The sequence below is a fragment of the Amblyraja radiata genome, chromosome 2 (assembly GCF_010909765.2).
Source record: "Amblyraja radiata isolate CabotCenter1 chromosome 2, sAmbRad1.1.pri, whole genome shotgun sequence".
In the NCBI taxonomy this organism is placed as follows: Eukaryota; Metazoa; Chordata; class Chondrichthyes; order Rajiformes; family Rajidae; genus Amblyraja; species Amblyraja radiata.
In genome coordinates, this window is record NC_045957.1 from 36,710,081 (window position 1) to 36,782,169 (window position 72,089).

A 72,089-nucleotide genomic window follows, 5' to 3' on the forward strand; every position below is an offset into this window, starting at 1 on the left:
CAGCCCGGGAATTATGGAGAACCCGCAGGCAGCGGCACCTGTTTCAGGGCTGCACAAATGTCTCCTGCTCTGAGGGGAGGAGCATCCACGGTCAGTTTCAGTCTGACCCAAAGCAAGAATCTCATTTAGGTCCGCTGGAGGTGCCATGTCAGCGCAGGTATCCTCAGGGGCCTGCGGCAGCACCTGTTTTCAGGGCTGCCTACAAATCTCACTCTCAGTGGAGGGGAGTGTGAGTGATCAGTAGGTAACTGATCTCGAATTTAAAGTATGAACATACTGAAGCACATGCATATGGCCTCAAGAGCCAGCAGTTGGCAGAATATTCGCACAAATGCCGGCAAGGGAACAGCGCTATCAGGGTGACTTTGGAGAAACCAGCCGCCGAATCCTCTCTTCAGGTAAGACCAGAAGAAGGAAGCAAAAGCTGTCGGACCAATCAAGGTACAACGACAAGCAAACTTCATCAGTAGGCGACAAACACACCCCACACCTCCATAGGGGATAAGCAGTTCACTGAAGCCGGTGGTAGCTTGAAAGCTGGGCACGGAAATATGATCAGAGTCGTCTTTCAAGGCAGACTCAGAATTATGGCCAGAATTGTCTTACAAGGCAAGCTCAGTATGATAAGGTTTTCAGACCAAGACCCAAGCAGAGGTCAGGAGAAACATGGAATCCACACGCCCTACCAATCCTACTCCCAATCAAGGAGAAAAAAGGAACCCGCTTCAGGGGCCTTTGGGCTTACCACAAGACCACCGGTAGCCATGGAGGTAGGTGGGTCTGGGTTTACCGAAACAAGGGATTGTGGACCAGTTACATGTTGGTAATTTTACTCTTGTGTTTTTGTTCAAAATGACAATAACATGAATTTCAGATCTGGTTTTAAAAAACAGATAACAACATGTGATTATTTTACTGCACACCATACATAGGTTCCAAGCAGACTTGGAACTCGGACCGGAGTTGTCTTCGAGGCAGGCCCAGTATTATGGGCAGGATTGCCTTCCAGGACAGGTGACAGATGGAGGATGTCACTTCATCCAGGTTTAACTCATTTGTGCAGTATAAACTTTCAGAACAGTAAAATTTTGTTATGGTCTAACAACTGTTTTATAGGAGCTTCCTATAAAATGGTCACATGGCATGCATCAACCTCAAAGATGCATACTATTCGGTGTCTATTCACTAAGAACAGGAGATATTTGAAGTTTAACTTGATGGCATGGCTCTGCCAAATGGGTTGACATCAGCTCCTAGACTATTGACTAAACTACGGAAACCAATTCTGGGACTACAAAGGTCTCAAAACCACATAGTAATGGCATATTTGGAGGACATTTTCAATTTGGAGTCACCAAGAATTGGCAGAAGCATCAGTCAAAGCAAACCAAAACCCTGTTTGAAAGAATTGGTTACCTCATCCATCCAGTTAAATCAAAATTGACACCTACAAGGGTAATTGATTACCTAGGATTTACTATTAAAAACAGTAAAAATGTTGGTAACTTTGCCTAGGGGCAAACAACAAGATTAAGTAAGCCTGCTATGAACTGATAGTCAAATACTAGCCATCTATCAGGCAAACAGCGAGTGTAATTGGCAAATAGTACCTGCATTTCCAGCAGTACGTCACGGGCCTTTGCATTACCAGAATTTACAGCGAGCAAAGGAACGAACACTCAGATTACATGCAGGCCAAATTGGCAAAACTATGGATTACCAGCAGAGGGCATTGTTGATAAACTATGGTGGATAACGAACAAGAGACAGCTCAAGGGAAATTTTGCTCGATAGCCATCGGTGGTTCAGACCAATGCTAGCGGCTAAGGATGGGGAGCCACTAACACAGTCTAGAGCTGTGGGGGCAGATGGAATGTGCAGGAGTCTGTAATTCCCCAACACAGGGAATCAATTACTCAGAATTGTTGGGGGCACAATATGGACTCAAGGTTTTCTGTAGCGATATGCAACCTGTGCTTGTTCAAAATCAGATTGATAACACCACTGCGGTGGCATATATCAATCACAAGGGTGGTGTAAAATCTGTATCTTGCGACAGATTGTCGAACCTCATTTGGCACTGGTGTATCGAGAGGAATATTTGGGTTACAGCGGTCTATCTACGAGGTAGATATAACACGGTGACAGATGCTGGATCACGAATGTTTAATAACAACACAGAATGGATGTTGAAATGGGCAGTGTTTGCATCTAGACCAAACCATCAGTTACCCAGATATGTGTCCTGCGAGCTGGATCCAGGAGCTAAGGCAGTGGATGCTTTCTCCCTCAATTGGGGAGGAATGTTTATGCATGCTTTCTGCCAATTTGTCTCACAAACCGATGCTTGACCAAAATCAAGCAAGACTAAGCCACAGGCATATTGGTAGTGCCAGATTGGCCTACTCAAGCCTGGTCCCCAAAAAATTGGGAATTATAGTCCAGCCAGTTATGGCTGTACCCAAGAGCAGGGACCTCCTAGTGAACCCAGTTACAGGGAGCAATCATCCACTACATGAACGTATTAACTTGTTGGTCTGCAGATTCTGAGGAGGCCATGTCAAGGCATAGGACTGTCCAAACAAATATAACACAGTTCAGATAACGGATGTCTTGGAGTTCCTATCAACTCTGTACCATAACTATAAACAAAGTTATAGTGCAATCTATAGTGCCAGAGGCGCATTCTCCTCCTATCTGATGCTGGAAGCAGGGTACAGGTCGATAGGAACGCACCCCTTTACAACAAAATTCATGAAGGGAATTTACAACTTAATACCTCCAAGGCTAAGCTACACGGACACATGGGATGTGAGCATGGTACTAACCCTACTTTGACAGTGGGGACCGCCTATAACTAACCCTGAAGGTGGTATGCTGACAAAGAGTCCAGATACTGCTAAAGTTACAGTTGGACTACATGACCACCAATATGAACAACATAACATTCCTAATCAGGAACCTGATAAAACAGAGCAGGCCAGGAATGCTAGGGATGGAGATCCAGTTCTTGGCATATCCAGAAGACCAACGGTTGTGTGTGTGGTAACATACTAACACCACTATCTGAGAGTCACGGAGAACCTCAGAGGCTCCGAACAATCGGTCCTCATCAGCCATAAAAAACCACACCAGAAGGTATCAACTCAAATAATCTCCAGATGGTCACAGGAGGTAATGGCGGTAGCAGGAGTGAACATTTATATCGTTAAATCTCACTCCACCAGGGCTGCATCTACGTCGGCAGCAAGAGCTATGGACGTGCCCCTTAACGACATTCTAGTGGCTGCAGGATGGACGAATGAAATAACGGTCGACCGGTTTTTATAACAAACCCATAACCGGACTGGGGGTGTTTGCACGTACCATTTTAAGTTCAGCCCCTTAGTTTCCCCCCAAGGTTGGGAGGGGTAACTTTTTTTTAATCTTTTCTTTCATTTAAAGCATCAGTTTCTTTACTTAACTACGTAATGTCTGAATGCTTTAATGATTACACGCATCCATGGTCAATCCATTCAGTGTGTGATGCTTGGATTCGTAACCGGCGTAAAATCACAGAGCTTTGAAATCTTCACGTAGTCACTCACGTGACTCCGAAGTAAAATAGTAAGATTAAACGAGAACTTATCAGTTTGAAGTTTGATCTTGATTTTATGAGGAGTTACGATGAGCGATTACGTGCCCACCGCTCCCACCCTCATATTATCAAGGTCATATGGAAGTTCAAGTTTTTCACAATCTTACTATTCTCAGGTCTTCTTTTTTATCTATGATTTAACACCGCTGCTTTGAAGGTTGACGCGCACGCAGACGGACGGCCCTTCTTCACGTAATCGCTCATCGTAACTCCTCATAAAATCAAGATCAAACTTCAAACTGGTAAGTTCTCATTTAATCTTACTATTCTTCCTTGGCTTTTCCTATTTTTGTTTCTTTTCCTGTTGTCACAGTGACAATGCAAAAGACACATGTGTTTAACATACTGCACAGGTCATCAAGTGCATGGGATTTGCTACTAATCTTGTACGGATTCAGGAGAATATTGTTAAAGTAATAGAGGGGGCTAATTGGAACCTTTTTTATTTTTTTAAATTGAATATGGATACTGCCATCATTTACTACCATTCCAAATTATCTTTGAGAAGTCATCGGGATGGCATAGTGGCGCACGGATAGATTTGCTGCCTAATGGCGCCAGAGACCCGGGTTCAATCCTGACCAAGGGTGCTGACTGTATGGGGTTTGCATTTCTCTCGGTGACCACATTGGTGCTCCCACATTCCAAGGATGTGCAGGTTTGTAGGTTAATAGGCTTCTGGAAATAGTCCCCAGTGTGTTGGTTAGAACTATTGTATGGATGATCATTGGTTTGCATGGACATGGTGAGCCAAAGGGCCTGCTTCCAAAGTGTATTTCTCAACTAAAGTAGACTAAGCCAATGGCTAGTCACTGCTGAGAACTTCTGGTGAAGGTTCCATCATACCATCACTGTGAATGGCGGTGCTGGCTCGAAGGGCCGAATCGTCAACTCCTGCGACGGATGTTTGTGTTAAATTTTTATTGTGTATTGTGTTGTTTTTTTTTTTATTGTACCGCTGCTGGCAAATTTATTTCAGTTGCACTTTATATGCAAGTGATGAATAAAACTTGACTTGACTTGACTTGACTTGAACCGATTGTCTGTAAGGTTGGCGTGCAAAGTTATCCACTTGTTTTCTTATTATGCAGGAAGGAACTGCAGATGTTGGTTTGTACTAAAGGTAGACGCAAAATGCTGGAGTAACTCGACGGGTCAGGCAGCATCTCTGGAGAGAAGGAACAGGTGATATTTCGAGTCAGAACCTTCAGCACTTGAAAAATAAAGAAGGCATGAATAAAAAGAGCTGCCAACAATGACCCCAGGAAGGGTGGATTCCATAATGGCCCATTGTTGGCTGGGGAAGATGTGCTCGCGACAGGATACAAGGATATGAACAGTGGAACTAGTAGGACAACTAGGAGGAGGGGAAAAAGAGGAAGGGGGGGGGTGGGGGTGGTGAGAAAATAATGCAGGAGTTACTTGAAATTAAAGAAATTATTCTTGTGTTTGAGTGAAGCAGTTCTAATACATTCAAATGACTTTACCAAAGTTCCTTTCATAGGGTGGTCAAGAGGTAACCAATTTGCTGGCACGGCATTCAGGCCAGAATTAAAAATTTAAGGAGGCTCAGATTTACAGAAGAATACTGGGAATTTGGAATGATGGGGTCATAGGCCATTAACAGAACCACATCTTAATGATAGTGTTGAGAGCCTGTTCAATCCTGACCTCTGCGTTTTTCTTGGTGGAGTTTGCATGTTCTCCCTATAACCACATGGGTTTATTTCAGATGTTATGGTTTCTTCCCACATCCTAAAGATATACCAACTGGTAAGTTCATCTGGCCACAGTAAAGCACTGCTAGTGTTAGAATCTGGCAGCTAAGAGTAGATCAGTTGCCATACCAGGCTGAGATGAGTCCTGTCAGAATATTTTCTATATGAAAGAGTAGTCCATTCGCCCCATCAAGTCTACTCCGCCATTCAATAATGGCTGATCTATATTTCCCTCTCAACCCCATTCTCCCGATAACCCCGGACACCCATATTAATGAAAAATCTGTCCATCTCTGCCTTAAATATGTCCATTGAGGGCAGCACAGTGGTGCAGCGGTAGAGTTGCTGCTTAACAGCGCTTGCAGTGCCCGAGACTCGGGTTCAATCCCGACTACAGGTGCTGCCTGAATGAAGTTTATACATTCGCCCTGTGAAGATCTCGGGTTTTCTACGAGATCTTCGGCTTCCTCCCGCACTCCAAAGACGTACCGGTTTGCAGGTTAATTGGCTTGGTATTCGTGTAAATTGTTCCTGGAGTGTGTGGGGTAGTGTTAATGTGTGGGTCAGTGCGGACTCGGTAGACCGAAGGGCCTGTTGTCTCTAAAACTGAAAGTAAGACGGTCTCCATAGCCATCTGTGGCAGCTTGAGGGAATCCTCATGGACATGCCGAATCTTCTCAGTTTATTGAGTTTTTTTGTTGCCCTTCATCTACTTTGAAAAGTTTTTATAAATCATTATTTTTTTAAATGTCCCTGCAGACTTACTCTCAACAAATCAGATCAAAATGTCATACTTTTGGCCCACCTTAGTGTACACCATTTGAAAGGTGAAATTTGGCATTCTGTATATGATATTGAACAAGGGTTCTTGAAACATGTTAAAACAGCAAAGCTGCAGATGGAGCTCATTTGGCATAATAAGTACACCAACAACAAAAGTCCTTTTCAACAGCCCTAGGAAACAATGCTTTAGGGGAACAAACACAATCTAATAAATTCATCCAAAACAATAACCAGAACCATAAAGAATTTAAAGAAATGCTAATTAATTTGAAAACTTGCCAAGAAATTACATGCACAAATACAAATATGTGTTTTTATGTATTCAAGCACATACAAGAATTTTTGCATTGAACTGAGTGCATTAGTTTCTCCCTTAATTAAATGTTTATTGACAGCAAACTAATTGTTCTAGACACAAAATGCTATAGTAATTCAATGGGACAGGCAGTGTCTCTGGAGAGAAGGAATGGGCAATGTTTTGGGACGAGACCCTTCTTCAGACTGAGAGTCAGGGGAGCGGGAGTCTAGAGATATGGAAGGGTAAGATGTGAAAATTACATTTCAAAGCAGCTGATAAACCAGTTGTACAGAGCCCTAGTGAGACCACACCTGGAGTATTGCAGTTTTGGTCCCCTAATTTGAGGAAGGACATTCTTGCTATTGAGGGAGGGAAGGGTAGGTTTACAAGGTTAATTCCCGGGATGGCGGGACTGTCATATACTGAGCGAATGGAGCAGCTGGGCTTGTACACTCTGTAGGTTAGAAGGATGAGAAGGGATCTCATTGAAACATATAAGATTGTTAAGGGCTTGGACACGCTAGAGGCAGGAAAGATGTTCCCGATGTTGGGGGAGTCCAGAACCAGGGGCCACAGTTTAAGAATAAGGAGTAAGCCATTTAGAACGGAGACGAGGAAACACCTTTTCTCACAGAGAGTGGTGAGTCTGTGGAATTCGTTGCCTCAGAAAGTGGTGGAGGCGGGTTCTCTGGATGCTTTCAAGAGAGAGCTAGATAGGGCTCTTAAAAACAGCGGAGACAGGGGATATGGGGAGAAGGCAGGAACGGGGTACTGATTGGGGATGATCAACCATGATCACATTGAATGGCGGTGCTGGCTCGAAGGGCCGAATGGCCTACTCCTGCACCTATTGTCTATTGCCTATTGTCTATTGTCTATTGTCTATTGTCTATTGTCTATAATAAGGACACAGGAACTACAGATGCTAGAATCTTGAGCAAACACACAAACTTCTGCAGTAACTCAACAGGTCAATTAACATTTGTGGATGGAATGGACAGACAACTTTTTGGGTCAGGACACTTCTTTGGACTGATAATTATACTCAGCTTAAGCAGCGAGGATAGATCTTCTGCTGCATCAACCTGCCCTTACACTCTCCAATTTCTTCTAGTCTGGCACCAGAGATTCTCTTTCACTTGGAGAGCATGGTGCAGCAGGGGACCAGTCTCAGTGCAAGCTGCCCAATGGGAATGGTTCCTACCAATGCTGTGCTCCATCCTCAAGATCACCAGCAACCAAAACTGTCAATGAAATGGAATGGAGACACAAGGAACTGCAGATGCTGGAATCGTGAACAAAACACAAGGTGCTGGAGGAACTCAGTGGGTCCAGGTCTGGGGAGAGATGGGCAGATTAATTTTCAGGTCAGGACTCTTCTTCAGACTGAATAATTGTCCCAACCCAGAGTAACATCCGTCCATTCACTCCACATAGGCTGTTGGACCTATTGAGTTCCACCAGCACTTTTAGACTTTAGAGATACAGCATGGAGATAGGCCTTCAGCCCACCGAGTTTGCACCACCCAGCGTATCTGTTAGAGTGGAGAACCAGTGAGATAGCATCAGTCTGAAGAAGGTTCTTGACCCGAAACGTCAGCCATTCCTTCTCTCCAGATATGCTGCCTGCCCCGTTGAGTTAATCTAGCATTTTGTGCCTATCTTCAAATTAAACAAGCATCTGCAGTTCCTTCCTACACAGATAGCATCCGCTGTTGTGGCAGTAGGCAAATTGAAGCGGATCCAGTTCATTTCTGAGGCATTCGCTGATCAGCGCCGTAAGTGATCTCTTAAAGCACTTCATATCGGTGAAGATGGACACAAAGTGCTACAGTAACTCAGCGGGTCAGGCAGCTTCCCTGGAGAAAAAGGATGGGTGACGTTTTCAGTCGGAGCCCCTCTTCAGACATTCATTATAATATACATAAGTGCTATCAGATGGTAAGCACTGAGGCATGTCACTGTGCTCTTCTTCTTAAGGTCATAAGGAATAGGAGCAGAATTAGGCCATTCGGACTATCAAGTCTACTCCGCCATTCAATCACGGCTGATCTATCTCTCCCTCCTAACCCCATTTTCCTGCCTTCTCCCCATAACCCCGACACCCGTACTAATCAAGAAAATATCTATCTCTGCCTTAAATATATCCATCAACTTTGCCTCCACAACCTTCTGTGGCAAAGAATTCCACAGATTCACCACCCTCTGACTAAAGACTCTTCTTGGTCACTGGTACAACAGATGCCCTTTTGAAGATAGACATAAAATGCTGGAGTAACTCAGCGAGACAGGCAACATTTCTGGAGAGAAGGTATGGATGATGTTTCAGGTCGAGACCCTTCTTCAGACTGATGTCAGGGTAATGACCGGTATAGAAATAAAATGGAGTTGGAGACACTCTTTCCAGTACTGGAATGGTGAATTGATGAAAGAGACCTTCAATATCTTCTTTAAATTCTAGTTCAATCAACATGGAAAGACACTGTGCTGCTTTGAATTAATGACTCACATTGTTCCTATGATTTAAAAACCAATTAAATAGTACAGGTACATGCGTTGCTCTGATTTTCTTTTTGGCAGACATTTGAATGGTTAAAAGCAATAGATCCATCTACTCACCTGCCTTCTATGAGAGTATCTGGGAGCATGTGGGTGGTTGGTGTTTACCTGCCTGACCCGCCGAGTTACTCCAGCACTTTGATAGATGTTTACGATTAGTCTGAGCAAAGAAGAATAACAAAGCTTAAATAATGGAGATACAATGAACTGACAAAAAGTGCTGGAGTGACTCAAGGGTCAAGCAGCATCTCTGGAGAACATAGATAAGCGATGTTTCGGGTCAGGACCTTTCAGACAGATTATGTGATCGGTGGGGGGGGGGGGGGTGAAGAAAGCTGCAAGGGTGGAGGGGCAGGACAAATCCTGGCAGGTATCAGTTTGATACAGGCAAGGGGGGGGAGGGTTGCTAAGCAGACGGTTGGACAAGAACCAGAGATGAAAAAACAGAAGGAGTAAGATGAAAGGATTGAAGAGTTGTGAATTGTGAAGTTATAGAGGAAGGAATCTAGGTGAATCTAGGTTTTTCGGCGACTACAGGCAACTAGGCTGTCGCCATATGGTTACGGGGTGATGCCTGTATGGTCGTGAGTTGTCTCCTCAAGTCGCCTAAAGAGTCGTAATGTTTTTCTGGTCGCCGCTGGATTTTGAAATAGACAATAGGTGCAGGAGTAGGCCATTCGGCCCTTCGAGCCAGCACCGCCATTCAATGTGATCATGGCTGATCATCTACAATCAGTACCCCGTTTCTGCCTTCTCCCCACATCCCCTGACTCCGCTATTTTTAAGAGGACCATCTAGCTCTCTCTTGAAAGTATCCAAAGAACTGTCCTCCACCGCCTCTAAGACAGAGAATTCCACAGGCTCACAACTCTCGGGATGAAAAAGTGTTTCCTCATCTCCGTTCTAAATGGCTTACCCCTTATTCTTAAATTGTGGCCCCTGGTTCTGGACTCCCCCAACATCGGGAACATGTTTCCTGCCTCTAGCGTGTCCAAACGCTTAATAATCTTAAATGTTTCAATAAGATACCCTCTCGTCCTTCTAAACTCCAGAGTGTACAAGCCCAGCAGCTCCATTCTCTCAACATATGACAGTCCTGCCATTCCGGGAATTAACCTTGTAAACCTACGTTGCACTCCCTCAATAGCAAGAATGTCCTTCCTCAAATTAGGGGACCAAAACTGCACACAATACTCCAGGTGTGGTCTCACTAGTGCTCTGTACAACTGCAGAAGGACGTCTTTGCTCCTTTTCTCCTCTTGTTATGAAGGCCAACATGCCATTTGCTTTCTTCACTGCCTGCTGTACCTGCACGCTTACTTTCATTAGCTGATGAACAAGGACCCCCAGGTCCCGTTGTACTTCCCCTTTTCCCAACTTGACACAATTTAGATAATAATTTGCCTTCCTGTTTTTGCTACCAAAGTGGATAACCTCACATTTATCCATATTAAACTGCATCTGCCATGCATCTGCCCACTCACCCAACCTGTCCAAGTCTCCCTGCATTCTCATAACATCCTCCTCACAGTTCACACTGCCAGCCTGCTTTGTGCTAATATTACTTGTAATCCCTTCATCTAAATCATTAATATATATTGTAAATAGCCGCGGCCCCAGCACCGAGCCTTGCGGTACCCCACTAGTCACTGCCTGCCTTTCTGAAAGTGACCTGTTAATCCCCACTCTTTGTCTCCTGTCTACCAACCAATTTTCCATCCATGTCAGCACTCTACACCCAATACCATGTGCCCTAATTGTGCCCACTAATCTCCTATGTGGGACCTTATCAAATGCTTTCTGAAAGTCCAGGTACACTACATCCACTGGCTCTCCCTTGTCCATTCAAATGTTCAAAACCTTTCGGCGACTGGGCTTGACAGCTTGTCTTCTCCTGTCATAGGTGCTGTCGTAGGTTGTCAACAGGATGATGCTGTTGTCGCCAGGTGACGTTGGTTGTGGCCAGGTGCTGACTTTGGTGAATTCTATTGGCGATACCTACGTCAACCGGTCACAGGTACCGGTAACTGAATTGTCTTCAGTTGTCTTCAGTTGTCACCGACAGGGTCGTTGCTTGTCGTAGCTTGTCGTGGGTTGACTTTGGTTGTCGCCTGTGTGGTCGTAGGTTTTCATAGGTGTGGTCGTAGGTGGATAGCCTAATGGGTCGCCGGTTGTCAGTAGCTTGTCGTAGACATTGTCGTAGGGGGGGGGGGGTCCAGTCACCGCTTTTTCGGCTATCTGTTATGACTGACAGTCGCCGGCAGTCGCTGAAAAAATCACCTAAGTGGGACAGGCCTTTAAAACTTATCTGTCCCTGCCAACAATGTGATCGAAGGTTCGAATTGTCCAGTAGTAAATCTAGCAACTTCTTCATTGTCAGAAAAAAAGTTCATCATTAATTATTGTTCTTCTTGCTTCAACATAAAAACCAAACTCTACTATTTTCTTGTGATTGTTTTTTTTCTAAGTATTGTGCAGAGTCAACATAGTTCTGTGTCCTGGGGCCAAGGCATGAGGTGCAAGACAAAAGATACAGATAACCCTAGTTATAAAGGGCCATGAGGTGTGGGGAATGATGCCCGTTATTGCCGACTGTCCACTGTTACCAAGGAAAGGATTCGCTCCAACCACCGAGCAGTCACTCCGCAAAATAACGAGGTGTTTTTCAATACAAAGTTCTTTTTAACAACCAAAAATGTGGTGCAGCTGGGAAAGCTGGTGCCTCACAGCGCCCAAAGCTCATGTTCGTATACTGACCTCAGTTGTACTCCGTGTGGAGTTTGCACGTGCTTCCTGAGGCCATGTTGATTTCCTCTGGGTTTCCTCCCACATCCCAACGTGATGCGAGTCTGTGGGTTAATTGGCCACTGTAAATTGCCTCTTTTGTGTAGCGTGGATGAAAAGTCGGATAACATAGAACCAGTGATCAATAGTCAGCATGGGCTCGGTGGGCTGAAGGGCAGTTCCTGCTGTATCTCTAAACTCCAGAACATAGGCTCTAGTAACTGCTAGCCTGCTCCAAAATGCAGGTCAAGTTATTTACATAGCCAACACCAAACTCCTGATTCAGGTAGGTACAGGAGACCTAAAATGCTGGAATCTGGAATGAAAAACAATATGATGAGGGGGAGAAAGGAACTGCCAAAAATCTTGGGTTGCAACATAGACTGAATGTAGGGGAGGATGTTTCCACTAGTGGGAGAGCTTATGCCCAGAGGCCATGACCTCAGAATAAAAGGTCATACCTTTAGAAAGGAAATGAGGAGGAATTTATTTAATGGTGGTGAATCTGTAGAATTCATTGCCACGGAAGGCTGTGGAGGCCAAGTCATTGGATGTTTTTAAGGGGGAGATTGACATATTCTTGATTAGTAGGGGTATCAGGGGTTATGGGGAGAAAGCAGCACAATAGGGTTGAGAGGGAAAGATAGATCAGCCATGATTGAGTGGACCTGATGGGCCGAATAGTCTCATTCATCTTCTAGAGATTATGAACGTGTGAACTTATGAAATTCTCCATCAGAACTAAGTGTAGAGAGTAGATAGCCAGTATACAGGGAGAGGGGCAGGGGTGCGACAGGGACTAGTAGATGCTTGATGGACTGAAGGAAGAGTGAAGGGTGACAAGCAGATGGTGCCAGGTAGGGGAGGGGGAGTGGTGGAGTTGAGAGATGGCGGTGAATGTTAAATGGAGGCCGGCAAAAGAAAACAAAGGAGGCAGATGGTGTCATTATTACAGATTATAAAATTGTACACAACAGATTCATTATCATTCATAAAAGCAATGAGTCCCCGGGTACTGTTTTGCTAAGCAAATATTTGCAGTGCAAAAAGGCTTCAAGGTGGGTATTTCAAATCAATTTTTGCAGGAACAGTGGGGTAAAATTCACTCCAGCAAAAATCAGCCTAATATATCGGAGAAATATCAGCCAAAGTTCTAATGGCATTATATCAAACATTTTGAAGTCAATCGCTTGTGAATTTAGGAATTATCATCTGGAAGTTATCAGTTGGTAATATAACACTATTCAACGCAGGGTAATGCATTGAAAGTTTAGTTTAGTTTCAAGAAACAGCATGGAAACAGGCCCTTGGGCCAGTGAGTCTACACCGCCAGCAATCCCTGCACATTAACGCTATCCTACACACACTAGGGACATTTATACACTTATATCAATCCAATTAACCTACAAACCTGGATGTCTTTGGAGTGTGGGAGGAAACCGAAGATCTCTTAGAAAATCCATGAGGGCACGGGGAGAATGTACAAACTCCGTACAGACAGCACCCATAGTCATGATCGAACCTGGGTCTCCAGTGCTGAAAGTACTCTACTGCTGCGCTACCATAGAAATCAAGTGGTACATTTTTGGGACAGATTTTCTTGATTTATTTTTCTTTATTACACTCGGTTGCCAGAGGACTGATGCACATTTCTTAGAGAAGAATTAATTTTAACAGGAAATATTCACATGCTCAGTGGATGGAATGAGCTTAATGGGCCTGTCCCACTTAGGCGATTTTTCAGGTGACTGCCGGTGACTGTCAGAGTGGAACACACACACACATCGCTTCCTTCACCAGCCCATTATGCAGGCGGAGGACAGGGCAAGCGGGGGGGAGCGCTGTCTGAGTGAAATTCACACGGTGCAAAGCCAATGTGATACAGACACACACCACGATGAACAGGAAGGTTGGAGCTGTAATTAAGACGGTGAAAACACAGTGTACGGGAAGTGTCACCTAAGTCCTTTACATGAGGGGGGGGTGAGGGGGGTGAGAGGGAGGAGAAGGGATGAGAAGTAGACAACTTTTAAGAAGCCAGAGATACACGGCTGTGAAGCTCAGCGGACATTAACATTACCGGTTGGTTATCCTTGGTTCTGAAAACTACTGCTTACGTTTTTTTTTTCCACTGAGCCAGTCAGCACCAGCTACAACCTACGAGAACCTACTACAACCAACCTCCTGGCAACCCACTACCACTGCACCTACGCACGAGAATTCTCGCTACTCTCCATGGCGGCTTCATTCTGGTTGCCGCTAATATTTCAACGTTGAAAAATTCGCGGCGACCATAGTGAGGCCGCGACTAGTTCCCAGAATGCGGGAACTCCTCACGACCATGAAGGCGACTCCCCGGCAACCACCCGCGAACATGTGGCGACCGCATAGTCTCCTGTAGTCACATAAAAAGTTGCCTAAGTGGGTGCAACCCGAAATAACAGACAGGTAAAGAACAACGTTCCAGTCGAAAAAGTCAGAGAATCTCGAGAGCCGCCAACGTTGAATCTCCGCGCAGCGCGGCCTGTGGACTTCGGGAGCCACGGACTCGGGTAGGAGGTGGCCGATTCGGAGGTCCAAGCCGCTGAGGTTGTCCTCCCGTTCCGACGTCGGAGCTCCAGCATCCCGGCGAGCGGGCCTGAAGTTCGGGCCGCCCGTAGCGGCGACTGCGGACGGTTCGGGAGGCCCCAACTACGGGTGAACATCAAGAACAACAGAGGAAGATGACTGACTTTGGTGCCTTCCCTCCCAGTGGGAAACTTTGATTCTGCTGTGTGGGGATGTGTTATGTTGAACTCTATCGTGTGTTGTGTTTTTTATTTTATTGTATGGCCCGAAAGTGGGCGGCGCGACTCTTGTCAGCAGCGGCCTCTGCAGTCCGTCTGTCTTTTTATTGTTTTCTGTCTTGTTCTATGTAGTTTTTATTGTTTTTTTTGTCGGGGTATGTGTGTGGGGGTGGGGTGGGGTGGGGGAACTTTAAGGTCTTTCCCCTGCACGGGAGACCCGACCTTTTCTTTGTCGGGTCTCCGTTGTCGTTGGGGCTGCAACGTGGAGTGGCCTCCAGCAGGAATGACCTGGGGCTCCAGTCGCGGAGCTGCGGTTTTACTCACCATCACGGAGACTTTGTGAGCGCCCGCCGGGGCTCCAACACCAAGAGCCGGTGCGTGGCCTTGCATCACCCGGTGTGGCTTTAATGGCTGCGGGACATTTAACATCGCCCGCCGGGGGCTTTGACTCTGTCTTTGACTCTGATATGGGGGGGAGAGGGGAGTGCAGGGGAGAGATATGTTTAAGTTTTGCCTTCCATCACAGTGAGGAGGACTCACTGTGATGGATGTTTATGTGAATTGAATTGTGTTGGTGTGTGTCTTGGTTCTTTTTTTGTATGGCTGCAGAAACCAAATTTCGTTTGAACCTCATGTGAGGTTCAAATGATAATAAAAGGTATTGTAGGTATTGTATTGTATTGTATGGTGACCACATTTCACTGTACCAACTGGCACATGTGACAAATAAATGTATCATCATGTCAACCCTCCTTGCAGTAGATAAGGGGAAATAGAAGATCTCTTGTACTAACAATAGAGAAACAAAAATATGGCCTTCTAAATGCACCTCCATCCCCTTCAGAGAATTACATGCAGAATCTCTGTTCAATTTAAACTTACATGATGTGATCTTGACCCCATTTAATCATCAGTGCAACTATTTCTGGAAATCCGGCATAGATTCACCCAGGTTCCACTATTCTCTGTCCTCGGATGGCTTCCCTGTTCACCAGGTACAAAACGTACTGATGCAACCCCACAAGTCCAATGAAGAGTTTCAACCTGATACATTAATTCTGTAGAAACAAGGAACTGCAAATGGTTCAAGAAGGAACTGCAGATGCTGGAAAATCGAAGGTACACAAAAATGCTGGAGAAACTCAGCGGGTGCAGCAGCATCTATGGAGCGAAGGAAATAGGAGACAGCTCAAGGGCCAAGGGAGGGGAGGAGACAGCAAGGGCTAAAGGTTGGGCGATCGTTTCGCCGAACACCTCCGCTCGGTCCGCAAGAACCTACCTGACCTCCCGGTGGCTCAGCACTTCAACTCCCCCTCCCATTCCCAATCCGACCTCTCTGTCCTGGGTCTCCTCCATTGCCAGAGTGAGCAACACCGGAAATTGGAGGAACAGCACCTCATATTCCGCTTGGGGAGCCTGCATCCGGAGGGCATGAACATTGAATTCTCCCAATTTTGTTAGCCCTTGATGTCTCCTCCCCTTCCTTAGCCCTCGAGCTGTCTCCTCCCATCCCCCAGCCATCGGGCTCCTCCTCCCTTTTTTTCCCTTCCTTCTCCCTGCCACCCCCTATCAGTCTGAAGAAGGGTTTCGGCCCGAAACGTTACCTATTTCCTTCGCTCCATAGATGCTGCTGCACCCGCTGAGTTTCTCCAGCATTTTTGTGTAACTGCAAATGGTTGTTGAGCTGGAGAGCAACAGGAATCAACCGGAAGAATCCAGGTTAGATTCTGACTACGGGTGCTGTCTCTACAGAGTTTGTAGGTTTTCCTGGGGTGCTCTGGTTTCCTCCCACACTCCAAAGTGTAGAGGGTCCAACAGAACTCCCATCAGAGAGAGGAGGAGAACTTCTTCAAAGTGGGCGTATCTTGAAGAGGAGCAGTAAAATGTAGAAACAAGGATCTCAGATGTTAAAGGGACTGTCCCACTTTCACGACCTAATTTACGACCTCTGCCGAGTTTGCCCTTGACTCATACTCGCAGCATGGTCGTCACGAGATCGTAGGAGGTCGTAGGTAGGTCGTAGGAGGTTGTAGGTAGGTTGTAGCAGGTTTGTGATGCTAGTCGTAGGTACTCATGGCATCAAGTAGGTCGGGACGTCTTTTGAACATGATGAAACATGTCCACAAGTAAAAAGGTCGTGAATTAGGTCGTGAAAGTGGGACAGGCCCTTAATTCTGGTTCTCTTTCCACAGATACCGCATGACCTGCAGAGCTTTTTCAGCGTTTCCTGTTTAAATTTTAAGATCGACATAATCTGCAGTTTTATGAAATTAATTTACCAGTTGATGAGAGTGAGACGGACAGGGAAGAAGTGAATCCTTCTTCTGTCTGAAGAAGATTCCAGACCTGAAACGTCGCCTATCCATGTTCTCCAAGCATGCAGCCTGACCCACTGAGTTAGTCCAGCATCTTGTGTCTTTCCTTGGTAAATATGCACCTGCAGGTCCTTATTTCTGTAAGATATGAATGTGTGATGGACAACATAGTTTCTTGAGACAGAGAGATCCATTGTAATGGGGAAATGGAATTCATAAGAGAATGGAAAAAGCAATAGAATAAGACATTGCAATGTAGATTAATCAGATTATTTTCTGTATTTATTTGGTGTTAACTGAGGAAAATGTATCATTAATTTTCTTTGTGCCTCATATTTAGTTTAGTTTAGTTTAGTTTAGAGATACAGCCCAGAAACAGGCCCTTTGGGCCACCGAGTCCGCACTGACCAGTGATCTCCCGCGCACATTAACACTACCCTACACACACAAGGGACAATTTACACATACACCAAGCCAATTAACCTACAAACATGCACGTCTTTGGAGTGTGGGAGGAAACCAAAGCTCTCGGAGAAAACCCATGCAGGTCAGGGGGAAGAACATACAAACTATGTGCAGCCAGACAAGCACCTATTATCAGGATCGAACCAGGGATCTCTGGCGCTGTGAGGCAGTGGCTCTACCGCTACGCCACTGTGCTGCCCCATTTCACCAATTAAAAATGATTAATCGGGTTCACGCCCACGTTGGGTGTCTAATGCGGAGTCGGTAGCAAACCTTCCGGTTGAACTGTACGTATGGACTCACCGATGCTCCTCAATTTGCAGATGATGCCACTGATAACAAAGCACACAGTAACTTAAAGGTCACCCTCTATTCTCTTGCAGAATACGATCAGTTAGTTTTGGAACTTTTCAGAGGTAATTACCGTTGAATTATTAAACAGAACCACAGAACAATCCATAGTCTTGAGGAATGATTATCTGGTACTCATTAATATTGTGTCGGAGCTGCTTTTTTGTCCTAATTATTCCGTGCTTTTGGATGACTAGTTCCCATGACTATTCACAATGCTAAAATATGCAAAAGTACAAAACATTCTATTCTCTGGATTGATTATGCTTTTACTCCAATTGCATATATCATATTTGGAAGCTTGTAATCCATAATCAAGACAAACTCTGCTGGGTGTTCAAAGACAGGAGAGACCGCAGATGCTGGCATGTTGAGCAAGAAAAAAGGTTTTGGAGGGAACTCAACAGGTCAGGCAGCATCCGTGGAGGGAACTGGGCCGGAGATGTTTCATAAGATCGGTCCCGGTCCGAAACATCATCTGTCCATTTCCCTCCACAGATGCTGCCTGACCTGATGCGAAGGGGAAAATTACTGCCTCACAGCGCCAGAAACCCGGGTTCAATCCCGATTACAGGTGCTGTCTGCACAGAGTTTGTACCTTCCCCCGATGACCACATGGGTTTTCCCCGGGAGTTCTGGTAACCTCCCACACGCCAATGACGTACAGGTTTGTAGGCTAATTGGCTTTAGTAAAAATTGTATATTGTCCCTAGTGTGTAAGATAGTGTTAGTGTACGGGAATCTTGTACTGATTGATATTGTGTCATAGGTCCCAACCCTAACCGTCATCTATCCATTTCCTTCCGAAGATGATACTGAGGTCTTCTCGCAGTATGCTTTTTCGGCACATACATTTTTCAGTCCGTTTCCCTTTCCAGAAATGCGACCGGACCTGATGAATTGTTCCCGCATTTCCTGATTTGATGTCAAATATTACTTACACTTTTGCCATTTTCCTCACTAGATTTTTCACACTTGTACTCCATCATGTTTCGTATACAAACTTTCCAAGATTTATACGGGCTGATGTTTTTGTTTCTCATATTGATGAATTCCTTCCCTTATTATCGCTATCTGTGGCGCCAGGTTGTGTTTGGACATGGCGCCAGCTCTCTGCAGTGAGAAAGCAAGCCTGAGCTACGAGAAAATACATCGAACACAACACAAGTTAATTAATACGGAGAGGGATGGGCGGCAAGGAAGCACAACAGTAGAGTTGCTGCCTTACAGCGCCAGACACCCGGGTTCAATCCTGACTACGGGTGCTGTCTGTATGCAGTTTGTACATTCTCCCCGCGACCCCGTGCGTTTTCTCCGGTTTCCTCCCACACTCCAATGACGCACAGGTTTGTACAGATTTACAATTGGCTTTGGTAAAATTGTAAATTGACCCTTGTGTTTAGGATAGAGCTGCGGTGTATGGGAGTGCTCAGGAAGGGGCAGCATCTCTGGTGGGGGATATGTTGAGAGGACTCTCCCGACGCCGGGGCAACAGCACCCGGCCAGAACGGCCAGGAACATCGGGCCTCCGTAGAGGCAATAGCGGAGGCCTCAATAGGCCTGACTTTGGGAGAACTGGGGATGGGGACTGGACATTGTGCCTTCCCCCACTGTGGTAACCATTGTGGGGGGATGATTTTTGTGTGTAAGTGAATATTTTAGTTTGTGTCCAAGATGGCTGTCGGAAGGGAGAGTGGACGCTGGCGCGGTTTAGCTGCCGCTGCTCTCTCTTCACATTGTGTTTTTGATTTTTTCTCTTTGGATCGAATTCTGTCTTTAATTTGTGTATTGGTGATGTCTTTATTATTTATTTTACTCCGATTATATGTTTTTTACTCTTGTTAAATTCTGTAAGGTGTCCTTGAGACTTTTGAAAGGCGCCCACAAATAAAATGTATTATTATTATCATTATGTTGTGCTTCTTTGAGGGTTGTTCATCCACCCTTGGTTAAGAAAGAAAGAAAGAAAGAAAGAAAGAAAGGGAAGAAAGAAAGAAAGAAAGAAAGAAAGGGAAGAAAGAAAGAAAGAAAGGGAAGAAAGGGAAGGAAGAAAGAAAGGGAAGGAAGAAAGAAAGGGAAGGAAGAAAGGGAAGAAAGAAAGACCTAAAGAAAGAAGAAAGAAGAGAAAGTGACGAAAGAAAGAAGAACTCAAGAAACTCGCACGAATTCCCGAGCACTCAGTCTCATACCATCGCCTCTATCTCACTCTCTCTCTCGCTCTCTCTCTCGCTCTCTCGCCCTCTCTCCTCCCTCTGCCTCTCTCTCTCCTCTCTGCTCTCCTGCTCCTCTCTCCCTCTCTCCCTCTCTCCCTCTCTCCCGCTCTCCCTCTCTCCCTCTCTCCCTCTCTCCCTCTCCCCCTCTCTCCCTCTCTCTCCCTCTCTCTCCCCCTCTCTCCCTCTCTCCCTCTCTCTCCCTCCCTCTCACTCTCTCTCCCTCCCTCCCTCCCTCCCTCCCTCCCTCCCTCCCCCTCTCCCCCTCCCTCCCTCCCTCCCTCCCTCCCGCCCTCCCTCCCTCTCTCTCCCCGCCCTCTCTCTCTCTCTCCCTCTCTCTCTCACTCTCTCTCTCCCTCTCTCTTTCTTTCAAGATATCTAAAGCCCGAAGAGCCACTATCTCTCAACTGTTAGAGACATAAAGCAGAGACAGACCATAACCAAATACAGGTTAAGTGACCACTATTTGGTAGTTGAAAAGGGAAGACAGAAGAGATTCTGGCAACAGAATATGCGGCCACTGTTTGACAGATGAGGTTGAAACAGAGGTGCACTTCCTCCTAAAATGCAAAAAAAAATTGACAAAACAAGGAAAGCATACTTTGACAAACTCAGTGTGGCAACCCCTGATTTTAAAGAACTAGATGATACATCAAAACTAAGAATAATCCTTGGCAAAGGAAATACGGAACATCTTGGTGCACAATACGTAACAGCATGCCATAACCTGAGAGACGGTGAATGACCAACATGCACATATGTACGCACACACTAATTGACATTAACTAACACTAAGAAATTAATATTGAATTGCTAAACTTGCTATTGTGTTGTACTGCTTACAGCTGCAAGAACGTGTAGCAATCAATAAAGGGCTATAGGCCTATTGCGAGTTTATGTACAGGGACATATCTATCCATGCACTGTATACTTGTATTTATACTTATGCATTTTAAACATGTATGTCATGTTTTATACTTTGGCAATATAACAATGTTTTTTATCATGCCAATAAAGTTTTTAAATTGAATTGAATGAATTGAGAAAGAGAGAAAGAGAGAAAGAAAGAGAGAGAAAGAGAGAAATAAAGAGAGAAAGAAAGAGAGAAAGAGAGAAAGAAAGAGAGTAGTTGTAAAGGTGGTTGTGAGTCTTTCCCATCCCATGGCTGTGAAGGTAACAAGCGATTATGTTGGGGATCCCTTGGCTGGGATCTTGCAAAGATTTGTCGAGTCTGGAACTGTCACTGTAGATTGGAAAATTGCACATGTCTCTTTGCAATATTAAAAAAAGATGAGAGAAAGAAGCCAGGGAATTATAAGCCAGTTAGCCTAACATCTGTTGTCTGGAAATTACCAGAGTCCATAATTAAATATCTTGAGTGCCAGAGAATTTTCAGCTGAATAGAGAGACCCAATATGGATTGGTAAAGGGTAGGTCAAGCTTGACAAACCTAATTGAATTTTTGAGGAGGTGTCTAAAATATTGAACAGGGAATATTCCTGGATGTTATTTATATGGAACTATGGAAGCAGTTCAACAAATTTCCTCATTAGAGACTGTTTGTTAATGTGGAATCAAGGGCAAATTATTAACCTGGAGACAAAGGAGATTGCAGCTGCTGGAGTCTTGAGCATAAAAAATAAACTGCTGGAGGAATTCAACAGGTCAGGCAGCATCTGTGGAGGGGAAATGGTCAGACAACATTTTGAGTCAAGAGTCAAGAGTCAAGGGTCAAGGGTCAAGAGTCAAGCGTCAAGGGTTTTTAATTGTCATATGAACCAGAAGCAGAACAATGAAATTCTTAGTTGCCACAGCTTTACAGGCACTTTAGATTAGATTAGATTAGATTAGATTCAACTTCATTGTCATGGCACAAATACAAGTACAGATACAACGAAATGCAGTTTAGTATCTAATCAGAATGCAAAGTAGTAAAATGCTGATTAAAACAATGTATACAAATGAGGATATATTGATCTATGTACATAGGCATATACATATATACAGATAAAAGATTGACGTGCTATATTCTGGTGAATAGAGCTTAACTGTAAATTATATAAACTATAAATAATACTGATGAGAAGGGGGGGGGGGGGGCTAGCGCCGGGCCTGTGAGTTCAGCAGGGTAATGGTGTTTTGGAAGAAGCTGTTCCTTAGCCTGCTGGTGCGATACCTGAGGCTCCTGTACCGCGTCCCTGATGGGAGGAGGGCAAACAATGATTTAATGGAGCAACACAGCAGATAAACATACAATAAACAATAATACAATAGAATATCAGTTAAGCTAGGTAACAAGACCACAATAGTGCAAAGTAAAGCACATACTGTCCGGAAATATTATCTGGTTTGGGAATTGCTCTGCCCAGGACAAGAAGGCTCTGCAGAGAGTAGTGCGTTCGGCCGAACGCACTATGGGAACTTCACTCGCCCCCCTGCAGGAACTATACATCAGGAGGTGCAACTCCAGAGCCAATAAAATCATGGGAGACCTCTTCCACCCCTGCAACGGACTGTTCCAGCTGCTACGGTCAGGCAAATGCCTCCGTTGCCATGCTGTGAGAACGGAGAGGTTGAGAAGGAGTTTCTTCCCAGAGGCCATTCGGACTGTAAACGCCTATCTCACCAGGGACTAACTTTACTGAACGTTTTTCCTTCCGCCCACAATATTTAATATGTAAAATAATATGTGATTCTGTTTGTAGTTTGTTTGGTTGTTTGTTTGTTTGTCTTTTTGCACAAAGTCCGCGAGCATTGCCACTTTCATTTTACTGCACATCTCGTATGTGTATGTGACGAATAAACTTGACTTGACTAGACTTGACTTGATACTGCAACCTTATACGAAAGTCCAAAGTAGATTGGTGCTTGGATAGTGTTGTGGTTAGGGTTGTGCAGTGTTTCAAGAGCCTGCTGGTTGAATTGAATACTTTATTGTCAAATGTGACAAGTCACAATGAAATTCTTTGTATGCATACACAAGGTATGCAAATAGTCGCCACATAAGGGGCACTGACAAAGTTGCAAATCCTCCCTCCCGCACCAGTTCCCCCATTGTTTCTTCCCCCCTTCCGCATTCTCCCTCACAGCGGTGCCTCAACGCCGGGTCCTCCATTGTCCATTGTCCATTGATGAGGGTGGCAAATGTTGTACCTCTTTACAAGAAGGGCTGCAGGGAAAATGTTGGGAACTATAAGCTGGTGAGCTTAACATCTGTAGTTGGTAAGTTACTGGGGAGTATTCTGAGGGATAGGATATACAGGCATTTGGATGGGCAAGGGTTGATTTGGGATATTCAGCATGGTTGGTACGTGGGAGGTCATGTCTCACAAATCTGATTGATTTTTTTGAAGACGTGACCAAAAAGACTGATGAGGGCAGAACTGTAGATGTTGTGTACATGGACTTCATTCAGTAAGGCGTTCAGCAAGGTTCCGCATGGTAGGCTGCTCTGGAAGGTTAGATTGCAAGGGATCCAAGGAGAGATAGCTGAATGGATACCAAATTGGCTCCATGGAAGGAAGCACAGGGTGATGGTGGAAGGTTGCTTCTCAGACTGAATGTCTGTGATTGGTGGTGTGCTTCAGGGTTCGGTGCTGGGTCCGTTACTGTTTGTCATCTACATCAATGATTTGGATGAGAACACACAGGGCAGGATTAGCAAGTTTGCTGATGATATAAAAGTTAGGGGTTTCTCAGATAGTGAAGATGGTTGTGAACGATTGCTGCAGAATCTGGATCGATTGGTCAGGTGGGCAGAGGAATGGTTGATGGAATTTAATACAGAGAAGTGTGAGGTGGTGCACTCAGGGACTCGAACAAGGGCATGACCTACACAGTAAATGGTAGACCTCTGCATAGTGTCGTAGAGCAGAGGGATCTAGTACAGGTGCATGGTTCCTTGAAGGTTGAGGTGCAGGTAGATAAGGTGGTCAAAAAAGCTTTTGGAACTTTGGCCTTCAACAGTCAGAGTATTGAGTGGAGAAGTTGGAAGATCATGTTACAGATGTATAAGACGTTGGTGAGACCGTATTTAGAATATTGTGTTCAGTTCTGGGCACCACGTTATAGGAAAGATATTTTTAAGCTTGAAAGGGTTCAGAAAAGATTTACGAGGATGTTGCCGGGACTAGAGGGTGTGAGCTATAGGGAGAGGTTGAGTAGGCTGGGTCCCTATTCCATGGAGTGCAGGAGGATGAGGAGAGATCTTACAGAGATATACAAAATCATGAGAAGAATAGATTGGGTAGATGCACAGTCTTTTGCCCAGAGTAGGACCAGAGGGCATAGGTTCAAGGTGAAGGGGAAAAGATTTAATAGGAATCCGAGGGTAACTTTTTCACACAGAGGTGGGTGTATGGAACAAGCTACCAGAGGAGGTAGTTGAGGCTGGGACTATCCCATCATTTAAAAAACAGTTAGACAGGTACATAGATAGGACAGGTTTGGGGGGATATGGACCAAGCGCAGGCAAGTGGGACTAGTGTAGCTGGGACATTGCTGGCCGGTGTGGGCGAGTTTTTGAACCCAAAGGAAATGTTCGTCAGACTCCTGACTTTCTTCCAGATGGTAGCAGCAAGACAAGAGCACGACCAGTTGGTGTGAATCTTTCACCACATGAGATACCTTCTTAAGACAGGTCTTCCTGTAGCTGCCATCAATGGTGAGGAGCTCAAAGCCAATGATGGAACTGGCAATGTCCACCACTCGAAGCAGCCTCCATCCTTCTCGGGTGTTTGAGTTTACCAAACCAGCCTACGATGTAACCAGTCAGTATGCTGTCTATTGTAAACTTGTAGAAATTCAATTGAGAATTCAGCAACATACCAAATCTCTTCAAACATCTGAAATGGCAGACGTGTTGATGAGCTTTCCATGTGATTGCATCAATGTGCTTGTCCCAGAACAGATCTCATGCAATGTGCATGACCAGGAACTTGAAGCTGTTAACTCTCTCCACCAACTTACTTGCCATTAAAGACAGGATCATGGAGCCTTAGCTTTCCCTTCCTGAAGTCAACAATCAGCCCTTGATCTTGGTAGCATTGAGGGCAAGATTGACCTGCTGAGTTCCTCCACCAATTTGTTTTTTTTCTCTTAAACACTTCAGACATGGTCTTCCCTAGAGTGTAGATCTCATGGTCCATGCATGGCTTCCAGTTGACTTGGATTGATTTCTTTGGCTCGCAGTACTCTATACACTTACTGACGAAGTGTGTGATGGCAGTGGCTAACTGACTAATGTAGGTTGGTAATGTAATGCTGCTATCAGGCAACAGGCAACTACTATCTACTTCTGATGTCCCTCGGACTAGCCTTCACCGGACTTTGCTGGCTTTACCATGCACTGAATGTTATCTCCTTATCATGTATCTATACACTGTAAATGCATTGATTGTAATCATGTATTGTCTTTCTGCTGACTGGTTAGCACGCAACAAAAGCCTTTCACCACCTCATTACATGTGATAATAAACTAAACTGATCTGGCAGATATCCACTGATAAAAATCAGTCCTGTATGATCTGATTTACTACCTCAGACCAATACTGTATTGGTGCTGGGATCATGCGCCAGAAAAGGTTCTGGAGGAAACTCAGCAGGTCAGGCAGCATCCGGTGAGGGAACTGGACGGGCGATGTTTCTGAAGAGCGGTCCTGACCCGAAACATCATCTGTCCATTTCCCTCCACCGATGCTGCCTGACATTACCTGACGGCACGGCACAGCGGCGTAGCGGTAGACTTGCTGCCTCACAGCGCCAGAGACCCGGGTTCGATCGTGACTATGAGATTTACTTCCTCAGACCAGCACTGTGTGATTTTCTGTACGGGATCCTCACACTTCAGTTGTTGCTTGTAAGCAGGTAGTAGAAGCACAACCCGATGGTCATATTTATCACAATGCGGGCAGGGGCTGGTGTCTTTGATGATTGTGCAGCAGTGGTGGAGAGTGGTTCATTCCCTGGTGGGACTGGGGTCATGCTGATAGTACTTTGGTGGCACATTCTTGATGTTGGCTTAGTTATGGTCTCCAGGTACATAGAGAGAAACATAGAAACATAGAGACAGAAACATAGGTGTAGGAGTAGGCCATTTCCCTCTCATCCTTCTAAATTACAGTGAATATACATGTAAGCCCAGTCGATCCATTCTTTCAACATATGTCAGTCCCGCCATCACGGGAATTAACCTGGTGAACCTACACTGCACTCCCCCAGTAGCAAGAATGCCCTTCCTCAAGTTAGGACACCAAAACTGCGCACAATACTCCAGGTGTGATCTCACCAGGGCCCTGTACAACTGCAGTAGGACCTCCTTTCTCCTTTCTCAAATCCTCTCGCTATGAACACAACCTTGGGGTACTTTGTTTCCAGGCTATTGATAGCAGTGCACGGAGTGCAACTTACACGTCCGCACATAGAGCGATGTGAACTACAGTTAGGAGAGCTGAAGTGGATTCTCACAACAATAGTAGTGACCACACTTCACCATTATATATCCCATGTCCAGACAGCAGCAACTTGCCAGGGCTGCATTGTCCAAGCACTAGGCTATTGAATAAGAAGCTGATTCCTCTACCACTTTACTTTGCCAAGGACACTGCACAGTCCATCTTGTGAAATGAGAAGTCCTCAGTTTGTACGGCACAGTCAGGTGAAGCTGCAGTGAGCCATGTATCTGCAAAACAGCGCACACAATAGTCTCCCAGTTCCCTCCAGAAAGTATGTTTAGTTTTAAGGAGACAAAAGGAACTGCAGATACTGGAATCTTGCACAAAACACATAGGGCTGGAATAAATTAATGGGTCAGGCAGCATCACTGGAGGTGACAAAATACTGGAATAGCTCAGTGAGTGACATTTTGGGTTAGGACCCTTCTTCAGGGGTTTTCAGATGAGAAAGGGAGGGGGGGTTGAAATTCATTATGCAGGATTCACGTAGCTGGGTAAAATAGTTGGCATTGACATAGTTGACCAATGGACCTGTCCCAGTCCTGTAAAACGCTGTGACTCTATGAATGTCCCCTCGGGGATCGTCAGGTAAATGGCCTAAATTTATACAGTTGGCAGCATTAAAAATAAGGAAGTCTTGCAAAGTTCTGTAAATGGCACAAAGCAATCCCATATTTTTCTTTTGGAAATGGAGCGATTAAAAAATATTCAAAGACTTCCTATCAATGGCTCATTTTGTTGATTTTGATTGCTATTTTAAAGATTGGAAAATCCAAAAATATCGAAATCTGTGTCGTAATAGACTGATTTGTTACTTCTCCTGCTGCCTGAGAAAATCACTGCATCTGCCGACAGTGATACCAGTGAGAAATAAGATTCAGGAATCTGCAGCTTGAACACCGCAATGAAACGGTTCTTCTCTTGGTAATGACAATAGACAATAGGCTATAGACAATAGGTGCAGGAGTAGGCCATTCGGCCCTTCGAGCCAGCTCCGACATTCAATGTGATCATGGCTGATCATCCCCAATCAGTACCCCGTTCCTGTCTTCTCCCCATATCCCCTGACTCAGCTATCTTTAAGAGCCCTATCTAGCTGTCTCTTGAAAGCATCCAGAGAACCGGCCTCCACCGCCCTCTGAGGCAGAGAATTCCACAGACTTACAACTCTCTGTGAGAAAAAAGTGTTTCCTCATCTCCATTCTAAATGGTTTACCCCTTATTCTTAAACTGTGGCCCCTGGTTCTGGACTCCTTCAACATCGGGAACATGTTTCCTGCCTCTATCATGTCCAAACCCTTAATAATCTTATATGTTTCAATAAGATCCCATCTCATCCTTCTAAACTCCAGAGTACACAAGCCCAGCCACTCCATTCTCCCAGCATATGACAGTCCCGCCATCCCGAGAATTAACCTTGTAAACCTACGCTGCACTCCCTCAATAGCAAGAATATCCTTCCTCAAATTAGGGAAGCAAAACTGCACACAATACTCCAGGTGTGGTCTCACTAGGGCCCTATAATGACATTTTGAACTTCTTACTTTTAGCTTTCCATCCAATGAGGAAATGCATTCTTTTCAAAATACTAGCAACATCACCCTCGTCATCCCTGCGAGTTCAGGTACGCTGAAGGTCCAATCATGAAGAAAACACAAATAAGACAATGGGAATGATGTATCCACATTCAAGGGCCTGTCCCACTTTCCCGAGTTATTCACTAATTCTCCCGAGTTTACAAACTCGCAGAATGTTCGTAACGAGTCCATAGGAGGCCGTAGGAGCCCGTGGATATATCGTAGCGGCTCGTTATGCCAGCTGTAGGTACACGGGGCTATTTTTTTACTCGTGAACATTATTCATCATGCTGAAAAAACATCCCGACTTACCTGATGCCCCGAGTACCTACGGCTGGCATAACGAGCCACTACGCTATATCCACGGACTCCTACGGCCTCTTTACGAACATTCTGCGAGTTTGAAAACTCGGGAGAATTTGTGAATAATTTGGGAAAGTGGGACAGGCCCTTTACAGATGTAACAAAGAAAGACGGGAGAGTTAGTCGTCGGAAGGTTTGTGGAAAGGAACATGGACAGGCTAAGTAAGTGTGGAGAGAAGATTGCAAATGGAGTAGAATGTGAGGAGATGTGAAGTTTTCAACTTTGGGAGGTAAAAATGGAGAAGCAATTTGAAATGTAGTCAGCCAGCACCATGTTCCAGACTTAATGGTTAATGGTACTTTTTTTAATCAAATGTGGAATTTCATTTTAGCAGTCCAATACAGTATTTTGATTTTATCAGGCAGCACAAAGAGTAATAAATCAGACCATTAAGGCACAGATTTAGATATTTCTGGATTTCTTAACTACAATCTTTAACATAGCATTCAAAAATCGACAAAATGAGCCATTCATTGAAAGTATTTGAATACACCCAGGTTATATTTTTAATCGTTACATTGCCAAAAGAAAAATAAGCGATTGGTTTAAAAAATGTCACTATATATAGAAACATAGAAACATAGAAAATAGGTGCAGGAGTAGGCCATTCGGCCCCTCGAGCCAGCACTGCCATTCAATATGATCATGGCTGATCATCCTAAATCAGTACCCCGTTCCTGCTTTCTCCTCATATCCCTTGATTCCATTAGTCCGAAGAGCTAAATCTAACTCTCTCTTGAAAACATCCGGTGAATTGGCTTCCACTGCCTTCTGTGGTGAATAAGTTTTTCCTCATCTCAGTTCTTAAACTGTGACCCCTGGTTCTGGACTCCCCCAACATCGGGAAACCTTTTCCTGCATCTACCCTGTGCAAACCCTTAAGAATTGTTTATGTTTCATATAGGCACAGTATATAATATATAGGCACACTCACACTTAAGTACGAGATATGGAAAGCTGCAATACAATAAAGATCTGTCGCTGGAGCACCATGTCTTCCACCCCACCGCTGGAATGAGCACTGTGTGGGTTTCAGTACTGCTAAGGTGATAGATTTTGCACATAGCTCCTCAGCTTTGCAGCAGCTTTGCTGGCTGTGTAGTGCAATCCCACTCATTCAAATGAAATCACCAACCTCCATTAAAAATGTAAATGCATGTAAGTGTTTCTTTCTTAATTTTTAATAACATTAATAATACAGTGAATTCATATCAGTTAAATGCATTAAGTAAGGATAATATATTTTTAAACTTGTTTGAATGTTTAAGTGTCCCTGAAGTCTATAACACACACGTATTAGCAAGGCTCAGTGCTTTTGCAGCTGCATTTCACTAGCACACATCAATCTCTGTTGATATAACAAATGCTAAGATGTGCCCATGAACAGCCAATGATCCGTGCAAACGTTATGCCCCATAAATGGGTCACCAGAGACATGTAATGGTAGTTTAGTGGCCTTTCACAGAAATGAGCTGTGTATAATCCATCAGAGTGGTTCTTCAGTAGGGTCTCGGGACATAAGTTGATAAGTCATAGGAGCAGAATTACGCCATTCGGCCCACCAAGTCTACTCTGCCTTTCAATCATGGCTGATTTATCTTTTCCTCTCAACCTCATTCTCCTTCCTTCTCCCCATAACCTTTGACACCCTTACTAATCAAGAATCTGTCAATCTCCACCATAAAATACTCAATGACGTGGCCTCCACGGCTGTCTGTGGGAATGAATTCCACAGATTCACCATCCTCTGGCTAAAGAAATTCTTCCTCATCTCTTTTCCAAAGCTGTGTCCATTTATTCTGAGGCTATGCCCTCTGTTTCTAGACTCTCCCACTAGTGGAAACATCCTCTCCACATCCATTCTATCCAGGCCTTTCATTATTCGGTAAGTTTCAATGAGGTACCCCCTCATCCTTCTAAACTCCAGCGAGTTAAGGCCCAGTGCCGACAAACACTCATCATATACGTTAACCAATAAGTTAACCTATAGGTATTCGCTTGAGGGCAATATTCGGGTCCGCTTTGACCTTATCGAATTGTGTGGCAGGTTGAAGGGATAGTGAGATCTACTCTTGTTCCCCCAGCTATTTCATTCGTCTCCAGTCATTACAAGTGCTGCAGGTGTTAAAGGGGGTGAAATAAGTGGGCAATAGTCACCCAAGCTTTCCTGAAATTTTCCTAAATTACTTCTGTTGGGTGAATACTTTGTGAAATTTAAACGTGATACATTCATTAAAAACAAACTCCAGAGGCAGAGCTCATGATTACCTGACTGGAGTAAAAAAAAAACACCATTGCTGATCCTAGTTTTTCTTGAATGTCAGTAGGCTGCAGAAAATGCATTAACAACTTCGAAAGGTTTGTCAAAGCGAAAATTGCTTCAATGCTCCAAGGTCCAGAGCTCTTTGAGGAATCTCAGTCCCACCAAAAAATAATGCACTGGAACTCCCAGGGGGACTGAGAGCAAAGTTTTTCAAGTTTGTCCCTGAAGAGAGACAATCTTATCCCTTGATGTTTGGTATATTGCCAATCTATATTTCATTCCATGCAATTGCCTCTGTTCTATCACGAAGCTAAGAAGCACGATGCATAAATTGTTCCACCAGGACATACCACCATCCATCTCCAAAGTCTATAACACACATCTTGCTGGTTCAATGCCCCATAGCTATTCTTTACCTGTACACATCATTCTCCAATGATGAAACAGCCAATATAATCTGCCCCTGAACTCTCTCGAACCAAAACGTCATCCATCCATTCCTTCTCTCCAGAGATGCTACCTGTCTTTCTGAGTTACTCCAGCTTTTTGTATCCATCTTCGGTTTAAACCAGCATGTGCTGCCCCTTCCTACACACTCCACAGAACCTTGCAGAGACCGTGCCCCAGAAATGGACCACCACTAATCATCTCTAGCACTGACCCCTGAAATATCTGAATGGGGTCTCAACTCGCTTAGATGTTTAATGGTTGTTGAATCCCACAACTCCCATGAAACATAGCAGCAGTGCCTTGAAGGGGTTTAACAATAAAGGAAGCAGCCTTTGGAAGGCATGAGAAGCTAAAGATTGCAGCAGCAAAGACTAGAAAGGTTATGGTACAATGATAGAGAATATAGAACTGCACAGTGCAGGAACAGGCTCATTGGACAACAATGTCCATGCTGAACATAATGCAGAGATAAACTAATCTGATCTGCCTGCACATGATTCATACTTCTCCATTCCCTGCATAATCCTGTGCCTATCAAAAAGCATCTTAAATGCCACTATCATTATATGCCTCCACCACCACTCTGGAAAAATGTTTTAGGCACCCTTTGTGCAAAAAACATGCTCCTTTAAACTTTGCCTCTCTCACTCTAAACCTATGCCCTCTAGTTTTTGACATTTTCACCCTGGGAAAAAGGCTTTGACTGTCTGCCCTCATAATTTTTTAATATACTTCTATCAGGTTTCTTCATAATCTCCACAATCAAGAGAAAACTATTCAAACAATTTCAACCTCTCCTTGAAACTAATACCCTCTAATTAACTTCACCACCAATTTCCATCCTGCACTCTATCTCCGTTACATTGTCGACTGCATCGATGCTACCTCCTGCACCCATGCAGAACTTATGGACTTCATGAGGTCGACCACCAATTTCCACCCTGCACTCAATTCAGAGATGCTGCCTGTCCTGCTGAGTTACTGCAGCTTTATGTGCCGCCAAGGGCTGGTTTTAATCGATGCTAATTGAATCAACTGGCCGAGAATAAGAACACAGTCTCTGAACCCAAGTCCTGAACTACTATCTCCCTCATTGGTGACCCTCGGACTATCTTTGAGCAAACTTTGCTGGCTTTACCTTGCACTAAATGTTATTCCATTATCATGTAAATAGCTCGATAGTAGGATTAGGATTAGGATTCAATTTATTGTCATTTGGACCCCTTGAGGTCCATACGAAATGTCGTTTCTGCAGCCACACATTACAAAACAAAAAGACCCGAGACACAACACAGTTTACACAAACATCCATCACATCGTTGTGATGGAAGGCAAAAAAAACTTATCTCTCCACTGCACTCCCCCCCCCCCCCCCATGTCAGTCAAAGTCAAAGTCAAAGCCCCCGGCTAGCGATGGCGATTGTCCCGCGGCCATTAAAGCCACGCCGGGTGATGCAAGGTCGCGCACCGGGTCTTGGTGTTAGAGCCCCCGGCGGGCGCTCGCAGAGTCCCGCGGCCATTGCAAGCCGCGCGGGGCGATGGTGTAAGGCCCCGCTCAGGTGCTCTTCAACCCCGCAACTCGGGCGGGTGAAGTCGCCGTTGCGGAAGCCCCGAAAAGCGGTCTCCCAGCAGGGACCCGCGGGCTCCCGGTGCCGCCGTCCGCCAGACCCGCAGTTGCAGCCTCCGAATCTCCGGGGGTCGGGCCGCAGCAGCGCTCAACCACAGCTCCACCCGCACCGGACTCGGCCAGCCCCGTGACGGTGAGTAGTCGGCAGCTCCGCAGCTGGAACCCCAGGTCGTTCCTGTTGGAGGCCGCTCCACGTTGCAGCCCCAACGACAACGGAGACCCGACAAAGAAAAGGTCGGGTCTCCCGTGCAGGGGAAAGATTTAAAGTTACCCCCTCCCCCCCCCCACACCACCTCCACACACACATACCCCAACAAAAAAAATAACAAAAACTACATAAAAACGAGATTATCATATATTGTCTCTCCGCTGACTGGATAGCATGCAACAAAATCTTTTCACTGTACAACGGTACACGTGACAATAAACTAAACTAAACCAGACAATCTTTTCTTTCTTCCAATGCAGTTATGTTTGAGCATGTGGTTGATATGAAGAAAAATGTGTAATAAGCCAGAATATATCAGAGATGTGAAATTGGCAATGTGAATCGATTGCCAAAAACGTAAAGTAATTGGGATGGGGAAGTAAGGAAAGAATACTATGAAATATCTGAGGAGAGTAATGTACATATTTTTTTGAAGTTTACAGCTTGGATACCCAATGTGATGGAGAAGGCCTACATGAAGCTTGCTTTGATGGACTGAGACATAGACATATACCTCGGTACATGCGACATAAACATAACTAAAAGATCTTGTCACTCAAGGCGGTAGAGTTAATAAATCAAAAAGCTGTGTCTATCAACTAATCTGATGGGGATGTGTTTTCTTGTATACTTTGTGTTTGACCAAAATCCTAGTCAGCCACAAAGCTCTCAAAACTCCAGATCTTTCCATAGATTGCACCATGTGGGGCAAATTATATTGCGGAGAACAACTTTAAACATAGAAACATAGAAACATAGAAAATAGGTGCAGGAGTAGGCCATTCGGCCCTTCGAGCCTGCACCGCCATTCAATATGATCATGGCTGATCATCCAACTCAGTATCCTGTACCTGCCTTCTCTCCATACCCCCTGATCCCTTTAGCCACAAGGGCCACATCTAACTCCCTCTTAAATATAGCCAATGAACTGGCCTCAACTACCTTCTGCGGGAGAGAATTCCAGAGATTCACCACTCTCTCTGTGAAAAAAGTTTTCCTCATCTCGGTCCCAAAAGATTTTCCCCTTATCCTTAAACTGTGACCCCTTGTTCTGGACTTCCCCAACATCGGGAACAATCTTCCTGCATCTAGCCTGTCCAACCCCTTAAGAAATTTGTAAGTTTCTATAAGATCCCAACTCAACCTTCTAAATTCTAGCGAGTACAAACCAGGAATCAGTCTGGTGAACCTTCTCTATATTCCCTCTATGGCAAGAATGTCTTTCCTCAGATTAGGAGACCAAAACTGTACGCAATACTCCAGGTGTGGTCTCACCAAGACCCTGTACAACTGCAGTAGAACCTCCCTGCTCCTATACTCAAATCCTTTTGCTATGAATGCTAACATACCATTCGCCTTCTTCACTGCCTGCTGCACCTGCATGCCTACTTTTCCCAGTCTGAAGAAGGGTTTCGGCCCGAAACGTCGCCTATTTCCTTCGCTCCATAGATGCTGCTGCACCCGCTGAGTTTCCCCAGCAATTTTGTGTACCTTTGCCTACTTTTAATGATTGGTTTACCATGACACCCAGGTCTCGTTGCATCTCCCCCTTTCCTAATCGGCCACCATTCAGATAATAATCTACTTTCCTGTTTTTGCCACCAAAGTGGATAACCTCACATTTATCCACATTATACTGCATCTGCCATGCATTTGCCCACTCACCCAGCCTATCCAAGTCACCTTGCAGCCTCCTAGCATCCTCCTCACAGCTAACACTGCCCCCCAGCTTCGTGTCATCTGCAAACTTGGAGATGTTGCATTCAATTCCCTCGTCCAAATCATTAATATATATCGTAAATAGCTGGGGTCCCAGAACTGAGCCTTGCGGTACCCCACTAGTCATTGCCTGCCATTGTGAAAAGGACCCGTTTACTCCTACTCTTTGCTTCCTGTCTGCCAGCCAGTTCTCTATCCACATCAATACTGAACCCCCAATACCGTGTGCTTTAAGTTTGTATACTAACCTCTTATGTGGGACCTTGTCGAAAGCCTTCTGAAAGTCCAGATATAACACATCCACTTGTTCTCCCTTATCCACTCTACTAGTTACATCCTCGAAAAATTCTATAAGATTCATCAGACATGATTTACCCTTCATAAATCCATGCTGACTTTGTCCAATAATTTCACCACTTTCCAAATGTGCTGCTATCCCATCTTTAATAACTGATTCTAGCAGTTTCCCCACTACCGACGTTAGACTAACTGGTCTGTAATTCCCTGTTTTCTCTCTCCCTCCCTTTTTAAAAAGTGGTGTTACATTAGCTACCCTCCAATCCTCAGGAACTATTCCAGAATCTAAAGAGTTTAGAAAAATTATCACTAATGCATCCACTATTTCTGGGGCTACTTCCTTAAGTACTCTGGGATGCAGCCTATCTGGCCCTGGGGATTTATCGGCCTTTAATCCATTCAATTTACCTAACACCACTTCCCGGCTAATCTGGATTTCACTCAGTTCCTCCATCTCATTTGACCCCCGGTCCCCTGCTATTTCCGGCAGATTATTTATGTCTTCCTTAGTGAAGACAGAACCAAAGTAGTTATTCAATTGGTCTGCCATGTCCTTGTTCCCCATGATCAATTCACCCTTTTCTGACTGCAAGGGACCTACATTTGTTTTAACTAATCTTTTTCTCTTCACATATCTATAAAAGCTTTTGCAGTCAGTTTTTATGTTCCCTGCCAGTTTTCTTTCATAATCTATTTTCCCTTTCCTAATTAAGCCCTTTGTCCTCCTCTGCTGGTCTCTGAATTTCTCCCAGTTCTTAAAGGAGTCTGAAGAAGGGTTTTGACCTGAAAAGTTGCCTATTTCCTTCGCTCCATAGATGCTGCCTCACCCGCTGAGTTTCTCCAGCATTTTTGTCTATCTTCGACTTTAAAGCAGACATAACTTTTGCCCTGATTTACCTTAGAGTTATCAGTTTGCATTCCACGCAACACAGCCCAATTGACCTGTGTAAGCTCTAAGTGTAATCCAATTCTCTCACCTAGAATTACACAGCATGAAACAGGCCCTTTGCCCACCACATTTTGCCCATGATGACCAAGATGGCACTCTAGGCTGGTCCCGTTTGGTCCTTGGTTGCTATAGACCCCTTTTAGATGGACATGAGATAGAAACAAACAGACAAAGAATCAAGCGATATGGTGGCCATGCCACCTGGGACTAAACTTGGGTCTCAACAGCTCAAAGTACACCTTCATTAACATCTTAAATAAGAAAAATCCCACAAATGCGCTCCAACAGAGGGATAGATATCACAAAATGCTGGAGTAACTCGGCGAGTGGGGCATCATCTCTGGAGAGAATGGATGTGCGACGTTTCGGGTTGAGACCCTTCTTCTGACTGATCCTCAGAAGGTGAGGCAGCATGTCTGGAGAGAAGGAATGGGCGACGTTTCAGGTCGAGACCCTTCTTCAGACTGAAGAATCATTCTCTCTAAACTCTCAGTGCTATATTATTGTGGCCGGATGCCAGGATTAAGGTCATCTCCTCGGGATCAGAGGTGAACCCGTGATGGAAAGGGTTGCCGTGTAGAATGCGATAGATAAATAAAGAAGGGAATGAAGACATGATGGAGGCAGATACAATTACAACATTTAACGGTATTTGGTATTTGGACAAGAAAGGTGATAGGAAAGGTGTAGAAGGATATTGGCTTAATGAACACAAATAGGATTAGGATAGAATGGCATTATGGTTGGCATGGGCGGGATGGCCTAAAAGGACCTGTCTCCATGTTGTACTTTTATAGTCATAGTATCATAGAGTGATACAGCATAGAAACAGGCCAATCGGTCCAACTTGTCCAAATCAGCTAACATGTCCCAGCTACACTAGTCCCACCTGCCCATGTTTGGTCCATATCCCTCCAAACCTGTCCCATCCATGTACCTGTCTAGGTGTTTCTTGAATGTTGGTATCGTCCCTGCCCTAACTACCTCCTCTGGCAGCTTGTTCCATACACCCACCACCGTTTGTGTGAAAAAGTTACCCCTCAGATTCCTATTAGATCTTTTCCCCATCACCTTAAACCGATGTCCTCTGGTCCTCGATCCACCCGCTCTTGGTAAGAGACTCTGTGCATCTACCCGATCTATTCCTCTCATGATTTTCTATGATTCTACCATTCTAACAGGTAGAATAGGTATAGTTCATGAAGGCAGACTCTAAATATTTTGTAACTTTATAAAAAGAAAGAAATTAGCAAAAATGTATATGAAACCCTTATGGAGTGTGGTGAGAGCATTTATATTGGGGAATAAGAAAAGAACAGGATAATTAAACAAATTGTTTGTGTCTGTCTTCACAGAAGAAGACAGAAAATTCTTCTGAAAGTAATGGAGAACTATAGGTCCAGAGGGGACGAGGAACTCAAAGAAATTAGCATTAGTTAACAAGCAATGAAGAAGTTAACGAGATTAATGAGAAGTTAATGTTTCAGTTAATGTTTATGTTAATGCTGCATCACAAACAATTCAAGGAGATGATTATGTGGAGACATCGGTTGTTGTCTTCCAAAATGCCATCGATTCTCAAATAGTTCCTACAAATTAGAAGGCAGCAAATGTAACCCCACTATTTAAGAAGGGGGGAGAGAAAAGAGGGAACAGATAGTTGACATTAGTTGTAGGCAATGCATTAGAATCTATAATAACAGACGTGGTAGCAGGGGACTGAGAGAATAATGACAGCATTGTTCAGTTATTATGGACTTTGGGATAAAACTTGGTAGGTTCCTGAAGGGGCAACCAGTGAGTAAGGTGTCCTCTATCTTTCAGAGCACTTTGGTCAGATGCCATGAAGATGTTAAACATCTGGATGGGGCGGCACGGCACGGTGGAGCAGCGGTAGAGCGCTGCCTTACAGCGCTTACAGTGCCGGAGACCCGGGTTCGATCCCGACTATGGATGCTGCCTGCATGGAGTTTGTACATTCTCCCCGTGACCTGCATGGGTTTTCTCCGAGAGCTTCGGTTTCCTCCCACACTCCAAAGCTGCACAGGTTTGTAGGTTAATTGGCTTGATATAAATGAAAATTGTCCCTAGAGTGTGTAGGACTGTGTAAATGTGCAGGGATCACTGGTCGGTGCAGACTCGGTGGGCCAAAGGGCCTGTTTCCACGCTGTATCTCTAAACTAAACAAAGTTATTAGAGTGCAAGATCTTGGAGTCGATTGAGGATAGAAAACAGAGTAGAAACAAATAATTCATTTATTTATATTCAGAGACTGTCTATTGGGTTTTCATGGAGACTGGTATGAACCCAGCCGAGTTTTCTGATTACTGATAATTAAAGTTAGGGCACCAAGTATCATATATCTAAGTACGATGGTAACGTGAAGCGCAGGTTGTGAAAAGCATGAAGAAGCAATTAATTCTTTACACATGAGCCTCCTACATTTTTTTCACAACCTGTAACATAACTCAGCTACACATTATCATCATCCTAGATATATTACACTTGGTCCCCTTAACTTAACTAAGGGGATAAAGTTAATGGTCTTCTTAATTAGGGGACCATGAAGGGTAAGTGAATAGATAAGGACATGGCAGGTGGAATTTAATGATATAGTGTTTTAAAGTGTGAAGTCATCCATTTCCATATTTAAAAAAATAGAATAGAATGGTGATATTGAAAAGAGGGATCCTTGTACATGAAGGTACTGCAACAATTAGGAAAGCAAACAATATGTTAACCTTCATTGCAAGTGGATTTGAGTTCAAGAGTAGAGGGGTTAAAGAAAGAACTGCAGATGCTGGGAAAATCAAAGGTTGACAAAAATGCTGGAGAAACTTAGTGGGTGAGACAGCATCTAAGGAGCGAAGGAATAGGTGACGTTTCGGGTCGAGACCCTTCTTCAGACTGAGTAGAGGTGTCTCACTGCAGCTTTATGAAGCTCTGGTGAGATTGTGGCGGGAATATTGGTTACAGCTATAGTCTCTCACCTCAAAAAGCTCATACTTGAACGAAAATAAATGCAATGTAAGTTTGCAAAATTATTATCTGTAATAGGTGAACTGTCCAAAGACTACGGAAACTGAACAAATTTGCTCTAGCATTTACAAAAATGAGAGAAGATCATTGAAATATACAAAATTCTTATGAAGCTTAAAGGAAAGATACGGGGGCAATATTTTCTCAGCTTCAATGTTTGGAATTGGAATCACAATCTCATGTTACAAGACAAAAATAGATTTATTTTCCAGATGAACCAGTTTCTCTTTATCTGTTCACTTTAGGTTCCTCATTTCTTGATTAGTACAGGTGTTGGAGGTTATGGGGAGAAGGCAGGAGAATGGGGTTAAGAAGGAGAGATAGATCAGTCATGATTGAATGACAGAGTAGACTTGTTGGGCCAAGTGACCTTATTCTACTCCTATTCCTTATGACCTTATGACCTTATTGTTGAAATATTGGGACGGAGGCACAGTGGTAAAGCTGCTGTCTTGCTGTTTCAGAAACGTGGGTTCAATCCTGACCACATGTGCTGTCTGTGTGGAGTTTGCACGTTCTCCCTGTGACTGCATGGTTTTCCTCTGTGCTCCAGTTTCCTCCCACATGCATGTCTGTAGGTTTTGTAGGTTAATTGGCCTCTATAAAAGTTCCCCTAATGTGAACGCAGTATAACATAGAAACAGTGTTTTAACACGTTAGTGAGCTAAAGCGCCTGTTTCCATGCTGTATGTCTAATCTAAACCAAAATCTTTCAAACCCTCTTCTTTTCCAAGTATCCACATTATTAAACTTTTTGATTCCTAGAATTATTTGTTCAAATCTTTTTGCTCTGTTTCTAAGGCCTTCAGTTCTTTCCAAGAAAGTGGTGGACACAGCTAGGCCTGTTCCGAAAACTTTTCACCTCATTCTGCCAGATGTAAGAGAATTACATAGAAATATATAAACATAGAAAATAGTTGCAGGAGTAGGCCAGTCGGCCCTTCAAGCCAGCACCGCCATTCAATATGATTATGGCTGACCATCTTAAATCAGTATCCTGTTCCATACCCTCTGATCCCCTTAGCCACAAGGGCCACATCTAACTCCCTCTAAAATATAGCCAATGAACTGGCCTCGACTACCCTCTGTGGCAGAGAGTTCCAGAGATTCCCCACTCTCTGTGTGAAAAATGTTGTTCTCATCTCGGTCCTAAAGGATTTCCCCCTATCCTTAAACTGTGACCCCTTGTTCTGGACTTCCCCAACATCGGGAACAATCTTCCTGCATCTAGCCTGTCCAACCCCTTAAGAATCACAGTTCGTGTGTCAACGATAAACCAATATACGCAATGTCTAATAATCAGTGCTTCCTAGAGGAAGGAGCCGCAGAGGCTGGTTTACACTGAAGACACAAAATACTGGAGTAACTAACTCAGCGGGACAGGCAGCATCCTTGGAGAGAAGGAATGCAAGACGTTTCAGGTCGAGACCCTCCTTCTGCTTTCTGTATATCCACGACCAACTCACTGACCCATCCTCCACAGAGATCCGCGGGTGCGAATTCCCTCTTTTCCTCCTCAGCGTTATTGCTCCCAATAAGCGAGTTCGGTATTCCAAAAAAAACGCAAGGAATCATGGGATTTGTCAAAGGTCACTCACTATAAGCAAAGAGCAAGCGAAGCGCTGGCTGTACAAACTGTGTATAAATTCTTATCTTTCTTCACGATTGATGTGTAACAATATATTTAATCTGTGGAAGGGGGGGTGCCTGGTAAGGGTGTGTAACAGCGAGAGAGAGAGGGGGCAGATGCGAGTGGGACACGGGAGAGCCAGCAACATCATAGGAAGAAGACCAGATTATTCAGTTAAGGGGCTGTCCCACTGCGGCGACCTAATTTGCGAGTTTAGAAGAGTTTGCCCTTGACTCATACTCGCAGCATGGTCGACATGAGATCCTAGGAGATCTTTGTAACTCTCCTTCATGCTCGAGAGTAGTCCACGCATACTCGAGGCCTCAGATAGGTCGCGGCGTTTTATTCAACATGCTGAAAAATGCCCGCGAGTAAAAAAAGGTTGCCATGGTAAAAAATCAATATTTTTTTATTCGTAGGTTTAGTCGAGGTAGGTCATAGTAGGTCAACATGTTATCCTAGGTAATCGAAGGCAATTGAAGGTAGTCGAAGGTAAGGCTCATTGAGAAAAAAAAAGGTAAGTAAACCGATCGGTAATGTTAAATGCCCACTTAACTTTATAAAACGTTGTCTGGCTTCATAAAAGTGTCTCCACTCCTTCTTCCCCCCCCCTACTCCCCCCTCCTCTCCCCTTCTCTCCCCTTCTCTCCCCCTCTCCATGCTCTCTATAGGACTCACCGTACTGTGCCAGCCATCATTTACCTTCCTGTTCATCGTGGGTGTGAACTTCAGATAGCGCTCCCCCGCTTTCCTTGGCCCCTGCCTTTGCGATGTGTGTGTGTGTGTGTGTGTGTGTGTGTGTGTGTGTGTGTGTGTGTGTGTGTGTGTGTGTGTGCGTGCGTGTGTGTGTGTGTGTGTGTGTGTGTGTGTGTGTGTGTGTGTGTGTGTGTGTGTGTGTGTGTGTGTGTGTGTGTGCAGACGGTCGATCTGGCTCGCGGTTTCATCGCTGACGGTCGATCCAGCTCAAGGTTTTTCAGGCGAGTGCCCTCGAGCTTGAAGGTCGACGACAGTCGCTGAAAAGTCACGTCAGTGGGACAAGCCCTTTACAAAAGACAGAAATGCTGGAAGTGCTCAGATGTTCTGATATGTTCATGGAGTGTTCATTTTATTTATTTCTCCACACACGCTGCCTGATCAAATGAATATTTCCAACTTTTTCTGTTTTATTTCAGATCTTCAGCATCTATCGTTAGCAGATGTACCATCTCAAAGTGTGTTTACCTTACATTAATTACCTGTCTGTGAAATAAGGCATTGGTGAAATAAGGTGCAAATATTTTGAGACATGACTCAAAGACATGGCACCAAGGCTCCACTCAATTTTCCACATGTATACCAATCCTATTTTGATGGAACTAAAGACAAATTGTGTGAATCAGCATTAATGTTAATGATAATAATGAGCAACAAATCAAAGTGCTGGAGGAAGCCAACAGAACAGGCAACATCTGTGCAGGGAATATACAGAAACCACCTTTCAGGTCGGATCCCTTCTTCAGGCTGATCCAAAACGTTTCCTTCCATTCCCTCCAAAGAGGGTGTCTGACCTGCTGAGTTCCTTCAACGCCTTATTTTTTGCTAAAGATTACAGCATCTGCAATTACAGTACTTGTGTCTTAGCATGGAAACACCAGTTTAAACTCTAGACTTTTATTTAACTGTATATTCTGCATTAAAATTATTAAGAGGCAGTTCTATTTCTTAATTCCTATTAGTTCACCGAGTTACGCTTTGTCAAGACACTTACTAATTAGATTCCTGAGATAAAATGATGAATCTAAAATTAATCCGTAGTGCCTTTTTGTGGAGATTGATGTCAAGGATTAAGTTGCTATAGATGCCTTCCTGATTTTGATTATAATTTGTATTTCAATAAACTGTGAACAGACTTGTCTAATCGTTTATCTTCCAGCTATCGCATGCCTTGCTAATTTACCATGTTTTTGGTATGCGCAATGGCTTGAAACATCTGCATTAGTTATAATATCTGTCAGCTAAATGGGGCTCCTCAGGTTCCAGTGCTAAACCCTGTGGAGTTTGGAGAGACACAGCATAAAGTCAAGGCCAAAGCATCAGTTCAAATATGAAGGAGGAGGTGAACTTCATTTCACTGAGCACCTTCGCTCATCTGCCTGGGCTTACCTGATCTCCCGGTTGCTAAAACCCCCCTCTCATTCCCACACTGACCTTTCTGTCCTGGGCCTCCTCCACTGTCAAAGTGAGGCCAATTGCAAATTGGATAACAGCACCTCATATTTCACTTGGGCAGCTTACCACCCAGCAGTTTGAATCTCAATTTCTCTAACTTCAAGTAACCCTTGCTTACCCTCTCTCTTTATCCTTCCCCCACCCTAGTTCCCCGACTAGTTTCACTGTCCTCCTGATCACCTTCCCCTCAGCCAACAATGAACCATTGTACATTTCCTTGACCTTCGTCTCCTTTGATATGTCCTTTTCACACCTTACATGCTCTTTGTACCCTTCCATATCTCTTGTTTCCCTCTCCCCTGACTCCCAGTCTGAAGAAGGGTCTCAACCCAAAACATCACCCATTTCTTCTCTCCAGAGATGCTGCCTGTCCAGCATTCTGAGTCTAACTTCAATTCAAAAGTTCAATTCAGCCAAAACTCTGTCTCTAACTGAGATGGAAACAGTGTTTTTCCCTCAGTTAACATCACCAATGAAACATTGCTGTGTTCTGGACGCATTTGTATGCAAACCAGCTCCTTGGTCTTTGTGTGTGGGAAAGGAGACAGGCTGGATTTAACACGGTGACTATATTCAATGACAGCAGATTGTTGCTTCGCTTTGTCCCAGTGTGCTAACTGCACTGGCAATGCTGAACATAGACAGTGCAAAGAAACAAAAAAGAAGATTAAGGGTGAGAATAATAATAATAATAATGGATGGGATTTATATAGCGCCTTTCTAATACTCAAGGCGCTTTACATCGCATTATTCATTCACTCCTCAGTCACACTCGGTGGTGGTAAGCTACTTCTGTAGCCACAGCTGCCCTGGGGCAGACTGACGGAAGCGTGGCTGCCAATCTGCGCCTACGGCCCCTCCGACCACCACCAATCACTCACACACATGCAAAGGTGGGTGAAGTGTCTTGCCCAAGGACACAACGACAGTATGCACTCCAAGCGGGATTCGAACCGGCTACATTCCGGTTGCCAGCTGAACACTTAGCCCATTGTGCCATCTGCCGTCCCAATAGCATTTAGATGTAAATTGATGGGCCATGTGGAAGGGTTTATCAACAACAAGTAGACAAAAATGCTGGAGAAACTCAGCGGGTGCGGCAGCATCTATGGAGCGAATGAAATAGGCAACGTTTCGGGCCAAAACCCTTTCGAGCTGCCCTCCAGGCAAGTTCGACACAAAATGCTGGAATAATTCAGTGGGACAGGCAGCATCTCTGGATAGAAGGAATAGGAAGGAGACTGAGAGGCCCTCAATCTAAAGAAGTATGTCGACCCAGAAATTCACCCATTCCCTCTATCCAGAGATGCTGCCTGTCCCGCTGAGTTAAGGCCCTGTCCCACTTACGTATCCTTGGCACGTAAGTTACGCAACCTCGTGGCTGCGTTGAGGCGTATGGGCATCGTATGGCCACGTGGAGCCGGTCCCACTGAGAAGCGCGGAGGGGTATGGAGTTGTGCGCGGTATCGCGCGGGGCTCCGAAATTTTGTAGCGAGCAAAATCTTCGCGCGCCACCGGCCTGTCACGTAACTGACAGCCAAAGTGGGACAGGCCCAAGACCCTGGAGAGAAGGAATGGGTGAAGTTTCGGGTCAAGAACCTTCTTTCAGACTGAAGAGGAGTCTCGACCCGAAACATCACCCATTGCTCTCTTCAGAGATGCTGCCGGTCCCACTGAGTTACTCCAGCATTTTGTGTCCATCTTCAAATAACGTCACGCGCTCCAGACGGCTGTGCGGGCGCATGGTCGCGAGCGACCTTCGTGGGACCGTTGCGCCTCAACGTGACCACGAGGTCGCGTAATTAGCGTGCCAAGGACACGTAAGTGGGACAGGGTTTTACTCCAGCATTTTGTGTCTACCTTTGGTGTAAACCAGCATCAGCATCTGCATTGTCAGAGTGAGGCTAAATGCAAATTAGAGGAACAGCATCTTATATTTCGCTTGGGCAGCTTACAGCCCAGTGGTATGAATATTGATTTTTCTCACTTCAGGTAGTATCTTCAGGTATTATCCTCAAAGGTGGAGTACACCAAGCAGGAGGATGACCTTCCTCACCCACTCTTCCAACAGGTCCAGGCTCCAACGAGTTTAAAATCCAGAAATAGCTTCCTACATGCAGGTCAACCCCTGGATGATGACCCCCGCACCTGTAGGATAGATGCTTGGGTGACACAACTACAATCAAAACCCCACACACTGACACTATACCCTGAGTAGTACCTTCCGTTGGGAGCCAAAGAGACGTGGCCAGTGTGGCTCTGCCTCAACCGCCTCAGAACATGGGTCGGACGGTGCAAAGCCCTCGTGCAGAAGTGGGGGTACAACAACGATGGACCAACCCAATGTGACTGTGGGGAGGCAACCCAAACTATGGAGCACCTACATACCTGCCCCCTCCTCACACAGTCCTGCAAACCAGAAGATCTCAAGGTCTTCAACTCATGTGCCAACACTTGCGTTATGCAGTGGCTTGGAAGGGTGTAGCGACATGACAAGAAGAGGAGAGGGTGGCCCCGGCATTCCCTCTCTCTCTATCCCTCCCCCACCCAAGTCACACTAGTTTCTCGTTTTCACCCAACAAACAGCTAACAATGGCCTGTTTCCTTTATTTCTCACTATTCGGCTTATATTTTATTCATTGTTCTTTATCTCGCTCCATCATCGGCTATATCTCTTGTTTCCCTTTTCCCTAACCAGTCTGAAGAAGGGTCTCGGCCCGAAACATCACCAATTCCTTCTCTCCAGAGATGCTGCCTGTCCCGCTGAGTTACTCCAGCTTTTAATGTCTATCATCGGTTTAAAGCAGCATCTGCAGTTCCTTCTTCCACGTCTGCAGTTCCCTTCTACACACGCTTTCCAGGCAAACTAAATTTCACTTTATGACTAACAATATCCCAAATCCCATGGCTTTTCTCTGAACCACATGAGGAGATTAAAAATAAACCATCTCAGAAGTATTTGTCTTATAGGAAGGCTTTGGATGAAGGTAAGAGCCAAACGGTCCAAAATTAATCATTATAAGTTATAGGTATGCTGAAATACCTCATACAAATTGTTGTACTACCATTTACCTACATTATATTTGGTCTGACTGCCGTGCATTATATTGGTTGCATTTCATGAAGTCTTCGAGTTGTTCAGCACAAACAGGAGCCCTTTGGCCCACCAGGCCCATGCTAACCCTTTTGCCCATCCACACAAATCCCATTTGCCAGAATTGATGTTGCCTGTTTAAATGCCTGTCTAAATGTCTCTTAAGTGTAGTGATTGTATGTGATTCCAACTTCTCTTCTGGCAGGTATAAAACAACCTACCCCTCGGATCTCCTTGAAAACTCTTTCCTCCCACCTTAAGCCTTCCATTTTTGTCACTTGGGGCATGGGGAAAATATTTTGACCATCTATTACTCACATTACTTTAAATGCCCTCTTGCACGTCCTTTCTCAGCCTCCTACACTCCAGGGGAAAGCAAATAAAGCCTAACCTATCTCTCTCTGTAACTAAAGTCTGCCAATTCAGGCAGCATCCTTGTACACCTCCTTTGCATTCTCTCCAGTGCAATTATGTTCTTCCTATAGTGTGGGGACACGATATTCCAAGTGTGGTCTACTCTAACCAATGTTTTATGATGCTATAACGTAACATCCCAGCTCTTATTTTCAATGCCTTGACCTATGAAACCAAGCATACTATTTGCCTACTTCACCACACAATTGCCCTATATTGTCACATTTAGCGAACCATGGATTTGGATATGGATGGGTAGGAGGGAGAGATAGATCAGCCATGAGTGAATGGCGGTGTAGACTTAATGGGCCGAATGACCTTATTCTGCTCCTATCACTTATGATCTTATAACCATCAGGTCTTAATGTCCCTATCATGTGAGTTGTATTAATCTATTTAATTCACACATATACCCATACAAATACAGTACATATACATATACATATACATAAGCATATACATAAGCATATATATAAATATATATATTACACAGGAAACACACACACACATAAATATGTATATGTGCATGTGTTGTCTGTGTGATATCTTGCATTGGCTCTCCTGAACCCCATCAGCCTACACCTTATAAAAACCCAGGCGTTCCAGCCAGAGGGGAGAAGGGAGAGGGTGAGGGAAGAAGCAGAAGAGAAAGAAGAAGAAGAAAAATAGAGAGAGAGGAAGGGAGAGAAAGTGGGATGCCCCCCTGCTAACTGTGTTGGCCTGTTGACGTGCGAGAAAGACTGAGTGACTAGGATAAACCTTAGGCCACCATAACCACTGTGTGATCAAGACTGGACTGCTGGGAGGAAAGCCTAGACAACCAGTGCCTCTACTGAGGTTAAGACTGAGTGCCGGGGCTAGCCTGAGACGCTAGTGATTTTTCCTGCCGACGGACAACGAGGGACTACACACACCTACAGAGGCAAAGACTGAGCTGCCAGGATAATCCAGAGACTGGCAGCGCCGCCTCTTCAAGCCTGAAAGTTGAGCTGCCAAGATGAGCCTAGGACCACCAGAGTCACTTCTCAAGGCAAGGATGAACTACTGGGAGAAGCCTAGGATCGCCTCACCTCCTCCTTAGAGACCGTGACTGAGCTCCCGGGACAAACCGGAGATTGCCAGCGCCCCCATGCAGTCTTGGACTTTGTTGACGCTGTAAATAAAACATATCATGGATGTTCACTCTACTGCGAGTGTCGGTGTAGTCTTTGCCATACCCGGCATGATCCCTGATGCCACAACATATATATATGTTAACTAACCAAAAGTCCAAGTCCATAGTTCACTGCAAGTGGCAACAGGAGTAGATAGAGTTGTAAAGAAGGCATATGGCATGCTTACCTCCATTGGTAAGTATAAGAGTTAGGAAGGCATATTGCTAACCAACTCATTTACATTTACATTCAAGTTATTTATATATCGCAAACAGCAGAGGTCCCCAGCTCTTTAGCACTTTGATTGGGCCGTATATGGAGTATTGTGCGCAGTTTTGGTCGCTGTCTTGCAGGAAGGATCTGGAGGCTTTGGAAAGGGTGCAGATATGGTTCACCAGAATGCTGTCTAGAGAAGAGGCTATTCGTTACAAGGAGAGGCTGGACAAACTTGGATTGTTTCCCCTGGAGTGCTGGAAGCTGAGGGGAGACCTGATAGAAGTAAATGTCTACACGAAGTATATAGCATTATGTGAGGCATAGATATGGTAGACAGTCAGAGCATTTTACCTTGGGTGAAAATGTCTAAGAATCGAGAGTATATCTTTAAGGTGAGATTGGCAAAGTATAAATGAGTAGTGCCAGGCAAGTTTTTTTACAGAGAGTGATGGATGTCTGGAACGTTCTAATAATGATGTAGGTAGAGGCAAACGCAATAGTGGCATTTGAGAGGCTTTTGGACAGGTGTATGGATAAGCAGGGAATGGAGGGATATGGATCACATGCAGATAGTGGAGATGAGTTTAGCTTGGCATGATGTTTGGCACAGATATTGTGGGCCAAAGTTCCTGTCCTTGTGCAGTACCGTTCTACGTTTTATATTAAATCTGGCTGTGTTATGTTAACACCATTCACAGCAAACAAGCAGCAAAATGCACTGTTCTCTACCTAATTGAATATCTTTTTTTTTTAAAGATAAACAAGCGTGAATCATGCCAGCTGAATGCTGGTTCAAACAAGAAACGCATTTCTTGTGTGGTTTAATAGGCTACGCTGCCAGGTAAAACACGAAAAATAATTAAATAACGATATTCAAAACTTCTGAACTTTCCACCACTATCACCAAATTCTACAAGGGCAGAAAGCCCTCCCCTTGTATTTGAAATATTTTGTTAAATAAGGTTGAATTTGCTTTGAATGGAAGTGATTGGGTGTCTGTAATGTCTATAGTTGATGCGTTTTTATAAACTATATTTTTTCTTCTCTGAGCCAGTAGGGACAATGTGCTTTTGTAGTTTGTAATTTTGTTTGGCAGATGCCATTTGGCCAGTTGTGGAGTTAGAGATAGAGATAGAGATAGAGATAGAGATAGAGATAGAGATAGAGATAGAGATAGAGATAGAGATAGAGATAGAGATAGAGATAGAGATAGAGATAGAGATAGAGATAGAGATAGAGATAGAGATTGAGATAGAGATAGAGATAGAGATAGAGATAGAGATAGAGATAGAGATAGAGATAGAGATAGAGATAGAGATAGAGATAGAGATAGAGATAGAGATAGAGATAGAGATAGAGATAGAGATTGAGATAGAGATAGAGATAGAGATAGAGATAGAGATAGAGATAGAGATAGAGATAGAGATAGAGATAGAGATAGAGATAGAGATAGAGATAGAGATAGAGATTGAGATTGAGATTGAGATTGAGATTGAGATTGAGATTGAGATAGAGATAGAGATAGAGATAGAGATAGAGATAGAGATAGAGATAGAGATAGAGATAGAGATAGAGATAGAGATAGAGATAGAGATAGAGATAGAGATAGAGATAGAGATAGAGATAGAGATAGAGATAGAGATAGAGATAGAGATAGAGATTGAGATAGAGATGATGCTGGAGGTGGAGATGGAAATGGAGATGGAGATATAGGAATAGAGATAGAGATATAGGGATAGAGATAGAGATATATAGAGAGAGATAGAGATATAGATATAGATAGAGATATAGGGATAGAGATAGAGATAGAGACAGACATGTACAACCAGCAACTTGAAGAACATAAATAAACTTCCTTCAGAACAATAAACACAGCCTCAACCCTTTCAGCTTGTCAAGATATAACATGAGTGCACTTGACTGGCACTGCTTGAGATCAGACACTGTGTGCTACAAAGTCTGAGCAAGGAGGTAGTAAAAATAAAACTAACTACTGGAGGGTTGATCAGTCACTGGAGGGGGGCGGGGGGGGGGGGGGGGACGGGAAGGAATTAATGGCATTTTGTGTCAGAATTCGACATCAAGGACTGTGCCGCCATGAATATAGTCTTTGCAGCTTGGAGCATAATAATCTCAGCAAAAAATCAATGGCAGGACCAGCATTTTGAGAACTGCCGTGTACCTAAGTGAAAGATGTTTTAAAGGCATAGAGTCATAGAGTCCCAGAGTGTGGAATCAAGCCCTTCGGCTCAACTTGCCCACACCAACCAACATGTCCCATCTACATTAGTCCTACCTGACTGCATTTGTACCATAACCCTCCATATTATTTTCATGTACCTGTCTAAATGTTTCTTAAACATTGTGATTCAATAACTGCACTTCAAAGTATTTCATTGTTTGGGAAAAGGCCCAACTACCTCCTCCGGCAGCTCGTTCCATACATCCACCATCCTCTGTGTGAAAAAGCTACCCCTCAGGTTCCTATTAAGTCTTTCCCCCCTCACCTTAAACCAGGCACGTGTTGCCTGGGTAGGCAAGGTAGGCACTGTCGACCCTGACTAAAATAATAAAATGGTAATTATTAAATATGAATAGTAAAGGCATGGGAGAATAATGCCTGCCTAAGAGATCGATCTTAGGTAGGCATAATTCTCCGTGCCTTTCATCAGCAGTGCATGTAGCACGCGGAGGTCTGGGCAGCGCATGTGCCGTCGACGATGCTTCAAGCCGTCAATTTCCAGGGGACTGAAGCCAGCTGAAATTCTGCCTTTGCAGTACTGCGCATGGTTAGCAGCTTACTGCGCATGCGCATGCGCAAGTTTCTTGGCGGGTTTTTCAAACATGGATTGCCATTATCTTAAGAGTATCTTAAGAAACAAAGAGAGAAGAATGGAGTTTGTGTACAAATGATGTGGTATGTAAATTTCTTGGTGATATATGTTATTAAATACCGTATTTCCCGGCAATGAAGATGCTATTTTTTGCCCAAAAATAAGGCACGAAAATTTACATGTGTCTTGGGAGCCGAAGTTGGAATGTTATTAGCCAAGAAAGATAGACTTGGCTATCCCTCAGTACAGAAACATCAAGAACGATGTTGCTGTACTGAGGGATAGCCAAGTCTATCCCTCATTGCTGGCAGCTGATGGGAAGCGGCTGTAAAAGGACAGCACCGCTGGGGAGGATAGAGTTCCTTTCACAGCATGTGAGGAGTCTGGCACGGGGTAAAGTTGTGGGGCGGGCAGGAGCATTGAGAAGGGGGGGGGATCGGGGATCATGCAGCAATTCACTTGCCGCGATGCTCCGGGCGCGAAGCCACCGCATTGTGGCTGGAGGGATAGGTAGCAAATGATACTGACATGAGCAAAGCCGGCGAGTGGCAGGTGAGAGATGTTCAGCAGGAGAGCGCTGCCAGAGGTGAGCTGGCTGGCAGAAGGCGCTGAGGTGGCATCTGCTGTCCAGTCCTGGCGGGCACTCGCCGCCACCCGAGCTACTTCCCTCCCCGGCCACAATGCGGTGGCTCCGCGCCCGGAGCGCCGCGGCAGCGGTGAGTGAGTGAGTTACTGACATGATCCCCGACCCCCTCCTTCTCAATGCTCCTGCCCTCCCCGCAACTTTACCCCTGGCACAGACTCCCCACACGCTGTGAAAGGAACACTTCCCCCAATTGGTCCCGTGAACAATTATTGTCACTAATTAAGATCCCAACTGATTCAACTTGTCCCGGTGTGCTCTCGTTTTTCCCACCATCTCTCCACCTGCCATCACCCTCCACCCCCCATCCATTCAGTAATTCAGAATGAAAGAGATTTGGAAGCCTTGGGCAAATTGCTTTCTTTATTTTATTTTTTTGAGCGTGAGAAATGCAACGTCCCACCAGCCTTCTTTCAAAATTTAGCAACTCAAAATGGGTGTGTGTTTTCATTGCCGGGAAATACGGTACTTTATTAAGAGATTTGGCTTATGAAGACTTTATAAAAGTCGACTGACAGCTTACGAAGAGAACAATCTGCGCAGGCGTGGTTTAAGATTTTTTTTAAGCCGACTGACTGCCTACCCTGAGTAATTACTCACGGCACGTGCCTGCCTTAAATCTCTGTCCTGTAGTTCTTGATTCCCCTCCTCTGAGCAGGAGACTCTGTGCGTCTACCCAATCTATTCCTCTCATGATTTTGTATACCTCTACAAGGTCATTCCTCATTCTCCTGAGCTCCAAGGAATAGAGTCCAAGCCTACTCAAACTCTCTCCATAGCTAAGGCCCTTGAGTCCTGGGAACATCTACATAGAGTCCTGAATGGTATAATTACATCTATATGGGTAGTTTTAAATCTTTCAGTTCAGATTGGTGCATTGTGTTCCTTGTTCCTGGTCAATTTTGGGTTGCTGTCTTCATTTATGATTTACATTTATCATAAGATCCTAAGTGATAGGAGCAGAATTAGGCCATTTGGTCCATCAAGCCTGCACTGCCATTCAATGATGGCTGATCTATCTCTCGCTCCTAATCCTATTCTCCTGCCTCCTCCCCATAACCTCTGACACCTGTACTAATCAATAATTTTATTTTCTTATCTTTGTCTTATCTTATTCTTTATCTTATTCTTCTCATTTGCTGCCTCTACATACTGAGCAGCGGAAGAAAGATATGCCGCACTATTTCTGAGAATGTTTGTGAAATGTTTTCCCCAAGTTCATTCATCTGTTCCATTGCTTGCTTCCTGAGGTTTCACCTTCATCGATTTAGATCTGATTTATTTTTCCCCCAGCTTCAAACCAATCCCCCTTATTACATTCATTTCTTCCTCATTCGCTGCCCTGGTTCATTTTGTTTCTTGGTATTAGAGACATTTCTCCTTCCTTTATTTGCTTATTTATCACCAGACCAAAGCTCGCAAACGTGCAGCATTTCGACACCTAATTACATGTTACCACGAGAACCCTAAGGCTTTTCACAAACAATGAAATAGTTTGAAGGGTAGTTATTGTTGCGTGGATAAAAGAGGCAGCCATCATCCCCACTGTTCCAAGGACAAAGTCCCACTAACAGAATGAATGAGCTGTTGAAGTTTTAGCTTGGGGGTTAATGGACATCATGGTAAACTCCTGCTCATTTGCAAATGGTGACAAGATGTCATTGGAACAGAGACGACGTAATGAAACATTCAGTGTCATACAGTGTAGACAATTCGGCCTGACTTGCCCTCACCGGCCAACATGTTAAAGTGAGCAGTGAGCATGGAAAAAGGGATGACTGAATGCAAACTTTGGGTTGAAACACGTTGTCACATTTCCTTTTTATCTCACTTTGAAGCATTTGTGCCTTTTCGCCAGGACCTCCTTTTCATGTAGACACAATGAATCGCTGATGCAGGTTTACTAAAAAAAACAGTCACAAAGTGCTGGAGTAACTCAGGGTGTCCCGAAGTATTTGCGGAGAACATGGATAGATGACGTTACGGGTCTGGACGCTTCTCCGGATGGGTTTCATGTCACCCTTTCATTTCACAGCTAGTAATGAATCATTTTTGGAATGGACAGCACAGTGGCACCGCAGTGGAGTTGTGGCCACACACCGCCAGAGTCCCAGGTTCGATCATAACTACGGGTGCTGTGTGTACGGAGTTTGAACTTTCTCTCCGTGGGTTTTGTCTGGTTTCCCTGGTTTTCTCCTACATTCCAAAGGCGTGCAAGTTTGTAGGTTAATTGGCTTCTGTGAATTGTCCCTAGTGCATGGGATAGAACAAGTGTATGGGTGATCATTGGTTGGTGCGGACTCGGTGGGCCGAAGGCCTTGTTTCCATGCTGTATCTCTAAACTAAACTAATTCATCTCTTCGACTCTGTGGTTCACTAAAACCTCTTCAGAAGACAGTCATGAGTTAAGACTCATCGCTGTGCATCAGGAGTTGCTTGGAAAACAAACAAGCAACAGATTTCCGTCACTGAAGGACATTAGCGAGCCAGATGGGTTTTTAACAACAATATGATCACCATTAGTGACACAAGCTTTTTAATCCAGATTTCTATTTAATTAACTAAATTAAAATTTCCCCAGATGATATGCTGAGAATCAACCTTGTATCTCTGGATTTTCCATCTAGGATTATGTATGTGGACATAATCACTGGACTAATGGACCTCAGATACGTCAGCCTAGGTGAAGGCCTAGAATTTGTTGATTAGCTCCAGCCTACGGCGGCATATCATGAGTTATTAATGTCCATAACTAGACTGAAAAAATATATGGAAGTACATACTTGCTATATATAAAGTTCATAAATTATAGGAGTAGAATTAGGCCATTAGGCCATCAAGTCTACTCTGCCGTTGAATAATGGCTGATCTATCTTCCCTCTCAAACCCATTTTCCTGCCATCACCCCATTCTGCACCTTAAAAATATTCCTTGACTTGACCTCTACAGCCGTCTTTGGCAATTAATTCCACAGATGCACCACCCTTTGACGAATGAATGTCCTCCTCATCTCCTGTCTAAAGATACGTCTTTTTATTCTGGGGCTATGGCCTCTGGTCCTGGTCTCTCCCATTAGTGGAAACATCCTCTCTATCTAGGTCCACTCTATTTAGGTCTTTCACTATTCGGTAAGTTTCAATGAGGTTCCCCCTCATCATTTTAAAGTCCAGCAAGTAGAGGCCCATTGCCGACAAATGCTCATTATATGTTAACTCAATAATTCCTGGGATAGTTTCCGTAAACCTCCTCTGGACCCTCTCCAACGCGGGATTCTCAGAGGTGCAGCATTGTCCTTTAAGGAAAGCTTAAGCAAATTAAACACAGTGTTTTGAAGTCTCAAAGGTGATATAACTGAAATATAGAAAAGTCTTTGCGGGTTGTGCAAAGTCAATGCTTATTTCCATGTCTAGATTAGCTATATCCAGGGGCCACAATCTTGAAAATGTTGATGGTTATTTAAGACTGTGCTGTAAAGAAATAGGTTCACCAATGGAGTTGTGACTTTGGAATTCTTAACGCAAAAGATTAGTGGAGGTTCAGTCATTTAATATATTCAAGACAATTGAGAGATTTCTGGATATTAAGGGAATTACCAGATATGGGATTAATACAGGAAGGTGTAAACATATCCATATCTGAATAAATCCCAAAGATTTATTGCAGTTGCTATTTATTTATGTTCCTATAGTCTGCAAATATAACATTGCTGCCACCCACTTTCGTCCCACCCTTTCCTCTCATCAGTCCATTCCTCCACAACTCTGTGAATACAGCAGGGTGGATTTTCCATGTTGCAGTGACTAATTTTAGGCAGAAAATGGCCTGTAATCCACAACTGGGCCCATGCCTGCTCTTCCCATGCTCCTGAGCAGTGGTTAGGTATGGCTACAGGAGGAATTGTAGAATAGTGAGAGGCTTGGATAGAATGGAAGAATAGTGAAAGGCTTGGATAGAGTGGATGTGGAAAGGATGTTTCCATTGGTGGGAGTGTCTAGGACCAGATGCCTCATCATATGTTAACTCAATAATTAAAGGACGTTATTTTAGGAAGGAGATGAGGAGAAGTTTCTTGAGTCAAAGGGTGGTGAATCTGTGAAATTCTTTGCCAGCGACCAAGTCAGTGGATATTTTTAAGGCAGAGATAGATAGATTCTTGATTAGTACAGGTGTCAGAGGTTACGGGGAGAAGGCAGGAGAATGGGGTTAGGAGGGAGAGATAGATCAGCCATGATTTTACTTCGGAGTCACGTGAGTGATTCCATGAAGAAGCCCCGCCAGTCGGCATGCGTGTCATTACGTCTGACGCATGGCGCAACGACGGTCTGGCAGGCGTGTAGCTCCACCAGCGGTAAGTTTTAAAAACCCTCAGGTAAGTTTTAAAAACTTAGTTGAGGTCGTTTTCTGCGGTCGATAAGTCTTGTTGCAGGAGCAAGTCGGACCATGGAGAAAATGACTAAGGGAAGGTCGAGGCGGGCCGCCGGGAGAGCAGCTATAGAAGACCGCGGGAGTGCGGGTAGCGGGCGGCCGTCCATCTCGCCTTCAGAGTCGCTGGCGGCACGACCAGTTGCTTCCGACTTGGTGCCGATTGAAAGCTCCGTGGCTACTCCGGTGGGACGGAAAGCCACTAAGAAGTCGGTAAGGCGCATTGGCTTGGATGAGTCGGGCCAGGAGGGTTCCCCTCCCACAATGGATAGCGTCTGCGGACGTCTGTCTAGAATGGAGCTCCTGATGGAGAGGATGCTCAATCACGAAATGTTCCAGCAAGAGGAGCTTTATATCCGCGGGTCTCCTCGGGGGCCCGTGGCAGCAGCACCTGTTGAAGGGCTGTCTAGGAAAGAGCTCCTGATGGAGAGGATGCTCCATCACAAAATGCTCCATCTTTATATCCGCGTGTCTCCTCGGGGGCCCGTGGCAGCGGAACCTGTTGAAGGGCTGCATAATCGGAGGCGAGCATACCGGAGCAGTTTTGTTCTGTCTCCGAGGTTGGAGGTATAGCTGGTGAGAAGGCAAGAAGGCCGCGAACCAGGGGTGCCAAGCATGGCATCTAAATTTGCCATACCGACTGGGGAACCACTGGATGATGACCTGGCCATGACTATAAACTACATGGCCTCACACCAGCTGCAAGACCTCACAATGGAAGAAACTTCCAAAAAATATGAGATACCTGCCAATTGTGCCTCGATCAAAGTGCCAACTGTGAACCATGCTATCTGGGGTCACATGGGTGTGGGTATCAGAGCCCAGGAAGTGAGGCTTCAGAAGATACTAAAGCTGCTCGCTTCAGGCATTACAGCTTTCGCTAAGTCGGTCGATGGGAGGCCCCTGTCTGAGGTGCAGCAGGATGCTCTGGCCCTAATGTGCAATGCACATTTTGAAATAAACTGCCTCAGAAAGAGTGCTATCCGTCCGAATCTGAACCCCAATTTTGCGGCACTGTGTAAATCGAGCAATGTGCAACCGCCGAATCTTATGTTATCTTATCTTATCTATCGAAAAGGGTCAGAGAATTGGACGACGAGGTGAAAACGGTCGGCCTCATAAAAGCCCAGCCGACTAGCAAAATTCCACTTCGGTGGCAGCACCCCTACAAACGGTTCGCTGAAGCTGGTTCAGGACAAGGACCAAGCCGGGCTTTGCCACCCATGAGCAATTGGTGCACTCCAACATTCTTCCTCTCCAGATCTCGGAGGCAGAAGTTTCCACCGACATCCATGGAGGTAGGTGGATCTGGTTCTTTCCAGAACATGTCATGTATGGATCAGTTACAAGTTGGTGGGAGTTTACACTTGTTATTCAATGAATGGTGCTGCATAACATCGGATTCGTTTATACTGCACAGTATACAAGGGTTCCGAATAGAATTCCTTTTCAAATTGCGTCCACCTACACAGCATACACCAAGCCGGACATTGTTTTTTCACAACAAGAGTCTTTAGAGGTACCAGCTGAAATTGAAATGTTATTTAAAAAAGGGGTAATTGAGAAGTCGTTTCATCAATCTCACCAATTTGTGTCTAATATATTTCCTAGACAAAAGAAGGATGGTGGGTGTCGAATCATTCTTGATCTAACATGACTTAACTCCTATGTGCAATATAAACATTTCAAAATGGAAACTTTTGTTACTGCTAAACAACTTTTTCATAGGATGCTATATGGCATGCATAGATCTTAAAGATGCATACTATTGTACCCATTCATTACAATCACTGGAGATATATGAAATTTAGTTGGATGAGGCAACTATAGCAGTTTAAAGCATTGCCTAATGATTTAACTTCGGATCCTAGACTATTTACAAAGTGGTAAAAACGGTGTTGGGCTTACTCCGGGCTCAGAATCATATTGTAATGGTCTATTTGGATGATGCCCTAATCATAGGCAAAACTCAGGAATCAGCTGAATTATCTGCTTCAGCTACCAAACTCATGTTTGAGAGGTTGGGGGTTTCTCATCCATCCAGTTAAATCCCAATTGATACCATCTAGAATCATTGATTATTTGGGATTCACCATTAATTCAACACATGTCTGTGACTGCCTAGAGGCAAGAGATCAGAGTTAATAGAAGCTTGTAACAATCTCGTTGATGATCAACAATCTTCCATTCGACAGGTGGCTAGTATTATTGGCAAATTAGTGGCTGCTTTTCCAGGTGCACAATTTGGGCCTTTACAATATCAAAATTTACAACGTGCAAATGAGCAGGCACTCAAGACACATGCAGGTCATTTCAATAGACCCATGTGGTTACCAGCTGAAGTCATTGCTGAGTTACAGTGGTGGATAGCAAATATTTCGCATTGCCCCAGTAAAATTCTGATTGATCAACCTTCCGTTATCTTACAAACTGATGTTAGTGCTCTGGGATGGGGAGCCACTGATACCATCTCTAGCTGCGGTGGCAGATGGAATATGCATGAGGCATTAATTCTTCAATCACATGGTATTAACTATTTAGAGTTGTTGGGAGCATTAAAGGCGTATTGTACTAGTATGCATGACTTGCATGTTCAGCTTCAGATTGACAACACTAGAGCAGTAGCATATGTTAATCACATGGGTGGAATCAAGTCGGTATCATGTGATAAATTGGTTAACCTTATTTGGCATTGGTGTATTGGTGTTTGGCACAAGAAACATCTGCATTTCAGCTATCTACTTACCAGGTAGATTTAACATGGTGGCGGACACCAGGTCACGAAAATTCAATGACAACACAGAATGGATGTTGAATCCTGAAATATTTAATGATGTTGTCGCTCAGTATGGCGAGATATTGATTTGTTTGCATCCAGATTAAATCACCAGCTACCAAAGTATGTTTCATCGGAACCAGGTCCAGGGGCAGTAGCGGTAGATGCATTCTCGCTACACTGGGGTGGAATGTTTTTATATGCATTTCCCCCATTTTGCCTCATCAGTCGGTACTTGTGTAAGATCGAGCAGGACTCCGCCTCATGCGTTTTTGTAGTCCCCGACTGGCTTACACAGCCATGGTTTCCACTCGTTCTGAGACTAATAACACAGCCTTTTATGGCTGTCCCCAAATGCAGTAACCTGCTGGTTCACCCTGTGACTGGGGAGAACCATCCACTACGTGATTGTATTAATCTGTTGATTTGCAGATTCGGATGAGACCGTTCCTGGGGCTCGGACTATCAGGTTGTACGGTGGATGTGATTACTGCGGCCTGGAGGGATAGTACTAAAAAACAATACATCTCTCATATCAAGAAATGGGAGATGTTCTGCTTGCAGTCGAACATATCATACTACACGGCAAGCATACCTGATGTGTTGGAATTTCTTTCCACTCTATATTTTGATGAGCGACTGAGCTATAGTGCCATCAACAGTGCCAGGAGTGCCCTATCGTCCTACCTGTGGCAGGGATCGGGACAACATTCTGTTGGGTCTCACCCTTTAATATCCCGGTTCATGAAGGGTATTTCTAACTGTAATCCCCCCAGGCCCAGGTACACGGATATCTGGGATGTGACTGTGGTTCTCATGCTGCTTCATCAATGGGCTCCAGCAACATCCCTGTCTTTGCCCAGACTGACTCTAAAGTGGTCATGCTCATGGCGCTGGTTTCAGCGCTACCCGTCCAGACGTTGCAGAAGCTGCGACTGGACAGGATGGTTTCATCTGTAAGTAACATAACATTTTATGTTTATTATTTAATTAAGCAGAGCAGGCCAGGGACGTCAGGGCTTAAACTTAATTTTATGGCATACCCCATAGACCTTCGCATATGTGTAGTTACGCACTTGCAGCAGTATATCAAGGTCACCAAGAGCCTCAGAGGCTCCGAATTAACGATATTCATCAGTCACAAAACGCCTCATAAGAAGGTGTCAGTACAGACCATTTCAAGGTGGCTGAAACAGGTTCTAGCTTGTGCCAGAGTGGACACTGACGTTTTTAAATCTCACTCCACCAGGGCGGCATCAACGTCAGCAGCGAGGGCACTGGACGTCCCTGTCGACCAAATCCTCGCGGCCGCAGGATGGTCCAATGAACTGACATTTCAAAGGTCCTATAACAAACCTCTTGCCACACCGGGGGTATTTGCCCACAACATTTTAAATTCTGTTTCATAGCTTCCCCCTGGGAGAGAAGGGTCGCTATTGTTTTCTTTTTGCTAATTAAAGCATCAACATGTTTAAGTCTGTATCATGTTTGAAACCATTATTTATTATTACTCATCCTGTGTCAACTGAGATAGTGTGTCGTATGGACTCGTATCCATGGCATGAAATCACAGAGCTTTGAAATCTTCACGGAATCACTCACGTGACTCCGAAGTAAAACAGTAAAATTAAATGGGAACTTACAAGTTTGAAGTTTGATCTTTATTTTATGAGGAGTTACGATGAGCGATTACGTGCCCACCGCTCCCAATCCTCATACCATAAAGGTCATCTGATAGCTCTAGTCTTCTCTAAGTCTAACGATGTTACTTCGACTACTGTTATCTGTGATTTCACACCGCTGCTTTGAAGATTGATGCGCATGCGGACTGGCGGGGCTTCTTCACGTAATCGCTCATCGTAACTCCTCATAAAATAAAGATCACACTTCAAGCTGGTAAGTTCTCGTTTAATCTTACTATTAAATGGTGGAGTAGACATTGATGGGCCGAATGGCCTAATTCTACTGCTATTCCTTATGACCCTATGACCTTATGAATTGCAAATGAAACCAAGGAGTGTGTCACCAAGGAGCTTGAGTTCATGAGAGGCATACAGTCGGAGTGCCAAAAATATTCATGATCATCGTTGATGTGAAAAACGCAGGAGTTACAAATGTTGAATCTTTAACCAAGAATGGCATGGAGGCTCAGTTGTTGAGTACATTCTTGAGAGCTGCTAGATATCTGGATATTAAGGGAATTAACAGATGTGGAATTAAAACAAGATAGTGTAACATGAGCCATAATCTGATTAAAACTAACAATTCTCACAGGATTGGCAGTTCCATGAATTGCGTATTTATTAACTCATCAACATATTAGCATTCCCCATTACAGTGTATATGTTATAGAAGTGCTATCTATCTTTGGCAGCACGATGGCGTAGCAGTAAAGTTGCTCCCTCACAACGCTTACGGTGCCAGAGACCCGGGTTCGATCCCGACTACAGGCGCTTGCCTGTACAGTGTTTGTGCGTTCTCCCCGTGACCTGCGTGAGTTTTCTCTGAGATCTTCGGTTTCCTCCCACACTCCAAAGACGTACAGGTTTGCAGGTTAATTGGCTTGACGTGAATGTTAAAAATTGTCCCGCGTGTGGGATAGTGTTAATGTGCAGGGATCGCTGGTCAGTGCAGACTCGGTGGGCAGAAGGGCCTGTACCTCTAAACTAAACTAAACTGTACTAAACTATCAAAATGTGACACCAAATCACATCAGGATATATTAAAGTGAGTCATGTAAAGATTAGCTATGAGGTAGATTTCAAGGAACATCTTAAATGAAGGAAGGAAGCAAAGAGGCCAATGCTGTCATGTGATGCCATGCTCTTACAAGCAGGACTTTATCTTTACTTTCTAGTCTATAATTGCATGGTAATAAGATTTGCGACTGGAACCACAAAGCTCCTGATTAAATGATATGTGTATTTCAACCATATTTGTCTCCTTTTAGTAGAATTATGATAAATCAAAACTAATATTAGTGAATAAATACCACCTTCTTTTAACTGTTTAAGAAGGAACTGCAGATGCCGGAAAATTGAAGGTAGACAAAAATGCTGGAGAAACTCAGCGGGTGAGGCAGCATCTATGGAGCGAAGGAAATAGGCAATGTTTCAGGTCGAGACCCTTCTTCAGTCTGAAGAAGGGTCTCGACCCGAAACGTTGCCTATTTCCTTCGCTCCATAGATGCTGCCTCACCCGCTGAGTTTCTTCAGCATTTTTGTCTACCTTCTTTTAACTATACAGTCTTGCATTCTATGCATACATACTTGAACAACAAATTAATGGTCCTTTCTCAATTTAGCAAAACCTGTAAATAGATTCTCCAAATGGGTTTGTTTAACAGCTCATTACATGCTACGTGTGGAGTCTAGTCAGTAGAAATGTCATGCTTTTAGCTCCGTACAAAGAGCAAAAAACAACCTATTATTGTGAATTTAAATGAATAGATTTTTTTTGTGCAAACACCCACTCCTCGTATGGCCTTGTCTAACTCATGCAGGGGTTACTATTCAATGTGAGTTTCCAATAATAGTCCCATCAGGATACTCCAGGGTCCTGAATCCTGCTGTTCTTTTCAATGCAATTCCCCTTCTCTGTCACACTTATTAAAGCTTACTCTTCCATTTACTGCATTGGCCTCTCCTTACTTTCTTGTTCTTTTTCACACTTTCTCCCTTCCTTTTCACTTCTTCCTCTTTGATCAAATTATCCGAGCAAAAGAATGAAAAGAAAATTGTGGAAATTATTTTTTTTCACCTAGCATTCTCAAAGCAAATGCCAAAATTGCCACCACTGATTATTAAGTTTGGCAATCCGTTCAATGGGATCAACAGTTGCTTGATGTACAACTTGAAGGGCCTGTCCCAATGTACGAGGTAATTCAAGAGTTCTCCCGAGTTTTCCCCTGATTCGAACTCGGTGAATGTCCGTAGCGGGTCCATAGGAGTTTGTGGATGTCTCGTAGCGGCTCGTACGAGTAAAAAGTAACAATATTTTTCATCACGAGTATTTTTTTACTCGTGGACATTTTTCACGGTGTTGAAAAAACGTCACGAGTTTACCGGATTTCCTGAGTACCTATCGTTAGCATTACGAGCCGCTACGGGACATCCAAGAAAGACACAAAAAATACTGGAGTACCTCAGCAGGTCAGGCGGTATCTCTGGAGAACATGTATAGGTGACGTTTCGGGTCGGGTCCCTTCCTCAATGCTTTCTGAGGGAGTTAAGGACCTTCTAGGGGCGTGAAGGGACAGGACTGGCCAAGTTTTGGTTTGTGCTGTTATTGGGGTGCTGACCCAAAATGCCACCCATTTTTCTTCTCCAGAGAGGCTGCCTGACCCGCTGAGTTGCTCCAGCACTTTGTGTCCATCTTCAACCAGGAAGGAACTGCAGACGCTGGTTCAAATCGAAGATAGACACAAAATGCTGGAGTAACTCAGCGAGACAGGCAGCATCTCTGGAGAGAAGGAATGGGTGATGTTTCTGGTCTTCTTCAGACTGAATGGTCTCGACCCGAAATGTCACGCATTCCTTCTCTTCAGAGATGCTGGCTGTCCCCCTGAGTTACTCCAGCTTTTTGTGTCTATCTTCAATCAGTTACTCCAGCTTTGTGCGTCTCCTTTAATAATAAGCTTTTGCTTTGCGTTCTAAGGGAACAGATCAGCAGTCTTAAGTAGGGTCCCAACCCAAAACGTCACCTGTCCATGTTGTCCAGAGATACTGCATGACTCGCTGAATTACTCCAGCACTTTGTGCCTTTTTTTGTGTAAACCAGCATTCTGCAGTTCCTTGTTTCTAAAGCATGGGATTTCCCTGAAGGATAGCAAGCAAGTTGCACATTAGCTTTTGGCACAGGATTTAATTTAGCTTAGAGATACAGCGCGGAAACAGGCTCTTCGGCCCATCCCGAACAGCGATCACCCCGTACACTAGCACTATCCTACACACCAGGGACAACTGACAATTTTGTACAGAAGCAAATTAACCTGCAAACCCGCACGTCTTTGGAGTGTGAGTGGGAGGAATCCGGAGCACCCGGGGAAAACCCACGCAGGTCACAGGGAGAACGTGCAAACTCCGTTCAGATGGTACCCGTAGTCAGGATGGAACCCGGGTCTATGGCGCAGTGAGTCAGCGACTCGGCCGCTGCGTCACCATACCACGCATTGAAGCGCGACATTCCACCCCTCTGAGCAGATTTGCAAGATCACGGTTACTCCCGGAAATTAAACTAAATCAAGTTCTCAAAAAGGTCTCAAGTTCAAGGTGCGGCAATTCTGCATTAGTAACACATTGGTGGGAACAGAGGGCACATTAAATTAATTCAACAATTTCCAGGACATACCTGTCATTTTTCCCATTGGCTGTTGCATCAGTTTGATTGGCTTGACTTTGCTGATTCCTTTGAAGGCACTTGTTGAGTCACAGCCTGAGAACGCATGCAATCCAAGTAATGCTGAGCAGTATTCTGAGGACGACTGCTTTGCAAATTGGGTGACATCGATTAGCCTTTGCCTGTTGCCTCTCCCTTTGTCAAAGAACATTGTGGTGTCTTGAATGCTGTTTGCATAGTGAAACAATATGAAAAAGATATCACTGTCTGGGCTTTTGACTTGTACGTGGTCATATCCTTGCTCTTTGCCATAGTTGCAGTATAGGATGACCCACGAGTCTGTTTCTTCATGGTTTGACTTCAGGGATTGAATCTCAGACTGCAGTGCCTCTTTCCTATTCTGAGAAGTAAGAAGTGTGATCTCTCCTTCCTTAATGAAGATCACCTTCCTTCCATGTAGCCTCTTGGCCATGTCATGCTCACTCCACACATCAAGAAGAAGTTCAATGAGCTGTTTCTTGTTCTCATCCTTGGTCAAGAACTGCTTCCAATCTCTTGTTTTTTTTTATCTTTCCCCCTTTGATTATTCCCTTCTCTGCACACTCACGCCGTGTCCGTCACTTGACTTCACTGAATCTGGTTTGTACATATCGGTACTGAAGACTACATCATTAGATGACAATGCATTGATGATTTTGATGCCAATCTCTTTGAAGTTTGCAGGAATCTCTTTGAGATAGTAGAATGCAGCATTGCCATTTTCCACTATCAATGTTTTGTTACTGGCAGGAGGTTGTGAGTTGTCTACATCCTTCAATAGATAGTGTAAGCCCTTGGATTTATCAGTCTTTGCAAATAAGTTGTCTGATGTACCAATGGAGTAGGGTACAGGGGTTAGAGAGTACTTCATAATCTCCCGTAGATTGAGTTGACGGCCAGAACTTTGTGCTTTGACCATCAGTTGAAAAGCAATATCTCCTTGTTGCTAGTACTCTTTAACCTTTCGTTCAGATGTTTTCAGCTTCACTCTTGTCTTTGTTTCGGCCATGGTTTTCAGCTTCAGATTCTTGATGGGTTTGTAGAATGCTGCCTTTTTCTCCTCACTCTGTGATTAACTTCTCTTTCTGTTCTTTCCCTGTGGTAAGTACCTTAAATGACATCTTTCTCAACTTCAGCTGGAACACGTGCACCAGAAGAGAGTACATACAACCCAGTCTTGTCATCTATGTCAACAGGATTCAGGAAGCTCTTTACAGCATCAACAGCTTTCTTTACACATGCCTCACTTTTCCTTATCTCAGTTGGTTGTTGATCTCTGTGTTTGCTTCTGCGATTGGTACCAGAAGTCATGTCTGCGAAGCTGAGAGTTGCAGAGAGAAAGTGTGCCCTTTCTGTTGAAGTTCAAACCCATCTCTGATAAGCACTGTGATTCTCCAAGATGCCAGAGAGCCCAACACCACTACCACCACCTCGAGATTTGCCATGCTTCATGATCGTCTCTTCAATCGTTTTATCAACCGCACATCGGTTTCCTGGTATGACCAACCTAGCGACACTGATGGCGCCTCTTTCGAGGAAAGCCAGGGCACCGGGATGTGATTCTTTGATGTTTGCCAAGAACACAGCAAGGTAGGTCAGATAGCGGGAGTAATTGTGACCACCAAAGATGAAGAAGAGATCGGGCATAAGAAACAGACAGTGCAAGTACAACGGAAAATTGTTCTCTTTCACAGACCTAATCAATGAGAGTAATCCACACAGGATCTATGTATGACAACCAAAATTGTGCATCTTCCCGAGAGATCCTTTTCGAACATCAGCTTTGAAGCTCTCATACGACTCCACCAATGTGTTGAGATCTGCATTGGCCATGACTTCAGCAAGTGCCTGCTTTGTTGGCGATCGGATTAGCTCTTGAAAGATGCCCTTTGATTCCTCTGGTATACCGGACAGCACTGCATCTTTTCCAGCCATAGACAGGAATTCATCAAGAAGGAGCCTCTACAAGCACTTCACCATCGTCTTGTGCCAGCGCAGACTTCTGTCGTAGTTCTTTTATGTCATTACACCTTTCATAGAACCAGTAGACATGAGTCCTGATTCCATGAGGACATCCTGAAGTCCGGTTCGCTCCATTTTCTTTCTAAGCATTTTGAAGTATGCACAAATGACATGAAATGTGCCAATCAACACATTGCGTTTCTTGAATTTTGCAGGATGACGCCACACAAGAGGATACGCCTTCATGCAGACACCCAAGCCGAATGTTGTAATGACATATTCTTGGCCAACCTCATGACTTGCTTCTTCAGAAGCTCATAAACACTCTTGAACTGTACTAAATTCTGTGATGGGATGATTAATCACAGGATAATAGTCAATTGTGGCCACATTTGAAGGCACCTCATCTGTTGCTGAGACAAATCCAGCCCAAGCTGGAAGCTCTTGACCTTTCTCACTACTTGCTTTCCGGGAAAGCATCCATGCCAGATCTTTTCTTGTACACTGTATGAATGCTTCATCCCCATCATCACTCTTCCAGTGATGCACACGGAAATCTGGATTTGCTTTCCGGTTGACATAGGATGATGGAAGAGGGCCACAAGAAAGAGGGGAAAGTGTGAAAAAAACACAATTTTGACATATGTTGAAATAAGGGGTTAAAAAACAGTCCAAATTAGTTTATTTCTTGGGAACATCATTTTTTCCGACAGAAGAGGTACCAATGAACAAAATAACACCCAAGAAGTAGGATCATAGGTGGGGTGCACGGTAGGCCCCTCTAGCCCACGGACTATGTTGGTTTACATTTATCATAGTATAATGAATCTCCCACACAGTTTCTCACAATAAAGTGTAGAGTAGTTTTTCGTTCAGCAGAACACCAACTCAGGTATGAGTCTTCCACTCACCCACAACTGGGCAGTAGGTAGTCAGTAACCGGTGGTAAAGTGGTGCAGAGGTAGAGTTTCTGCCTCATAGCGCCAAAGGCCCTGGTTTGATCCTGACTACGGCTGCTCTCTGTACAGAGTTTGTACGTTCTCCCCGTGACCTGAGTGGGTTTTCTCTGAGATCTTCGGTTTCCTCCCACATTCCAAAGACATACAGGTTTGTAGGTTAATTGGCTTGGTGTAAATGCAAATTGTCCCTAGTGTGTGTGGGGTAGTGTTAGTGTGTGCGAGAATCACTGACCAGAGTGGACTAGGTGGGCCAAAGGATCTGTATCTCTTAACTAAACTAAACTAAATTAAACTAAACTTGGTCTGGTGCAACAAACCTGGATTATAAATCCAGGAATTGTTACCCACAGAAGATCATAAAAAATGTAGAATTATTGTCGGGACAACAAAGAATTTGACATTGGCAAGCATATGTGTTAAACCACAAAACTGCCCAGTGCTCATTCATAGCCTCGTCTGAACACACTTGAAGACAGCGTAAGAATGTCACATTAAATTCATTCCATGCAGATCATGGTATCAACTGACAGCAATGAACAAATGTGATAAGTAGGAAAATGGTGCAAGTGAGAGCAATGTGAATATTAGCCTATTCAGTCACTCAATTAAGTGACTATCAAGAGACTGACAATTATTATATTGCAACTAAGGCAAATGATGATTGTAACTTCATCCAAAAATGCTCGTTACAAGTATATTCACAAAACTCTTCTGTCAGTCCTCGAAAATAGATAGGTCAATAAACTGTTTAAACTGTTCAACAGCAAATCTGTTAACGACTGATCACAAAGAAAATTAAACATCTTCAAATATTGTAAAACTCATGTTCATAGATTCTAGGAGCAGAATTAGGCCATTTGACCCATAAAGTCAACTCCACCATTCAATCATGGTTGGTCTATCACTCCCTCTCAACCCCATTCTCCTGCCTTTGCCCCATACCTCCTGACACCCGTACAAATCAAGAATCTGTCAATCTCCGCCTTAAAAATATCCATTGACGGCTTCCACAACCGTCTGTGGCAATGAATCTTACAGGTTCACCACCTTCTGACTGAAGAAATTCCTTCTCATCTATTTTCAACAGGTACATCCATTCATTCTCAGGCTGTGCCCTATGATCATAGACTCTCCCACCGGTGGAAACATCCTCTCCACATTCACTCTCTCCAGGTCTTTCATTATTCGGTAAGTTTCAATGAGGGCACCACTCAACCTTCTAAGCCCTAGTGAGTACAGGCCCAGTGCCGTCAAATGCTCATCATATGTTAACCCAATCATTCTGGGGATCATTCTCATAAACCTCCTCTGGACCCTCTCCAATCCCAGCACATCCTTCCTCAGATATGCAGCCCAATACTGTTCAAAATACTCCAAATGCGGTCTGACCAGTGCCTTATAAAGTATCAGCATTACATCCCTGTTTATGCATTGTAGCCCTCACTAAATAAATGCTAGCCTTGTATTCACCTTCATTACTACCGATTCAACTTGCAAATTAACTTTTTAGGAATCCTGCACAGGCACTCCAAAGTCCCTTTACACCTTTGATTTCTGAATTCTCTCCCCATTTATAAAATACTCTGTGCCTTTATTCCTACAACCAAACTGCTTGTCTCCACACTTTGCCACGCAGTATTCCATCTGCCAATTCTCAGCCCACTCTTCCCGCCTGTCCAAGTTCATACCATTGGGAAGCAAGTTATTCATGGAATACGATGTGCTGTTCCTCTGGTTTGCATGTGACCTCACTCTGGAAATGGAGGAGGCCCAGGAGCAGGAGGGTCGGTATGGGAATGGAAAGGAGTGTTAAAGTGGTCAGCAACACTAATAGTCAGGGTGGGACAGTGGTGCAGCGATAGAGTTGCTGCCTTACTTTTAGATTAGATTAGATTAGATTAGATTCGTTTATTGTCATTCAGACCTTTCGGTCTGAACGAAATGTTGTTTCCCTGCAGTCATACATATAATTAAAAAATGACAAAAACACACAATCAACACAAATTTAACATCCACCACAGTGAGTTCACCAAACACCTCCTCACTGTGGTGGAAGGCAAAATCTTAAAGTCTTTGTCTCTTCCCTTTGTTCTCCCTCTGCGCCGAGGCGACGGTTCAAACTCCGCGGGTGGTCGCTGCCGCCGCCACAGCTCCGAGAGTCGGGTCTCCACTGCCGCCGCCACGGTTCCGGGGCCGAGTCGGGTCTCCGCTGCTGCTGCCTCCGCCGCTACAACTTCGGGGCCGAGTCGGGTCTCCGCTGCTGCTGCCTCCGCCGCTACAACTTCGGGGCCGAGTCGGGTCTCCGCTCCCGCTGCTGCTGCTGCGCCACGGTTCCGGGGCCGAGTCGGGTCTCCGCTGCTGCTGCCGCCGCTACAACTTCGGGGCCGAGTCGGGTCTCCACTGCTGCTGCCGCCGCCACGGCTCCGGGGCCGAGTCGGGTCTCCGCTGCTGCTGCCGCCGCTACAACTTCGGGGCCGAGTCGGGTCTCCACTGCTGCTGCCGCCGCCACAGCCTCGGGGCCGAGTCGGGTCTCCGCTGCTGCTGCCGCCGCTACAACTTCGGGGCCGAGTCGGGTCTCCACTGCTGCTGCCGCCGCCACAGCCTCGGGGCCGAGTCGGGTCTCCACTGCTGCTGCCGCCGCTACAACTTCGGGGCCGAGTCGGGTCTCCGCTGCTGCTGCCGCCGCCGCCACAGCTTCGGGGCCGAGTCGGGTCTCCACTGCTGCTGCCGCCGCCACAGCCTCGGGGCCGAGTCGGGTCTCCACTGCTGCTGCCGCCGCTACAACTTCGGGGCCGAGTCGGGTCTCCGCTGCTGCTGCCGCCGCCGCCACAGCTTCGGGACCGAGTCGGGTCTCCGCTGCTGCTGCTGCCGCCACAGCCTCGGGGCCGAGTCGGGTCTCCACTGCTGCTGCTGCTGCTGCGCCACAGCCTCGGGGCCGAGTCGGGTCTCCACTGCTGCTGCCGCCGCCACAGCCTCGGGGCCGAGTCGGGTCTCCACTGCTGCTGCCGCCGCCACAGCCTCGGGGCCGAGTCGGGTCTCCACTGCTGCTGCCGCCACCACGGTTCCGGGGCCGAGTCGGGTCTCCACTGCTGCTGCCGCCGCTATGGCACCGATGCCGCAAGCTCCGCCATTAGGCCTCAGGTGTTGTCTGTACAGAATTTATACGCTCTCCCCATGACCACGTGGGTTTTCTCAGAGATCTTCGGTTTCCTCCTACACTCCAAAGACGTAGAAGTCTGTAGGTTAATTGGCTTGGAATTAATGTAAAACTGTCCCTCGTGTGTGTTGGATAGTGTTAAAGTCCAGGGATCGTTGGTCGGTGCAGACTCGGTGGGCCGGAGGACCCGTTTCTGTGCTGTATCTCTAAACTGGGAGATCCAACAGGAATTGGCGGACAGAACACGGGTTCACCAAAATGGCTGACTATTCTCGCCGTCTCACAATGTAAAGGAGCTGCACAAGGCGGAGGAGAATATTGGCAGAGGGGAAATTGTGAATGGAGACTTAAAGATAACAGGCAATTTGATGGCAAAGTTCTGGAGAGTTTTGCAAGAAATCATGACTTTTAATTATGGACAAAGGCACTGAAGAGAAATACATATCACAGATTCAAAACTCCATGTCCAAGCTTAGACACACAACTAGATAAGTCACTCAATTTATTTAACATATTTTTTGTTCAACTGACGCTCTGCGGAAACTATGGAAATAAATCTAATGCATCCTTTCATTGCGGAAAATTAACACCTGTGAATCTTTTGAAGCTGGAAAAATAACATCTTCTTGCTTCTATTTTCTAACTTTGAAAAAACCACGCAGTCGTCATTGTGGATAATGGAAAATTGGAAGCTGATAACATTCAACACACAGACATAGTCTGAAGAAGGCTTTTGACCTGAAAGGTCACCCATTCCTTCTCTCCAGAAAAGCTGCCTGTCCCGCTGAGTTGCTCCAGCATTTTGTGTCTATCTTCCATTTCTTTACTAACAGGCTTTTTTGAATTGACTGAATAGTGTTATCATGAAATTATTCTCGCAATATATGCAGCAGTACTTTAATACTGAGGGTTCAAACAACTGAAGACCTGTGTTTTTTTTAATCAATAGAATTTTTATGAGGAAAAGATGTTTCATGCAGCGACCAAATGAGAGCTAGCTATGCTTGCAGCAATAATAATTATCATAAGCTAATTTGTTCTTTGTGAAAGATTCTATGGGAGACTTAGCACAAGTATAGTATATCTTGCCCATTCTTAATGGCTCATCAATTTAAGATGCACCATTCTAAAAAAATATATTTTGTAATGCACTCTGGAAATGCTCAAAATTTCATTCTATTTCGCAACGACCAGTGATTTGTCAATCAACTGACTGGATGGCCTTCAACTACTGTGACCTTGATGGGAATTATGTGCGACGCATAAAACAGGCTTAGCTTGCAGTGACATCCACTGTAGTCTTCCTTGAAGTAAGCCCATGTCATTGTCTGCAGGTATTTATGCAAACAGGGTGCCGGTAATATTCATGACAGATCAAGCATGCAATCATTATTCTATAAGCTGCTCTAAATCTTCAAAACCGTTTATGAGAGTTTAAATTAAACCATTTGGGGATGACGTTTGTAATATGTGTCCAGTGTGCAGGTGAGTTTGGAAGTACATCATGGGTATTGATCTCCCGGCCATTGAAAGGGTCCACAGGTGGACTGCCTCAAGAAGACACCACTATCCTCAGAGGCTCTGGTCACGCTGTCATTGTGGTGCTACCATCGGGGAGAAGGAACAGGAGAGTAAGGGCTGCACAGTGGTGCAACTGTGCTGCCTCACAGCACCAGAGACACGGGTTCGATCTTGATGGGAGGGTGCTGTCTGGGTGGAGTTTGCATGTTCTCCCTGTGACCGTGTGTGTTTCCTCTAGGTGCTCTCGTTTCCTCCCACATCCCAAATACGTGTGGAGTTGTAGGTTAATAAGCCTTGACAAATTGTCACTGATGTGTAGGGAGTGGATACAAGGGGCAGCATGGTGGCACAGCTGTAGAGTTGCTGCCTCACAGCGCCAGACACCTGGGTTCGATCCAGACTGTGGGTGCTGTCTGTATGAAGCTTGTATGTTCTCCCCGTGACCTGCGTGGGTTTTCTCCAGGTGCGCCCGTGTCTTCCCACACTCCAAAGACGTACAGGTTGGTAGGTTAATTGGCGTGGTAAAACGGTAAATTGTCCCAAGTGTGCGTAGGATAGTGTTAGTGTGCGGGGATAGCTGGTCGGCGTGGACTCAGTGTGGCAAATTGCCTGTTACGGCACTGTATCTTAAAACTAAACTAAATTAAACTAAACTTCAAGTGGGATAACATAGAACTAGTGTGAATGGCTGATCTGTGGATGGTGAGGACTTGGTAGGCCAAATATGAATCCATGTTATATCTCTAAAAAGAACTGTAACCTGTGGGCTCAAGAGCAATTTGTTTCCATCAACAATCAGGCTCTTGAACCACCCTGCACAGCATGAACCATAATACTCCCACAGAACCAACTTACTATGGACTCTGTGTAAT